The following is a 71677-nucleotide window of genomic DNA, read 5'->3' as shown; positions in this document are numbered from 1 at the left end:
GGTTTGTTACATCATGATTGTAAACTTGTAATATATTTTATCGTTTTGCAAAGGATAGGAGATTATCTTTTTTTTTTTTTATTGAAAGAAGTCTAGATTGTGAGGTTGAAAGATGCTTGTATGTGTAAAAGATTATCTTCATCTGTGAAGCTGATCTTTCCATTTCTATTACAATAATGATTTGGTAACTTTAAGTCTTTAGAATATAAATATGTAGATTGCGTCTTTTCCCATGTACAAGATGATGTTGTTGCTTAAATAGCAAACTAGTTCACTTCTATTTTCATTGTAATTAAGCAATATTTCTTATAATATTGCTCTCATTGTTGACTCATGTTTAACCCATTTGTTTATCATTTTAATATGTATGTGGTTTCATGGTCATCTATAATATAAGCAATATTTAGCTTGAATTTGTTTTGCTAGCTGTTATGGAGAAATATTCTCTAAAACTTGTGTGGATGGAATTTGTTTTGGCCATCCAGACCCCCCCCTCGATGTACAAGAACCTTTTACTAGTCTACACACAAAGGTCATCCATTCTGCAGCCAATATATCAAACTATGAGTGGGAGACTATCGAATGCACTAAGGTTTAGGTCAACAGTGGAAGTGGATGGAGTGACCTATACCTCTCCAAACGCTTTTTTACAAAAAAAAGTAGCCGAATAAGACATTGCCAAAGCTACACTGGGACACGTATCAAAGAGGATAAGGGATGAAGGATGTCCTCTCGTTTATGAGGTTTGTTACATCATGATTGTAAACTTGTAATATATTTTATCTTTTTGTAAAGGATAGGAGATTTTCTTTTTTTGGGTTGAAAGAAGCCTAGATTGTGAGGCTAAAAGATGCTTGTATGTGTGAATGATTATCTTCATCTGTGAAGCTGATCTTTTCATTTCTATTACAAGAAAGATTTGGTGACTTTAAATCTTTTGAACATAATTATGTAGGTCGCATCTTTTCTAGGTAGATTAATCTTGACCATCAGTAATTCAACTTAGATGATAAATATTCAAGCTAGATCATAAGGCTATACATGCTTATAAAAAAATTCATTGTCATAGTTGGATTGTAATATTAAATGTGCAACCATGTGCATGTTATTTTGCTTTAACATTAACATCTTAGATAAATATTATGTTAGTATATATTAATGTTTGTATGGTTATTGATAAGGTATGTGTTTTCTAAATGACAAGTTGACTTTTGCCACATGCTTGAATTAAGAACAAGAAAACTAAGAAACTAGAGGACAAGCCTCAGAAATTCCTTTGGGAATATCAGACAATATCATCTTTTGTATAAAGTGCACATTGAATAGAGAATACTTGTTTAGTATTGCATATTCAGAGTAAGCCTCTATCCTAATAATCTTTGATCGTTTCACTTCCTTCAGTTGATGTCTTTCCTTCAGCTGATGTCTTCAATTTCCTCTTCTTTTGTGATTGACTTTTAACTAACATTACTACAAGTATTAGAACTGTTAGCACTTGTACACATAAATGATAAGCAATTCCTAGGGCATGCTTAGGGTAAGATTAAAGGGAAAAACATGATAGCTAGCTAGAATTTAAATGTCTACATACACTTTTGCAACCAAAACAAAAACAACAAAAACTTAATTATAAAAATTAGAATAATATATATATATATATAAGGCAAAACTTAGGTACAATATTTAGGTGTTGTTCTTTAGATTCCCTTTTTAAGATTCTAGTGATCTTAGGTGATGCACAAGATTCACTGAGTGTGAGGTCCAAGGGTCGAGTCCGAATATGGACTCACTTGGGTTACCTCCCTTAACAGCTCAAGGTTCATTAGTGTCCCTCTTGGGGCTGAGAAGTTATGCCTCACTGTGGTTTCTCTGCACCCCAACAGGGCCTTGGATCTAACGGGTAAAGTGTTACTATGGTCACACTTAAATAAAATTACAACATTAGTCACCCTCTCTAACCATTTTTTGTTCATCTAAAATATATATATATATATATATATACACACATATAGAGAGTATGTCTTCTCACTAAAAAACAAAACCCCTTAGTAAGGCTTACATCTATAAGGCCTTTGCAGGCTTTCAAGTCTTAAAATATAATATTATTGTTTTCATCTTTGTTCCAGAAGAAATTATATTTATTTTGTTTATTGTTGGCTTTGTAGACTCTATAACCAAAACTAAGATGGAAAAGTTAGGAAATGAAATGATTGGATATTGTGGTGGATTACCGTTGGCCATTATTGTACTTCGAGGCCTTTTAGCAGCAAAGTAGACACAAGAAGTGTGGGAGGATGTGCTTAGACATGTTAAACCATACATTCATGTACAAGAAGACTTACGAGTCAACAAGGTTTTATGCCTAGTTAAAATGATTTACCTTACCATTTGAAACTGTGTTTTCTATATTTAGGCCACTTCCCAGAAGATTTTGAGATACCAACAAAGAAATTGATTCGTATGTGGATGGTAGAAGGTTTTATATTACAAGTTCAACACGGAGGAGATAGAAAGAATCTAATGGAGGATGAGGGAGAATAATATTTACGGGAGCTAGTGTAGAAATGTATGGTTCAGGTGGGGAAAATTGGCTCACTTGGAAGAATTAAGACTTGTCGAATCCATGATATTATGCGTGACTTTTGCATATCAAAAACCAAATAGGAAAATTTTCTCCAAATAGCTAGTATTCATTGCATGGATGAAGGAAGTGAAGCTCATATTGGTAAAATTCGAAGACTTGCTATCAATTGGGAATTAGGAGATTAACACCCTGATTGGATGCAATTCAATCAATATCCTAAGTTTAGGTCTCATCTCTACTTTTTGTCCCATCCGAATGATTTGTATATCAATGAATCTGGGTTCAAAAAATTTAGTTTGCTTAAAGTCTTAAATTTGGAAAATTTGGAAAATTACAATGGAAACTTACCTAAAGACATTGGACATCTCATCCACTTGAGATTTCTCTCTCTCAAAGGTAGCAACTTAAAAAGCATGCCATCATCCATGGACAATTTGAGATGCTTGCAGACACTAGATTTGTGGTCTCATTCGAATGGTGTGAGAGTGCCAAATGTGTTTAAAAAAAATGAAACAACTGAGGCATTTATATCTACCCATATATTATAGGGTTTATGAGAACTTAGAACTGGCTAATCTTCCTTATTTACAAACACTGGTGAATGTTCAGCCTAGAAAAATCCAACTACACACATGTTTCACATTCAACCGTCTTCGGGTTCTTGTCATGTGGTCTAACAAAGAACCGAACGTAACAGAAATTGTATAAAGTTGTCTTCATGTATATAAGCTAGAGCTACATCTAGGCTTGAAGATAAAGAAGTTTCTAGAAGTCCACCAATTCTCTCCAAATCTTGCCAAGTTAACCTTAATTCGAACTCATCTTAAGCAAGATCCAATGGCAACATTAGAAAAGTTGCCCAACTTAAAAATCCTCCGCCTTACTATGGCCTTTTTTGGGAAGAATATGATTTGTTCTGAAAGAGGATTTCCTCTGCTTCAATCTCGTATCCTTCATTGGTTAGAGATCATAGAGGAGTGGAAGGTGGAGGAAGGAGCCATGCCCAGTCTCCGCCGTTTGAAATTTCAATTTTGCTGCAACTTAAGTACTATTGTAGATGGGTTGAGGTTTGTCACTACCCTCCAAGAATTAGAAATTCAAGCCATGCCGAAGACATTCAAACATCAGGTTGACATAGGTGGAGAAGATTTCTACAAAGTTCAACATGTGCCTCCCCTCATATTTTCAAATTGCTGCGGTAATTAGTAATAATCATAAGGTAACTATGTAAAGCATTAAATTTCTGCACTTAACGCTTTCAAAAAATTTATCACAAATCTATTGATTCTTTCCTTTCAAATCTCTCTCTCTCTCTCTCTCTCTCTCTCTCTCTCTCTCTCTCTCTCTCTCTCTCTCTCTCTCTCTCTCTCTTCGATTAATTCATATTTTGCTCCATTTATCTTTAACAAAAACATGTTGCCTTTTCAAGTTCATTTGTTTTCTTAATTGGCACCCCCCATGCACAGAGTGTTTGGAGTCTAAAAGAGAAAGGATTCAAGTTGTGAGATTAACAACATATTATAACTATCTTAAAAAAAAAAAAAGTTCCTCTATTTTCTGGTCGGTTTAATAGTAATTCTTCTTTTTAATTAAAAGTATTCACTTGATTTTGAACTCATCACCATCTTAATTAACAAGGTAAAGATCATTTCATTATCACTATTATTGACTATTTTAGTGCATAAGCACAAGTTACAATCTAGTTTTGTGATCATACCAATGACATATCAATATCACATTTTGTGGCGTATTATTTGCCATTCGAAGGTTTCACAGCCATCGCCTCAGCCAAACTTAACTACATCCTTATATTAATTCCAAGTGCTCTTTTTTATTCCTTTTTTTTTTTTTTTTTTTTTGGCTTGGGTATTGAGTGCTCAAAAGTTATTTAGTGAATTCATTTCTATAGCATATTGTCAAGAGGTTGTACCTTAATTGACACTTTTTAACAAGGGTTCAAATCAGGGACAGAGCTATCATTGGACTACTAAGGGGGCCATGGCACCCCCCCCCCCCCCCAAATTTTGAAAAAAAAAAAACTTATATACTATGTACAGATTTATAAAAATTAAGATTTGGTCCAACAAAATTCTTCCTGGCCCCCCTTGACCCAACAAAATTTTTCCTTACCCTAAACATAATTTTTGGCCATGTAATGAAATAAAATTTAGCCCAAACACTACAACAAATATTTAAAATTTAACCCAAATATTCCAACAAAAATTAACCACCAAGCCCATCCTTAAGCCTTTCAAAAATTTACAAGAAAAAAACCATTTTATCAACCGAGATGATAGATCATAGATGTAGTGATTTCAAAGGGAAAAGAAAAACCACCAAGCACCACACCAAAACATTCTTCCAAAGACATCACCGCTACAATGCATCACCTAACCCACTTCATGCAGTAACGATTCAATGCTGCCACACAATTCGGTATGCCTTAGACTTTAGCCTTTCTCTCTCTCTCTCTATCTCTCTCTCTCTCTCTCTCAGTTTTGTTTCTCCAACTCTGTTTAATGTTTATCTTGATGTAGCATTATTCTAAATTTCTAATTATGTTTAGCAGTGTTGGGTTAAGCTAGCTTGACCCTAGTTAATTAATTCAATTAGCCAAGTTGATTAATTAGGTTCAATTGCATGTAAATTGTGAAGGCACCAACAAATTACCAATTAAACTAAATGCAACGGAAAATAAATTTGACATGGTGATTTGTTGACAAATGGGGAAAACTTTTCGTAAGGCAAAAACTTCACTGGATAAATTTAAGGTCACCACTCCTAAGAATCCATTAATAAATAATCAAGCAGTAACAAGTATAAGGAATCTTACCACTACCCTGGTCTATCCCAAAATATCAACCTACAGTTGAACATTCACTTCAATACCCGATTGAACTTGATCTTGTAGTAGCCTTCTTTCCCTTAATGCACAAATCTCCAATCTATGACTAACTCCTTTGCACGCATCCCAGTACATGACTAACTCCACAGCAACCCTTTGATTGTTGTAGTTTATTTGCAACAGTTTCACATAGAAACACCAATAAGATCTTCAATGTTGGTGCTAGAGAATTTGCTTGATTACAGAACCCAAAAACGTAAAAGAAACATTACAATAACTCTTTCTTCTGCAGGAGAAGGGTAGGGTTTCAAAAAGAAAACCTTATGAAACTTTCTAGGGCTAGGGTTTTCTTTCTCCACCTCCTTATGTAAATAAGAGCTTAATGGGCCTTTTAAATAGGCTCTCCTATTCCAATTAGGTTTACACAAATCTTAGGCTTTCCTAGTCCTATAAGGATTATGCAAACCCATAAACAAATAGCCTTTAGGAATCAAAACGTTGCAGGCTATATCAGAAATCTCGTAAACTCGATAAATCAAGAGGCATCGAGACAAGTATCAAGCTTTAATAAATCTCGATAGATCAACAAGTATCAAGGAGGCATCAGGACCTGCAAATTCAGCTTTTCTTGAGCAGTTCTTGAGTAATCTCCATGTCTCTAATGTAACCACTTGTAATGATCATCTTAGACGTACTTGAATTTGTCCAAATACAAGTAAAGTGTGTTTTGTCATAGGACATGCCAATTACACAAAAATATGAACCTAACAATCTCCCCCTTTGGCAATTCATGACGAAACCACAAGAGTACATTGAATGTCCTAGAATACATTCTACTTAAGATTACAAAAAAATAATAATAATAATAAGCCTAGTCTAAAAGATCTAAACCTTGGAATTTGCTGCAAGAAGAAGGCTCAGAATCTTGACTTGGCTTTAACTTGTTTTTCTTGAAAGGCACTAAACAAGAAGCATCAAGGTACCATGTGGAAAACATTGACAAGTAAAATAAATAAGCTCAAGAAAACTTTATTCTCAATCATAGCATGCGAATGAAGCACAAAGATACACATCTCAAAATATATCAATATCAAAGTGTATCAAATTAACTCTCCCCCGAAGTTAGTTACATCAAAAATTTTCTTCCCTTTAACATGAAATTCTCCTCCTAAATCTATTACTTCCCCTAAGGAATGACATTCAAATCTCAAATTTCTCTCCCTTTTTGACACGATTGTCAAAAGGCATAGAAAGCCAAAAAAACTTGACCGAAGATAGACAAAAAATTGACATAGAAGGAACAAGGAACCATAGACCTACATGAAAAACAAGATGCTATGGATACAAAGCGAATAAAAAAAAAATGCAAAACATGAAAAAAAAAAAAATGAAATGCATGCAAGAGGAGTTCGATCTATCAGGAGGTATCGAGGAATGTGTCGACGAAGACTTCGATAGATTGACACTAGTATCGAGCAAACAGGAAGAAGAGAAATGAGGCTCAATGGATCGGGGGGGGGGGGGGGTATTGAGAAAGAGCTCAATGTATTGAGATGCATAAAACATGAATTTTTCAACTAAAAGCATGAAGTGTATGCAAACATGAAAAAATCAACACCATGAACCAACCCATATTAAAAAGAGTTTAAACACGTGAAAGAACAATGCAAAACTCAAAACTCTAAAAAAAAAAAAACTTTTTAAAGCAAAAACACAAATTTTTGTTTTTTTTTTTTTTTGTTTTTGTTTTTGTTTTTTTGTTTTTTTGTTTTTGTTTTTTTTAAAGAATATACTCACACTAGTACAAGAGTAGTTTTAAATGGCCAAATCACATTATACTCGCACAATAGTATCAAGAGTAGCAAATAATACACGTGTTCTGATTGAAACTTTTGCAAGAAAATATAAGTGTCTCATTATATGAAGAGTAATGATATAAGAGAATCAAATACATCCACACACAATCATAACTATTTGATGGGGACCATCACCTTTGAGGTACATCATATAACTGTCACATCTCCTAGATACACGTTTGGAACCATATTTAAAAGCATTTTGATTCTTTTTGCTTCAAATGTTCTTTGCATATTTTTCTTTTAGACATAACATGACATAACACGCATGGGTAATTAAGAGAGAAAAGAATTACCCAATTATGAAAGCCAAACATCTTTTTTTTTTTTTACTATGCAAGTGCAAAAACGGCTTTTTTGAATTGCACACAGATGTTGTATGATTGACCATTTTTAGTGGTAAGATGGTTATTCACTATTTTTAACAACTTATATAACAAAAATAGAGTTTACAATGATTGTACTGTTGCTAAATTTTTAGCAATTGAGCTACAGTAAACTGTCATCTATGACAGTCCACTATAGCTCAAGGTGATAACTGAAAAATAATATTCTATTATTCCTTCCCATTTTTTAATTAAAAACTCTCTCTCTCTCTCTCTCTCTCTCTCTCTCTCTCTCTCTCTCTCTCTCTCTCTCTCTCTCTCTCTCTCTCTCTCTCTCTCTCTCTCTCTCTCTCTCTCTCTCTCTCTCTCTCTCTCTCAAATAATACAGTGGTAATGGTTGGGTTGTTGGTTTGTTGATTGGGTTGTTGTGGTGGGTTGCTGATCGGTTTATAATTTTAGGTTGTTGGGTTTTTCTTGATGGGTTTTGGTCACAATGATGGAGTTGGGTTGTGGTCACAATGGTTGGGCTATGGGTTTGGTGGATCTCGCAATGATTGTGACTTGTTTGTGAGTCAATCTTGCGGTGGTAGTGTGTATTTGGCAGTGATGGGTTTTTCTTGGGTTGTGTAGTTATTGGTGGTTGTGGTTGGATTGTGATGTGATGTGGGGGTTGTTAGTGGCAGATGTGGAGGTTTTGGTGGTGGCTGTGGTTTTGGTAGTGACTGAGTGGTTGATCTTGGTTTAGACCTTAGAGAAGACGAAGACATAGAGAGAAAGAGAGAATAAAAAATAATAAAGATAGAATATTTAAAAGAAGTGTTAAAAAAATAGAATCATTAATGTTGGGTGTTTTGGTGTATTGTAAAGTGGGGTGGTAAAATAAATAAAGTAGATTTTTTGAGTTGCTTAAAGCTAAAATTTTTACAATTATCATTGTGAATGCTCTTAGATTGTAACAAGAAAAAGCTAGATAATTTCTCACTTTTTTTGTATTTTCATGAAAAACTATGTAGTGTTGATTTTCTTTAAAAAAAAAAAATGTTTTTTTTTGGGTTTATTGTTTCTTTCCCAAAATATATAAGTCAATATAAACTTATCAATTTAAAGAGAATGCATCATCAATTGAATAACAATTTTGAGATTCATTTTGATTTTGTTAAATTATATTTGGCACAAAAATGTCTCACTACAAAAATGTTAGAGCATTCCCATTGGCAATTGTAAATGGTATATGTAGGGAAAATTTAGCATAAAGGTACAAAAAAAGCCCAGCAGCCAGACTTGTAAAATCTTACAATTGCAAATTTTTTTGCAATTGTGCTACATGCCATCCTACATGTATGATGGCACTGTAGCATTTTAGTAAAAATTATAATATATTTTAATTGATAAAGTGAGAGAGATGAGGGAGAAGAAAGAGAGAGAGTTGTATTGGAATATATTATATTATTTTAATAGGTAATCTTCTGTATATATTAAGAGGATTTAAAAAGTTAGTTATAGCATTTTTGACTTACAAAAGTACCCCTAATTTAATTAACTTAAAACTTAAAAATGAGGTTAAAAAAGTAAATTGACAAAAATATTAAATTCCTACTTCTAGATTTTCTACTTCTAATAAACTCCTACTTTTACGTCGATTTAAATTCCTACTTCTATTCACTAATTCCGTACAAAATAAGATTACTCTTTTGTTAGTTTTTAGAACTCCTAACCCTAACCCCTTCTCTCTCTCTCTCTCTCTCTCTCTCTCTCTCTCTCTCTCTCATCCCAAGCCCGTCTGTTTAGATCTCAATAATCGAAGCTCAAAAAAAAAAAAAAACAAAAAGCCTTCCTAATGGATCCTATGGAGGTGGAGGTGGAGAAAGGAGGTTTGAGGAGGAGTATAGAATCAGATGATGATGAAGAAAATGAATTCGAGATCTGTGTCTGTACGCAACACAAGTTCAATGAGGTGGAGTGTTATAAGATTAAGGTTCCAGACCCTGAAGCGGTTCCTCCTCTTTCATACTTCTGTCCAGGACCTCCTCCTTCGTTTGACAGCCTCGTTAAGGGATTGAAGAAAGAGGGTGAACCCATCTTCAACCCGAAGAAGATCGATCCTATTTATCCATCCATCAAGGGACCTTTCGCCTGTAGATACTTCGCCGTGATAGGCACCGTTTTATATGCTGTTGGTGGCAAACTGGATATTGAAGATTGCTGCCTTGACGACGTCGCCGAAAACTACAATCTCGAGGGTGACCCTGTGGCTTTCATGAATTATATACCCAGTAGGGAAGTGTGGACCCTCGAACTTACGTGTCCTGAGCAAGGTTGGTAGACTACTACACCCATGAAATATCGTAGATTATGCCCTCAGACCATTGTTGTAAATGGTAAGCTATATGTCTTTGGCGGTTTCTTTTCTTTGAATCCCATAGATGAGTCTTATGGGTGGATGGAAGTTTATGATCCCATATTGGGAAGCTGGGAATGCCTACCAAATCCACCTTCTTATAGCAAAACCGATGCAATTGTTTTTGCTGGTTTGGAGTGCAAAAACGAGATTATGGTAGGTAACATGGAAAGATCTGGGGATGCCGATTACTATGGCTACAATATTGTGTCCGATTACTATAGCTACAATATTGTGTCTTCTTCTTGGAGAAAGACACCTGAGATGGGTGAGTGGTCTTTGGTTAACTCGAGTATTGAACAAGGAAGAGCTGCAGTTGTAGGCAATTCTAACTACTACTGGGCTTCAATCCTACACAGGGACAGCCGCGAATGCACTATCTTCGGATTTAATTCTGATAGTAAACAGCGTTCTCGTGAAATTATCAACACTAGCACTTTTTTAGGGCCGACTGAACGTTTCGTTACCACGGGTTGTGGTTTTCTCCACTTATCCGGTCAAAAATTCTGTCTTCTGTTGCGCTCTATAAACAAATTTAGTAATTATCTTTATTGTCTTGTGCTTCACCTTTCTGCATTCTTACCCCGCTACCCGTCCGACTGTGAGGTTGATGATGATGATGATGGTATTTTAGGGAATGATGGTTCTCGTCTAACGGTTCTTTCGATTCAGAAATACTCCATGGTTAACTTTACAGACTTGTTGGACTGCCTGATTTTGTAGGTTTCCTGCTCTCTCTACATCCCTTTTATCTCCTATACACTAGCTCACATGTATATATTATCATTCTAATTTTTATAATTAAGTTTTTGTTGTGGCAACACAGCAATAGCAATTTTTTGTTTGTATGTTTGTTTTTTTTTTTGGTTGCAAAAGTGTATAAATTCTAGCTAGCTATCATGTTTTGCCCTTTAATCTCTCCCTAGGAATTGCTTGTCATTTATGTGTACAAGTGCTAACAGTTGTAAAACTTGCAGTAATGTTAAAAGTCAAACACAAAATAAGAGGAAATTGAAGACATCAGTTGAAGGAAAGACATCAGCTGAAGGAAGTGAAACGATCAAAGATTATTAGGATAGAGACTTACTCTGAATATGCACTAGTACTAAACAGGTATTCTCTATTCGATTCGATGTGCACTTTATACAAAAGATGATATATTATCAAATATTCCCAAAGGAATTTCTTGCTTCAGTATTGGAACATAGATCGAGGACCCAACCCTATTATGTTATATGATCCTTTTGATTAAGCTTTCTTAATATTGTATAATTATGTAATTTTCCTACTCTTGTACCCTTTCTAGTTGTTTTGGTGTTATTAAGGTTTTCTTCTTCTTCTTCTTCTTCAACTCCTTTTTGTCTATTTCAATTTCCAAATCCCTCTTTCTTCTCTATCTTTTGCCCTAAAAAAAACGACGACTTTTGACTTTTTTCCCAATTCGATCAGAGCGCTCTCTCCATCTGAAACCTCGAATTCTCTCTCTCCGTCGTCCAGCAAATGATCAGGTCTCTCTAGTCTATACGTATAATATACGTATTTGTACATATCTATATACATTCGTATATACCGTATAACCTGACGTGTGTATTGTATGGTACATGTTGCAGGATGTACGATTTTGACAGAAATGGCACTATGAGCTTCGATGGTAACTGTTTTTCAAATTAGTTATTTTGGTTTAGTTTGATTGTTTGGGTGCACAGAAAACTTGTTCATGATTTTGTTAAATTTTTTTTCTTTTGTCAGAATTCGTTGCACTCAACAAGTTCCTTCTTAAGGTTAGAAATTCCTATATATGTTTATAATTCAGAGATTTAATTTTTTTTTTTGGTGAAATTATATGATTTTTCCTTAAAATTATGTTCATGTGTTATTTTAGTATTCAAAAAAGAATTATGCTAGTGACACATAAAGTGGCACAACAGTTGAGTTAGCAAGCTCATCAGTTATAAATAAACTTATTGAGTTATTGTTTATTGGGTAAGACTTAGGTACTATACATAAGTTTTGTCATTGTTTATTAACCTTGCTGCTATAACAGAGTTCTTCAAAAATTGTAAACCTACCAAGTTAGTCCTTCTATAACCTGGCTTTTATATCAGGGCGCCATTTGGCTTTATTGAATTTTGCCACGTAAGCAAGCATTATAAATGCTAAGGTTACAAAATGACAAACGTGTTTACAATTTTTGAGTAAAAAAAAAAAAATTCAAATTTCAGGACTAAAATAGAACTTTACCCAAAAATGTTAGGGACTTAATGTACATTTTTTAAAGAAAAAATTATTATAAAATTGTTTGTTTCCAAGTGGTGGTGTGGTCATTGTTTTTGAACAATCCTGATATGATGAAATATTAATTTGCAAGGGATAGATTGTTAGAGGTGAATTTAGCTGGTGCTATAGACTGATTATGTTGGTAGTTTTGCCTTTCAATGAGATGTAGGAGCAGTCGTTTTTATTTTGACTTGTTTTTCGTAGTGGTGGTACCTCTTTGTTTTTGAAAACTATTGTTATGATGAAATATCGGGTCGTCGGGGAACTGTGTGAGGTACATTTGGCTGATGCTAGAGACCAATTTCTGCTATGTCAATTTCTGCCTAGTTTTGGCTGAAGGGTTAAACGTGTGCATTTTATGTATCTCTGTGTAAATGTCACATTTCTGATATGTTGATTCTGGGTACCCAATTTCTTTCTTCTTCCATGATGAATCACCTTAGAAGAGTAGAAGAATTAATTGTATCATTAAGTTTTATATCTCTTATTCATTTACATTTTTCTACTTTCGATTTCTTTGCAGGTTCAACAAGCTTTCTCTGACCGAGAAAGGTGATTTGGTTTTTTTATTTTTTATTTTGTTTGACAAGCTATTCAGTTATATACTCTAAGCCTCTGATGTATTTACATGTTCATAAATTCACATGATGTGACTGTTAAGTGATGCAATTGAGTATATTATTCGCCTTAATTATCTTTTCATGTTTTGTCATCATTACAGGGGTCGTGGCTCTATTGTTCTGGATGACGTATATGAGGTAGTTTTCTGTAGATATATGAAAATCCAGAATGTTTGGATGAATAAATGAGGTTTCCTTTTATTTGACAATACTATTGATGAGAAACCATATGATTACGTGGCAATACTTTTAGTTGCTTAGAGCTTTGACCTAAAGAAAAATGGAAGATTTTGGTTGGATTACTTCTATCTCTCAAAATCTGATTGTAAGGAAATGATGAATTTTATCACTTAACTATAATTTTAACACTAGTATATTTTTAGAGTCAACTTGGTCATTGGTAAATATCACTAGTCACATAAACTCTTATTCTATATATCACCTTAACTAAAATTAGACTTGTCAAATATGAAATAATAAGTAATAGTAACAATTCATTGTTACCATTCATTGGTTTGAGATCTGACTCCTTACCGATCTCCACTAATGAGGATATTGTCAAATTCATTATTAACCCAAACAGCATTTTGGGTGTGGAAACAGCAAGAAATAAAGAGGAAAATGAACTAATCTCATTAAGAATGATGATCACATTAGAAGAAATTTGGTTCATGAGAAATCAACTGTTGCACAATGCCGGGCACATAGACATTAGGGAGGCCTCCCAGCTTATAAAGAAGAGAACATTGGAATATGCTAAGACCTTAGCAAAGGAAAAGACCATTACCAAGGACAAGAGCATAGATGGTTGGGAACCTCCAAATGATGGGTGGATTAAGCTCAATGTGGATGCTGCTGTGTCTGAAAATGCCACAGCTCTAGCGGTGGTGGCAAGAAATAAAAATGGAGAGGTGCTTAAAGTCTGGGCTAAAAGGCATGAATGGTGTTCTCCACTTCAAGCTGAAACTGCAGCGGTATATTGGGCAATCCAGCTAGCGCAAAAAGAAAAATGGAAGCATATCATCATCGAAGGAGATGCTAAGTCCTGTTTTGATCCCCTAACCACACAGGCAATGCAGCCTGATTGGTCCATTGCTACTACTATTAGTAATATACTTGATCTGCGTAAACTCTTTTTGAATTGTAAGTTTAGTTGGGTTGGGAGATGTTGCAATACTGCTGCCCATGTGGCTGCAAAGTATGCATTTAGATGTTGTAGAGCATGTTGTTTCAATATGTATTGTGTCCCAGAAGTGATTGCTAATGCTTGTAAGGTTGACAGCCTTTGTTTTGCTTGTTGAATGATAATGTTGTTGATTAGCAAAAAAAAAAAAAAAAAAAAAAGGTAATAGTAACAATTAAATCACGTATAATAGTCTTCAAATATTATTATGTTACTATGATGTTTTGATTTTTTATGTTGTAGGAATTTATTCAATTCATTTGAAACAGCAAAGCAAAATACCAAGGCTTATAGACCGATTAAGCTTAATTGATTAGGGTGGAGTGACTCAACTAGTTTGCCTTCTGCAGAACAATAGAAATTTCAAAATATCCTGTTTCATTATACAGTTTACTTTTAGTTCACTGTGACCTTTCATGACCCTTTAGTCTTATAGACCGATTAAGCTCTTTGAGAGAAGAAACCAAAGAGAATTCAGCTCCTAAAAATCTAGGTTTTAAATTGTAAGCCTGGATATGTCAATGACTTCCAATGTTAAATAATTTTCTTTGTATCACCTGCCTTTAGTTTCCTTTGTAATCCAAGGCTTGTGGTGAGGGAGGAGGGTTGGTTTGGGACTCTGCAATTCCATTGATCCTATCCTGGATTTGCATGATTTTGAAACTCTTAGGATCCCTTTTATTAAATCATGTCTGTTAAAGAAAAGAGTCCAAACCGTTGATATAAAGTATGCTAGTGTTGTAATTAGGAGTGGCAAATGACTATCCCAACATGTGTTAATGGATAATTATTTATATACATATATATATATATAGTGTAGACTCTATGCACTCACCAAGACTCGCAAAAAACAAAACAACCTTGGCGTGAGCATGCCCCACACGCCACACACCAACAAATCAACCCCATCCCATCCATATCAAAGATTCGAAATTTATTGTGGGTTCCACTACTTCTACACTACGCGTGCATGTGGACTGTCAGTGTGGTATATAGGAGTAGGTAGGTAGAGGTTGATTCTCATTCTCGAAAACAAAACAATACCTTAAATAGTTGGACAGCGCCTCCAATCACATTCCAATTTGAATATATATATATATATTTTATAAAAAAAAAAAAAATTTGGGCACCACTTCAATCTTGACAGAAACTTTAAATTTTTTTTTTTTTTACTTGCTTATTCTAATCACATTTGAATCCGGCCTTTTAATCGGCCCAATGACAAACAATATCCCATAAATATGTTGGCATTTATAAGACTAGTCTCGTTCATGCACAACAAAAACAATGACAAGAAGACTTTATTGTGTCACCTTGTAGAAAGATACAGATTTAGACACAGAAAGATGTACATGGAAGAGGATGTGTATACTATAGGGTATACCTAATAAAAATGTAAGTGCATAACATAAGTAGTAAAAACCAAATACAAGATAATCAAACATGCAAATTAACATATAACTAACTAGTTATGAGCTTTTTTTATTATCAAACCAAAAAAAAAAAAAAAAAAACTAGTTATGAGCTTTTGTTCATCAGATCTCATCATGCCAGATTTCAAAAGCTTCATCATCATTTTCATAAACACTAATCCATAGTCTGTCTGCTGGCAGTCCAAATCTGTAAGCAAAATTAGCATGTAATTAATAAGTTTCTTGCCTAGGAAAACAAAATACAAGGACAAAATATGCTGAATTCTCTCTCTCTGGCACACGCACACACATGCAAGTAGCCTGGATAATGTTTTTGTTCCCTTCAGCCTAATAACTAGAAGTGAATGGCCCAATTACATAACAAAACTTCATGCTTACTCTATGGTTGAAAGCTCCCATGCCCATTTAATTTCTTGCTTCCTTCAGGCCTGTGAAAGTTAAACTGAAGTAACAAAAGAACAGAAACAAAGCAAAGCCTTCAGCTCGAAAATCTCCATAATCCAATGGGAGCTATTGAAGGTAGAAAACTTAATGATACAACTGGAAAATGACAAAAAAATTTAGACTTTAAATCCTATTTATATTCCTAGTAAGCCCTATCAAACAATTGTAATCCTTAAATATTTCACCTCATTAGTATTTTCAATATATTCAACTTTCAAATTCCCTCTCTTCCGTGTCAAATCGAAACCTGTCTAACCCAATCCCATCCCACTCCAGCACATCAAAATACTAGTAACCAAACACCCTCCTAGAAACCCTTTTAACCCATAATCAACCCCCACGTAATGCTCTCTCTCTCCCTCTCCCTCTCTCTCTCTCTCTCTCTCTCTCTCATAGGGTCCCACAAACCCCACCAGAAAATTTGAGCCAGTCAATCATTACCCAATAAACCCATGATTTACTAATGTATACCCTAGTAAAACACTTTGTTTAATACTATAAAGTGAAAATCATAATTGGTTGGAAAAGTAAATATTTCAAAATTAGCATATCAAGATGGAAAGACAAAAACACGTAAAAATAAATAAAGAAATAAAGTTTATTATATTATATTATTTAATAAATATTTTTTACTTGTTCATGATTTAATTGTAATATGAATATATTTAATGGAAATAGAAAATTCACTATGTTATGTTATTTGCAAGTAAATCTATATTTTTAATTGTGAAATGTTAAAATATAAAGGTATCATACGCATGTACTGTTCTTTTTCCGTTTTCATATTTTTATACCAAATTTTTTGAAATATATTTTTCTTTAAAATACCAAAATATATTTGTTTCTAATTATACACATACCATATTTTATTAATTATGATTACTTACTCATGATTTTATATTTTAATGTGCAGTTAATGTTTGCACGCATTTAAAAACAAGATTGAGTATTCCATAAAATAAAAATAAAAAAGAAAGAAAAAAAGTATTGACAGAAAGAATATGTGGATTTATTTTTTTTCTTGGTATTCATTGCAGTCGTTTTAGGGTTAGGATAGTAAATTTAATTGGTTTCAATTATGATGATTACACTGAGCACGAAACTACCATGTTCTTTTCTTAAAATTAAAAATTAAAAAAAATTTATAAAAAAAAAAAAAAAAAAAAAAAAACCTACAATGTTTTAATTTGTAACTAAGAGTAATTCTAGTATACTTAACAAAATTACCTTTTATATAAGTATTTTACATGGCAGAATGTAATTGGTTGTATGACACTTTTTCATGGGCTTACCAATTTTTCTCTAGTATCATAGTTTGCCACATAAATAATTATGGCAAAAGTTGTGCATTTTAAAAAATAGCTTTAAAAGGTCCCTTAAAAAAAAAAAAAAAAAAAAAAAAAAAAAAAAAAAAAAGAAGCTTTAAAATAATTTTGTAAACATGGCCATAAATTTAATTCATCTATTCAACTCGAATAGAGCCTAGGAGATTCAGTTTTGTTTTAAATTTTTGAAAGGTTGGGCTATTTTTTTCTTATTTTTTATTTATAAAACTCGGTTGATTGGGTAAAATTTGATTGACTGGGTTTTTTTTTTTTTTGAGAAATATCTTTGATATTTATGATTTTTGTTGTTGTGCCAAATTTTTTAGGCCTGCTAAATTTTCTTTTAGATTAGATTCCATAAATATTTTTTCATGACCTTTTAGTGTGCCAATAATATTGTTAAGAGGGCCAGAATTGAACCAAATTGGCAAACTTAATACATAAATATATAAGCATTTTAAAAAAAAAAAATTGGAGGTCCTTCCCTGGAGGCAACAGAAAGAAGTTTCAAGCTGGTAAGTGATAAAAATCCACGTATACTTTTCTAATCTAATCTATCGTTAGTATATATTCATGTAATGTGGATTTTTTTTTTTTTTTTTTTATAGTAGTTTATTCCATCTCTTCCCATGCATGCACCTCTTCTTACCCTTTTTTTTTTTTTCACCTTAGTTAACCGTGTTTTTAACCATAGTTAAATTTGGCGGGTTAAGTCATTAGATTTTAATTGTGCTGGCACATCTACAACCCTTGATTTATTTTTAGAGTAATCATGTGCATCAATTTCAAACATAAGAGGAATCATCCAGATCCGGATCCCTAGAAATTTTGCCCTAACACTTAACAAGTATTGCCTTTTTCCACTCAAAATACTCTCCGATCACCAAAATTTTGCTCTTAACAAGGTATTGCCTTTTTCCACTCAAAATACTCTCCGATCACCAAAATGGCTGGCTCTAGCTCTAAGCTTAAAGGGAAAGGGAAAATGAGTCATATAGATAAAGTAGCAATTACTCCCTTTCACTCTTTAGATAGGTATCCTAATCTGAAAATCCAAGAAGATTTTAAAGATGAGAATTGAAACCAGCTATATTTACAAAAGTTTCAAATCTTTACCTCCTGAACGCACCACTACCGTCAATTCGTAAGATTTTCATTTTCCCCAAATCCTTTTGTCTTTATAGTTTTTATTTTGTTTTTATTTTTGTTTTATGTTTTATTTCTTGTTTGCTACAGACCTTCCTGGAGTCATTGGACAAAATTCCGGCCAAAGATATTGAGTGGCAAAGAGATGCAAATGGCCAAGTGCTTCAATGTTTGGAAAATTTTTTTAAAGATACGGCGGGGATTCTTTTTTTGTACAACAAGAAGAATCATTTTTCTGGCGATGTTTTATAGGATGGATGAGAATCCTTTCGGACCTCCATGTGCACCATCCTTTTTCTGAAGTGAAGTAGCCCAAACATAATAAGGAAGGGATCCTGCACTTTCGGTGACTTGCTGCAAGGGTTATAAAAAAAAAAATTTCTAAGATTATAAGGGAATATTGTCTAAGTCTTAATTTTACTTTTGGATCTTCTAAAATTTTTAAACACCCAAAGTGACAGAATCATTACTACATCCCATTTTCTACAATGATAAAGAAAAATATAAGATGATCCATGCGCTCAAGGATTTGCAGAAACAAAACTCCAACGCATTTCTAAGATACTTGGGAGTTAAGAAAATAGTATATGGATTTGAAACTTGGTGGTCAAGACTTTCAAACAAAACTCATGAAACAATACTTGGGGGTGTTTATTTTACCAACAAAACAACTTGGAGTATGATATGATGGTCGCCCAAACAATCTACCATCTTTTTTACGCAACTGTCACGATCATTTTGAGAAGGGTATGCAGAATAAAATCACTAAGCTAGAGATACTGAATGGAAAAATCGATACTAAAAAGAAAAAGACTACAAAGTATAACAAAAGGCTTTGGGTATGCGGTTATTTTCTTTATTAGTTTTTTTTTTTTTTTTAATATTAACTTTTATATTGTGATTTAGATATAGTTAATTTTGTTAAAGTCTTGAGATTTTTTTTTGCTGAAGTTGTTATTTGTTATAGGGGAAAAAAAATCGAAGATAAGCATAAAATAGATCCACCTTCTTCACACAATGAATTGGAGCCAAAGATTACGAAAAAGTTTCCGGAAGTGTATTCGTGTCTTCTCAACTTATGCATAAGGCAATTTCACAATTTTTGGAAAAAATTCATATCGGGCATTTAAAGAATTCTTTCCAAGAATTGTGGAATTGCCTTATATGCATAAATCGAGAAGACATGAACACACTCCCGAAAACTTTTTCGTAATCTGTGGCTCCAACTCATCGTGTAAAGAAGGCAGATTTATTTTATACTTATCTTCGTTATTTTCCCCCTATAACAAATAACATCAACAAAGAGTCTCAAGACATCAACAAAATCAATTGTACCTAAATCACAATATAAAAATTAACATTAAAATAAATAAAAACCCGCATACCTTTCTCTCCATCTCCATTTCACGTGCAGCATCACCCAAATGTCGTGTCCTTCTCCAAAGCCTTTTGATATGCTCTGCAGCCTTCTTTTTTTTAGTATCGATTTTTCTATTTTGTATCTCTAGCCTTCTGCATACTCTTCTCAAAATGTTCATGACAGTTGCGTAAAAAAGATGGCAGATTGATTGGGCGACCATCATACTAAGTTGTTTTGTTGGTAAAAATAAACACCCCCAAGCATTGTTTCATGAGTTTCATTTGAAAGTCTTGACTTCCAAGTTTCAAATCCGTAAACTGTTTGTTTTCTCAACTCCCAAGTATCTAAGAAATGTGCTGGCGTTTTTTCTTTATCATTGTAGAATATGGGATGGTGATATTGAAGCATGTAGTAATGCTTTTGTCCCTTTGAGTGTATAAAAATTTCAGAAAATCCAAGACTAAAAGACTTAGACAGTATTCCCTCATAATCTTGGAAACATTTTTATATCACCATTGCAACAAGTCTCCGAAAATGCAGAATTTCAGTTATCCTCCCTTCCCTACTATGTTTGGGCTGCATCACTTCAGAAAAAAGATGGTGCACATGAAGATCCGAAAGGATTCTCATCCGTCCTCTAATATCACTAGAAAAATGATTCTTCTTGTTGTATGAAAAAAGAATCCTCGCCATATCTTTAAAAATTTTTCCAGACATTGATCCAAAATGAAACACTTGGCCATTTGCATCTCTTTGCCACTCTTGTTTATTTATTTGTTATTTTGTCATGGCTTTTGATTTTCTCACCATTTTCATTGTCATTCAAACATTCTTGGTATTTGAATTCATTTCTCAAATTTGATGAGAAAGATATTGACACATTCGTCCAATTTGGATACGATGAAAAACAAGTTTTATAGTGAATAGCTAAGTTAACATTAGCCTACCATGGGGAGAACAAGTTCTCTTAAAATCTGCTTCGTCGGATCAGGATAAAAAAAGATGGTCACGTTACCCACGAATACCCCAAGCTAGGTGAAGACTCTAATTTAGGCGGGCGAAAGACTGATATTATCCATTTCAGATAAATAACAACCCAAGCAGTTAAGAAGAGTCATCCTAAAACAACTCTATCAAAGGGTTTTAGTTTCTTTTTCTCTGAACTATTCCTTCATGAGAAGGGAGTTAAGGTATACTATAGATATCAGCTGCTTCATTCGATCTTCTTCGAAGGCTATAAAAAATACATTTCTATTCATACACTCTTGATTATCCATGCCAAGCTTGTTTAAGGTCATGAAAGTCTTTCAGTGCATGGATAAAATGTATTTTTCATGACCGTCGAAGTTCAAATGAAGCAGTTGATACTTGTAGTATTCCTTAACTCCTTCTTTATGAATGAATAGCTCAAAGAAAAAGATTTTAAAACCCTTTAATAGAACAATTTTAGAAGGTCTCTTCTTAACCACTTGGGCTATTATCCATCTAAAATGGATAATATTAGTATTTCGTCCGCCTAAATTAGAGTCATCTAACTCAAAGTATTCATGGGAAACGTGATCATCTTATTTGATACTAATCTGGCAAAGCAGATCTCCAAAAGACTTATTCTCCCCATGATAGGCATAGCTATTCTCCATAAAACCCGCATTCCAACGTATCCAAACTGGACAATTGAGTTCAACTGTTATGGAAAGTACATTTTTATCCATACATACTTGATTATCCATGCCAAGCTTGTTTAAGGTCATGAAAGTCTTTTAGTGCATGGATAAAATGTATTTTTCATGACCATCAAAGAAGTTTAGATGAAGCAGCTAATACTTGTAGTATTTTTTAACTCCCTCCTCATGAAGGAATTGCTCGGAAAAAAAGAGTTTAAAACCCTTTAATAGAACAATTTTAAGAGGCCTCTTCTTAACCACTTGGACTATCATCCATCTAAAATGGATAATATCAGTCTTTCGCCCACCTAAATTAGATTCTTCATCTAGCTCAAGGTATTAATGGGTAACATGACCATCTTCTTTAATTCTAATCTGGCAAAGCAGATCTCCAAAAAACCTATTCACCCCATGGTAGGCAAAGGCTAACTTAGCTATTCTCCACAAAACTCACCTTCCAACATATCCAAACTGGACAATTAAGTTCTACGGTTATGAAAAATACATTTTTATCCATACACTCCTAATTATCCATTCCAAGCTTGTTTAAGGTCATGAAAGTCTTTCAATACATGGATAAAATGTATTTTTCTTGACCGTCGAAGAAGTTCAGATGGATAAAATGTGTTTTTCTTGTTTAACGTGACCATCTTCTTTGATCCTAATCTAGCAAAGCATATCTCCAAAAGACTTGTTCTTCCTATGGTAAGCAAAAGCTAACTTAACTATTCTCCATAAAACTCGTCTTACAACGTATCCAAACTGGACAATTGAGTTAATATTCTTCTCATCAAATTTAAATAAGTCAAATTCAAATAGTTTTAAAGCTTTCACATATACCAAGACTGTTTGAACAATAACAAAAACGGAGAGAAAATGGAAAGCCTTGACAAAATAACAAATAAATGAGCAATAGAAATTGTAAGTAACATACTATACCTATCCGGACACGTCCCAAGTAGCATAATATTCATCCTTAAAGGCCTCTAACTTCCTTAGCTTCTTTGGGTAACAATTAATCTTAAGAAAATTTGGACTTATTGCTTGCTTGCTTCTTTTTCTCAAGATTTTTTTATGTGTTAGTTTTCAATAAATGTTAATCCTAAGAAAATCCATTCTCATTGCTACCTTCCTTCCTTCCTTCTTCTCGAGGTTTTTTTATTATTTTTTTTCGATAGAGTTTGAGTTCTGTTGATCATGGAAAGAGACACTACAACAAAGCTAACTTTTTTCAAGGATCAAAATCCTTGAAAAAGGTATTAAAAAACCTCAAAAAAATATATATTTTAAGAGTATAATCGACCCTTAATCACCTTCGAAATTTATACTGTCAAAAATGAAATTTTGAAGGCTTTTGTGGCCCTCAAAACAAGGGGTCTATCTTATTTTGAGGTTTAGAGACTCCTAAATAACCTTATTTATTAAGGGTTAAAAAATTTACATATACAGCCTTTGATAAATAATATTATTTAAGGGTCACTTGACCCTCAAAATATGATTTTTTTTTTTTTTAAAAAACCACAATTATGCACAAAAACCACATAATACAACCAAATACATCAGTAGTCCAATGTATACAACCAAATATGTATAAAAAATACTTATAGTTGTTGTAAGGAGGTCAACATTCCAAGTAGCATGGGTAATGTTGCATTGAAATTGTTTGAGCTAAAACTTCTGTAACATGATAGAAACTTTTAAAATTAATATAAGTTCTAATAAATGGATACAGCAAAGGATTAACAAAAATTAATCATATATAAAGGGAAAAAAGAAAAACTAAAAAGAGCATATGAAAACTACATATATAAACATAAAGGAAAATCAACTTGTTTAAATGAGACACATGGCCATTGACTGACAACAAGAATATAATTACAATCTGTAACTTTATGAGTCCTAATAACCCACTAACGCTAGGTCTTATTGTATAAAGTATGAACATAAAGTATGAACATTTTCGTATCAAAAAAAAGTATGAACATTTTTTTTGGGAAAAAGGAAGAGTAGAGTAGCTACCTGCACAGCACATTGAGATGCAATCTTTCTTGATTTCATCTTCATGTCTTGTCAGACTATCAGGACCTGCATTCAACACTTTCACTGTTTGAAAATTACCTAGTACACGATAATTCCAAAATCCTTGACATGATAAACTTAATACATCAAAAAAAAAAAAATACGACATATATAGTCTACAATAGTTCCAAAATTCTAACAAATTTTGTACAAATGAGTAATATTCCATACCTATGACCTTGGAGTCTTGGAGTAACTGCTTCAATGGTGAGAAACTTTTGATTATCAAAGTTAGGAGATTCCAGGATGATGTATGCCCCCCGTTGCCTACAAGGGCATATAAAACCATTATTAAGACAAATCTCAGATGAGACAGCATCAACAAAAAAAATTTAAAAAAAAAAAATATTACTTGACCAAAGACCTGCAAAGTGTCCACTGCTATGCGGGACTGCATGCAAAATTACAATGTCAATAACAATAACTTCAGGCCCCTACACCCCAGATGAAAGAGAAAAATAGATCCATTGAAAAGCTTTAACGTGATCTAATGAACCTTCCCATAAGCAAGCACATGCATTCAAAATGTTCGGGTCATAACTAAAACAAGTATGCATCATAACTAAAACAAGTATTATTTAGTTTAGGAATATGAAAACTATATCTGAATATGACTTGTCAAAAAAGAAAACAATTTCTGAATAAAACTATATCTGAAGCAATTTAAGGCTTCTATAGGACACAACAACGCCAATTCTCTTTTGCAAATAATAAAGATGAGAAATGGTCTAAAGACCACATACCATACAACAACGACAAAAAAAAGGTTATCAAAAGAATCTAAAGCAGCACTAAGGCTCTTGTCCAACCATATGCCATTCTATCAAATTCAACATGAAAAGAGAGGACCTGAGTACCCAATTCGTATATCTAACTTCCAAGTTCCAATTAGTAGCGTTGTCCACGGGTCGGGTCGGGTTTTGGGTTGACCCGCAACCGACCCGACGGAATCGGTGAACGGAAAATGGACCCGCGGCCGACCGAATGTTCGGGTCGAACCCGGCGCAACGGGTCATCGGTTGAGCGGGTCGAAACCGTCGGGTGATTTCGGGTCTGAATCTCAACAAAATAAAGATCAAAACCCAGAGTCCCAGACAACGAAGAAATCAAACACAAACCAAAACCAAAAATACCAGATCCATGAGACCGAAACGAAAAGGAGGTATAACCACTTTCACCACTACCACCACCGTGGCAGCCACAACTTACCGGACAAGAGAAAAGAAAAAAAAAAACCACCCCAAACACAACAACCACATTCATCAACAACCCACCAAAAAACCCATTAAAATAGACCAACACCACCGGCCACAACAACCACCATCACAATCACAAGCCACCCAAAAAAAAAAAAAATCCACCAAGACCGTCACCACCAGAAGAAGAAGAAGAGAAAAAACCCATAAAATACCTACCATTACCACCATGACTTGGAGAGAGAGCAAACCCACCATTACCATCATGACCCACCACAGCACACCGAACCCATGACCCAAAATCCACCACCTCTACTACAGCACAGCAAACCACGACCCAAAACCATTTACCACCACCCCTTTTTTCTTTTTCTTTTTTTGAGAGAGCTTGAGCTAGAGGAGAAGAAGAAAGAGCAAAGAGAGAAAAAGTGATAAGAAAAAGACAAACGGAAAGAATGGAGGAGAAGAAGTTTTTAGAAGAAAGAGAATGGAATAATTTTTTTTTTTTTTTTTTAAGATGGTTGCTACAGTAAGCTGTCATATTAGCTTACTGTAGCCATAGCTTTAGATGCATTTTATTCCATTTTGGTGAAAAAATAGGGTGAAAAAATCAAATGATTTTTTTATAATTGGGTAAGATATAAGGCCCCATCAGCTAAAAGATGTAAGGCACGTCACATCCTCATTTATTTCTATTTTGCCAACACTACTCAGCAATAAAAATACTCAACACCCCACTGCATTTGGCAGTGGATGATAAGGACCCGTCAGAAATCATGCCGGAAATATCACCAGATCTGAGAATCCATAAGCATAAACAAAGCCTCAAGAGAGAGAGAGAGCCCTAAGCACAAACAAAGAAAAAATTCTATTGATTCTAAAAATAAAGAAACAAAAGGGAGAAAATCCATTTCATTTCAACTCAAACCAAACCCATGACAAAAACCCACTGTAGGAATGGCAAGAGAGATGAACAAACAAACAAAAGAGATGAACGAACCAACAAAGTGCAGATCCGAACCAGTTAAACACACACAACCACAACTAGCAATTAGCATTTAGCAGTTAGCTCATACATACAAATACACAAGAAGCTTTGTTGTTCTTCCGCAATTTCTCAGCCCATTCTTTCCCCCCTATCTTGCAGCTCTGTTTGTGATAGCTTCTCAGATTCGGTGTAGTGGGTTTTGGTGTGTTTGTGGCCTTGTTTTTACCATTAGATTTTATAGACGCCACGTGTCATTCAACTGTTTAAAAATAAGAGAAAACATGAGACGCTAAACTGGAGAGGAGCCAGACCCAGAAGGCATAGGAAGAGATGGAATTAATTTCTATAAAATGAAAAAATCTTACAACACGCAGCAAGACACAATAATAAAAGGGAAAAAAATGAAAAAAGAAAACCTAACTTACTATATACTAGGACCTGGGAGTGGGCGGGGTTGGGCAGACGGCAGTGGAAGCAAACCAAACCAAACCAAATCAGAAGCAGAGTAGCAGACCAGATCAGCACCACCCAAATTTGGTATTTATATCTAATCTCTCTTTTTTTGGATGAATCTCTAAAGACTAGTGCTTGGTTGATTTGATGATATGAGTTGTGAAAATAGGAAGAGAGGCAATGAGGTAGAAGATGAGATTGAGAGCTCCACACTCTCCGAAAATAAAACTGAGAAAGAGAGCTTCTGACTCCACTTTTCTCCTTGTCTATATGCTCGCAAGAGCATTAGTATCGAAGAATACTAATATCATATCTAAAGTCTTTTTGACTTTTCATAACTAAAAATTATTTACATCAAAAAATACTATACCTTTACCAAAAAAATATATATATTTTATTTCACTTTTTAGTTAAAAAAATAATAATGTGAAAAAAATAATAAAAAAATTAAAAAATAATATTTTAATAAAAAAATAAAATAATAAAGTTTTTAAATATAAAAAGTATTGTAAAATGGTATGATATAATTGATAAAATAAATTTTTAAAATAATAAAATAAGATAGACAATACTGATGTTTTAATAAGACTAAAAGGTAATTATATTTTAATAAATATTAAATGTGAGTATTGACTGGTTAGTAGTTACTCTTGTACTGTTTGATTCTTAAAAAAAAAAAAACTCTTGGACTGTTTGATAGAGACTAGTCTTGTTACTCTTGCAATGTATGATAGATAATAGGTTCAGCGCTGGCTCATGTGATGTGATATTATTTTTGTCCGTTAGTGACCAGTTTCTTTTAAAAAATTACTGATTTTTTTTTTAATAATTAAAGAGATTATTTATAATTTTGGAATTTATTGGTTAATGTTGAGTGTTTGTGTTATGTGCATAGTGCTTGCGTGCATTTGTTTTTGTTGATGTTTTATTAATACTAAATGATTGGAGTTTCATAATTTTTTTTAAATGTTTTTGTCCTCTTAACTCCAAATCCTAACTCTATTCCTAATTGTTCCAGATGACATGTATTAGATAGTATTCTGTAGATATATTAATGTCAAGAATGTTTGGATGAATAAATGAAGCTTTCTCTTATCTGACAATACTGTTGATGAGAAATTATGTGATTACCCTATGTATTTTTTTTTTTTTTTTTTCCCCTCAACTTCTGAGTGATGGTTAACAGGCGTTGGTGAAGATTGGTTTCTCATTGGATTCTTCTGCCTTTTACACAGTTTGCGAGTTAAAGCTTATATTTTTGACAAATAAGAATAGAAACTTTTTTCTTTTTTTTTGGGTCAGTGCTAGAAACTTTTGTTATGAAAATTATGTTCAGAATTTAAGGGATGTTTGGTAGAGTAGTTTAAGAATTATTGTTTATAATTTTTTGAAATATATGTAAATAAAAAAGTATATAAAAATATATATAATGTTATTTAAAATGTGAAAATAAGTATTTGAACTCACTCCAGGCTGATTAATGGTCCTCTCTGTTGCAGGCGTTGGTGAAGATTGGTTTCTAATTGGATTCTCCTGCCTTTTACACGGTTTGTGAGGTAAAGCTTATATTTTTGACAAATAAGAATGGAAACTTCATTTTTTGGTCAGTACTACAAACTTTTGTATGAAAATTATGTTCAGAATTCTTTTGGCCGTTTAACGTTGCTTTAGTAATATTTGTTTTTTTAAAAAAATACGTATGAATAAAAAAATGTGTAAAAATTCATGTAATATTATTTAAAAACTGAAAACATGTATTTAAACTCCTATACCAAACGGCCCCCTCTCTAGAGCTATTTAATGGTCCTCTCTTTTACTAATTTTCTCCTAATTGCTCAAGCAAATGTATTAGGAAAGTTTATGGCCCGTTTGGTAGAGCATTTTAAACACTCATTTTCAGTTTTTAAACAATATTAGTCGCTAACCCGTGCGATGCACGGAAAAGCTACTGAAAATGAGATCAACTCTAAAATTAGAATCATTTTGCAAGTTAGACTACAAAATTAGGTAAAAGAATTAATTTCATGTTACACTCTAGTTCATTATTGGTAGCATAATCACTTGCATGATCGAATCTGGTCTCAATGGATTAAGTGCAAATCCTTCATCTAGACATTCAAGTATTAGGATAAATGATGTGTTTGTGATAGGTAAAAATTAAGATAAAAAAACAATTACACATATACAGAGAACAAAAAAAAAAAAAAAAAAAAAAAATGTTTACCAAAGAACCTCAAATATGTAAAATTTGCCAAAAAGATACATCATATATTAATGCATAAACACGTCTACATAACTTTTGAATAATCCAAGTGCAGCAACATTAGAAGCAGCCTTTAGGCTTCTTCACTATTTCAAGTGGCTCCTAAACAGTGTCATATTTACTTCTCAATTCTATTAATCATTCTACAATATAAAAGTCACAATCAACACGTATGCATCTCATAAAATCCATAAGCAAGTATTTGTTTTTTGTTTTTTAATATTCCTTCACCCTTCTCAATTTGACTAAAGAGAAACCAAAGTGAATAAAAAAAAGTTTATAATTTAAAGCTGAAAAGTTAAAGTTTACTTCTTTATGGTGTTTCACACAGAGTAGATACAAAACCATGTCTTTTTTATAAGAGTTCAAGTTAATTTCAAAACACAAACAGGTCGAGTTCAATATGATATAGTAAGAACCTTTGAGAATGGAACTACAACATACTTCAAATAATGATGAAATTGCCCATTTCCGTAATCTGACTCTCTTCCCTACAAATAAGAGGACTCTTAATGTTGAAAGAACTTCCTCTTCTTTTTGTGGGTAAAATAGTAAGATCGAAAGTATTATGTGTAACAAATATTATCATATTAAAGTGAAAATAAATTGGTTAAACAGAGATATCCAACTAAACATAGATGTACCTGCATCTTCTACATCATCAAGAATCAATAAAGCATTTTCTTGGGCAAGCATGATATCAAGACCCTTTTGATGTTATTGGGTGCCATGCTTACATGAAATCACTTTAGCACTTAAGTACTTTTCTAGGGGATCAAGTAGCTTAGCCAATTACAATGCATAGTGCCAATAGGCAATCACTCATTGTATAAATGTACATCTCAAACATTTTGCTTTCTTCTTTTAAAAATGTGTGAATAAAGGGCCTTAACTTCGTTAAAAGAAGAGGAAGTTCAATTAAATTTTAAAATTTCTTTTTATGTTCATTAATTCTAGACTCTTTCTATCTCTTTGAAAGTTTTTCCTACCTTTAGTTAGAAATCTAAACATTCTATTGACAAATTGAAAGCACTCAAATAAAACTCTCATCAACAGATTCAATAACGGTAATTATTCATGTTAACCTCTAAAAGTTCTACAACATGACAAGTTACAATGGTATATAGCCAAGCTTATTAGAGGTGATCATACAAATAAAGATGGCATGTCACCATGATACCTGAAAACAAAGATATACAAAATGCTAAGCACACTGCCGAAGTACAATAAAATATAAAGGTAACAGAAATACCTTGCAAATTTGTTTTTTATTTTAAATATTCTTCTTCTGTAGCATATGATCTATATCAAGAACCAAGTATAGCTTCTTATGGTGTAATAAATCTCCTTATTTCAAATTGACAATTTCAGCATTGTGAAGCTGTAGTCCCAGCAAATAATGTTTAAGCTTAAATGAATTACTATTTAAAAAAGAAAAAAGAAAGAAAAGATAATCACTATACTTTATGATTATGTTATTCTTGAATAGGAATAGATTTATAAGTTCAAAATTGGTTTACATCTCTCTAGTTGTAATTTAAAAAATAGTTTCATATTAGGGGAATATTACTTAGTGAATGAGCAGTGATACTATCTTCCATTATGTAGAGAAGGATAACCAAAATTCATAACTCCACCAAATAGTCTTATCTCAAAGAAGGTTACCTCATGAATGTAACCCAATGCCACACCAGATTTGGCCAGCAACCTTTGCCCACAAAATGTACATGTTGTCATCTTGCAGTTCTTGAAATCTTCAAACTTCAAACTGGTCATCCAAATATATCTCTTTATTACCAATGAAACCCATCATCAGAATTTATCTTTACCTACCAAAATAAATAAATAAATAAAAATAGATTGGTTAAACTCCATTTGTTCCAACAAAAATACCTTCATTCAGTTCCATTATTGTAACAGTTCCTCATGCAAAGAGTGATCCCGAAGCTATAATAAAACCATGCAAAAGAATTATATTGATAACTGTAACCGTAAGGCATAAACTACATCTTCTTATATGAATTAATAAGTAGTAGCAAGTAAAAAACATATAAAGAACAAATCACACAGATTAAAGAGGAAATTTAAAGTCTATAGTTCATCCGGATTAATCCAATATCATTCAAAGCAAAAACCTTCCTCTAATAGAGGGAAAAAGGAAAACAAAAAGTCAACCATGAAACAAAATTGATGAAAATCTTCAATTGGGTAGTCAAAATTCTATGGGGAGTAAAGCAGAAAATCTGAACCACAAATGAGAAGGAAAACAACCTTAACTTAAAACACAAAATTCCTATATCAAAACCAATACACCCACAATACCTAAACCTAAATCACATTTAACGCTTAATAAAGGGACAAGAAAAAAACTTTACCTGCAGCAATTCTAGCCATCTGATGGTGGCAGTAGACCGGTGGTGAAGGCAAAACTCTGTTCTTTATCTTTGCCAATTGGAGAAGGTGGAGTTGTTGAGCTGTGGGAGAGGAGGACCAACGGTGGTCTAGGTTTTGGTTTCAGAATTATATCGAGGAAGAGGATTTGATTTGAAAAAGGGGAGTATATATATTTAATAAAAAGAAATAAATTAGATTTAAGAAGCAGAACATCAGGTTTAGGGTTTAGAAAAGTTTTATTATTATTATTATTTTTTTTAATATCAAGCTGACGTGGAAAATTGTAGAAGCTTCAAAAGCTTCGATTTTATATATATATATATATATATATATAGATTACACATTTTTTCACACACCTTTTTACCCACATGTATTTCAAAAAATTGCAAACAACATTGCTCAAACCGGTGGCCACCATCTTTGAGTGCTCCATGTGGCATATCTTTTTCTAAAAGTTTTTAGAGTTTAGAAAATCACAATTCAAGAGTTTAATTGGTCTTAGTTCAATAATTATTTTCTTGACCTGTTTGGAGTCTCTTTATATAATGGCCTTTTAAGTTCTGATAATCACAATTTAGAAGCTTTAATTGGTCATAATTCCATAAAAATTTTCTTGACCTGTATATTAAGCTTTTATTCAATGAAGAAGATAGGACTAGGGAGGTACTCAATATTTTTATTTTTTAAAAGGCATATAATAGCTTGTAGGTAAAAGTTTTGTTTTCTAATAATGCTTTATTTTTATTTTTTCGTCGTTCTTACTCGTTGAATTTACATGTGACTACCTCTTTTGAGTCTTTTTAATTTTTGCCAAACGTGCTATTAAGTAATTTCGGCTAGATGACTTCATATCTCTTTGTATATTTTTACAGTCTGCTCTGTAAATGTCCCTTATACTTGCAAAAAGTTCATTTTAATGTTGTACCTTTTTCATTTTTAGTGAAATGTGGGCAACAGTATTACAAGTTTAGGGCATGGTGAACTGGGGTAGTGGCAACTCCAGGAATTTCGTCCAGGGTGTTCCTATTCTACTTTGAAAAATTTTTGGGTCATTTCGATCTATTTTGGGTTTCAGGAAATATCGGCCGAAATTCAAGATTTGGTCGGCATGAAATTTGTGCTAAAAAAAAAAAAAATGTTCTTAAAACCAAAACAAATTTGCATTATGTACACCAAAAAACCTCAAAAGGAAAAAAAAATGAAAAGAAAAGAAATGAACAAAGTTACCTATACAATAAACTATAAGTTCATTTGAAATATTAATAAAATTATTAATTATTATTGTTTAGTTGTTTCATTAATTTGTTTGTCTTTTATAAACTATAATTTGTTATATTGTTATTTCATTAATTATAAAATTATTAATTGTTGTTTAGCCTAACATAATTTAATTTGTTTATCTTTTATAATGTATTGGTTAATTAAATTATTAATTATTTTTTATTAGTTTCTTCATTATTTTTCTTTACTAACTATTAGCACACACCCCATGTACATTATCCACTGCTTGCCTCTCATGCCTTTACTTCCCACCCAGTCCCATGCCCCATTCACCCCTCCCCCCACTCAACAGATAAGCCCCAATCACAAGAGCCAATCAAAAATTCACAATCACCAATCACAATAGACAATACACTAAAAGACAAAAAAGAGAATTAGTCAATCACAAATATTAATAAAGTTACAATAAAGCTAAGCAATTACAGTTCAATAAAGCTAAGCAAGCCCATATCAAAAAAATAAAATAAAATAAAGCTAAGCAATTTCACCAAAAAAGAAAAAGAAAAAATAGAGAATCAACCAATTAGATTAAGTCTTTAGTCTTAAAGAGAGAGAGGCTTTCGTTTCACTTTCATACTTTCAATCTTTAGATAAAGAGAGAAAGAGAGAAAGAGAGAAAGAGAAGTAAGAGAGTAGAGAGAAAACCCATTAGAGAAAAAGAGAGAGTCAGAGAGAAGAAAAGTGTACAGTAAAGATGAAATACCTTAAGGTTGAGGGAGCAGGGAGGTTGAGGCTGAGGGGCGGCGCCGTCGGGCTGGGCAGCACGTCGAGGCGACTGGCGAGGAAGGAATCTCCAATCCAATCTGTGCTATTCCGATCTCCAATCTGACTAGTGAGGCCGAGGCGATGACTGATCTCTGATCCAACTGGCAATGATCGATGGCAATGAGCTCTGTTGCTCGAGTTTGAGGCGGAGGCAATGAGCTCTATTTCTCCATTTCTAATTTCAGTTTTTGCTACCATCTGTGGGTTAGGTTTACTACCATCTGTCTTTAGGTTGGGTTTTGGTTTTTTTTTTTTTTTTTTTTTTTTTTTTTTTTTTTTTTTTTTGAGAATCCGTGGCCCGTGGGTTTGCTACCATCTTGGGCTTGCCATATGTTGTTTTTTTCTTTAGATTGGGTTTGCTTTCCATCTGTTGTTTAGGATTGATGTTGGGCTTTAGGCAGTGGGCTTGCTCTGTTACATTTTTTTTTTTTTTTTTTTAGATTTTAGTTTAAAAATTTTTTTTGGCTTTTTTGTTTTTGGCTTGAAAGTAGAACAGATAATTTTTTTTTTTAATTATTTGAGTGTGTTCTTGATTTTGTTTGAGGGTGTTCCTATTTTTTTTTTTAAAGGGTAAATAAATAAAAAAAATTTTAAATTATTATATATAAAAAAAAAATTTATTTTTGGGTCAGGGTGTTCCTAGGAACACCTTGCCCTCAACGTGGCGTCGCCACTGACTGGGGGGTATGCATGGTGCCCATGGGCTGGTTCTGGAGTTTGGACTTATATTTGATGGATCTCAGTATAGTCTTCTAGGTTTGATTTTGCCAAATGGTCTGCCCTAGCACATGTAAACTCCTACTCCATATGACACATTACCTTAATTGAGACTCCTCAAATCTGGAATAAATAAGTTATATCCATTAAACTATATATACTAGTTTTCAAATATTATCATGTTACTATGAATTTTTAATCTTGTTTGTTGCAGGAATTTATTCAGTTCATTTGATACAGCAAAGCAAGGCAGGGTGACTCTTGATCTCAACCAGTTTGTCTTTGCAGTGAGTTCACTGATTCTCCTACAAGAAAAATTTAAAAGTACCCTGGTTCCTTATAACAGTTAACTTTTAGTTCATTGACCTTTTGTGACCCCTTTAGTCTTAACAGACTGCTTAAGCACTTTGAGAGAAGAACCAAAGAGAATTTCATCCCCTAAAAAGTCACTGTTATAAACTTTATACCTGGATATATCAGTGACTTTCACCGTAAAAGCAGTCAAATTTTCTTTGTATCACCTGCCTCTTGTGATGAGGGAGGAGGGTTGGTCTGGGACTCTGCAATCTCATTGATCCCATCCTAGATTTGCTTGATTTTGAAACTCTCCATAACTGTTAAAAAGAGTCCAAAATGTTGCTTTAAAGTGTGCTAGTTTTGTGATATACCCATTGTCAAGTAACATATTTGAACACGTTGCATTATTTTCTTGTCCAGCTGCAAATTGTAGAATATGAAATCAACTCCAGAATACCTGGCAAAGGTGACTAGCAGATGCGGTATATTGCCTCCGTACATTTTGTCTGATGTTTATACTATATTCCATTTTTCTGGCTTTGTGTAGTTCTTTTTATACAGTTGTTGTTAGGACTGATACTGAAAAATGCTTACTTGAAATGATACAGCCAAGCAAGATGTGCTTAGTTATGGCCAATGTATCTCATCTCAAGTCTTGGTCTGTTTTTTTGCGTTGTACGATTTATATTCCTTTAGTTAGTAATCTTACTATCACAGTATCACCCATTAGGATAGGAACTATACGATGAAAAACATGAGTCTTGATAATGAACAAATGAGGAATGATATGGATGAGCTTATATCATGAACCTAAGGCCACCTCAGTATATCCTTTGTCTTCAACAAATATCTTTGTCTTGGCACTCCAATTTTCAATGACAGGGAATTCAGATTGTTTCAAGCTAGTCACGCCATGATCGATGCAAGACCATTAAAGACCAAAATATGCAAGTGAACTTGGATTTCTTCGCTATCTTCCTGGTCACTACCTAAGTACCTTGGGCATTTAACCTCGCAATTGCCACTTCTCTTTCGTCCAAGATCCAAATATATGCTAGCTGTAAGTGATCTCACACACTTTTGCCACATGCTTGAATTAAGAACAAGAAAAATAAGAACTAGAGGACAAGCCTCAGGGTCTGGGACCTTAATCACATAACACTACATAACTCTGAACACCATCCAACTAGCATTTTCCAACCACACAAATCTCTATTTCACTTAGGTCGTTAGACTGCTTAACCTTTCTCCTACTCCTCCTCTATATGAGAGCTTTCGGATGAGAGAGACAGAGAGAGTGAAGGTTTTGGTTGGTTTAGAAAGAGAAGGTGAGCAACCACATCAATGGTTGCAAAATACAAAAAGTGCTCAATTTTGCACATTTTAACCCAAAAAATACCAACATCAATACTTGTAAAAATGTGCAAATATACAAAACTGTTCATGTGCAAATGATTTTTTTATTCTTTTTTTTTTCTCTCTCTCACGTTGCTCTTTCATATGTCTTCTTCTCACAACAAAGAAAGAAAAAGGTGGATGGGGCCACGTGGGTAGTGGTTTGTTTGATATAATAAAAAATTAAAGAAATATTATTATTTAAATAAAATAGATGATAAAATTGATAAACTGATGTAGATGTTTTGTAAAAGTGGATATGTAAAATAGAAAAAGTATGTTTTTTCTTGCAAAATAGACAAGAATTTTGCACAGACTAATGTGGTTGCTCTAAGGGTTAGAGAGAGAGAGAGAGTGTGTGTGTGTGTGCATGAAGGGGGGCAGATGCTATAATCAAATTGGGCTAATGTCTCTACCAAGATTGTCAAGATCGGGATCTTACATAGGATCGTGGGAGGTAGGTGGGATTGTGAATCATTGGATCGGATCGCGGATCATAAGGTTCTACCTATTTTCAGATTTAAAGTGAAAAACACATTAATAGTGACTTTGTATGTTGAATAATCACGTAATTTATGAATTCATCTATAAAAAAACAAAAATTTGCATACGTTAACATAATTTTCTTAAAAAAAAAAAAAAAAAACCATACCTTCACATGGAAAAATAAAAATATTCACAACTTCATCAAAACCAAAAATTTAGCCCAAAAAAATACAAATTTTATGTTTTGGTAGGATCAGTAGGATCCCAAACGATTTTACAATTTTTTTTTTTTTTTTATTATCAATGCCAAAGGAATTATATTGAGAAAGAAATAGAATAATTACAAAATATTGGCTTGCTCCAACAATATGACATTACAAAATGATTGAGGAGCAGAACCTAAACCAAAGGAGTTGGCTAGTCTGTTACATAGAGACCAAGATGCTAAGGTGTGGGCCGTAACATTAGCTTCTATTGTCACACAATTAAAACTCTATTCAACAGCAAGTTGAGTAGCCCAGTGGATTGCTTCAACTTCCACTTGGACAGGACATTGGTTTCTACTCGCTTTGATAGAGCGAAAACTAATGCTCCTCTCCAATCTCTTGCTACTATGGCTATATAGGAATTGTTCTCTCCAATTGCTGAGTCACAGTTCACCTTAATTGGCCCATACTCCGGTCTTGTCCACTTTGCATTCCTGGGAGGTTTCTTGTAAATTTGGTTAGCTTAGAAACAGCTAAATGTTCTAGATAACGTCTCATGAGACTTTGGTGTACTCTTTCCACATTTATCTCTGATCCTTTGAAGACCACTAAATTTCAGGTCTTCCAAATAGCCTCTAGCATAAGAGTTCCATATAGAAGGAAAGAAGATCTCTATTGTTGGGATTGGAACTCTTACCTTTGGAGGGAAAATTAGGAATTCAATGAGCTGGGTTGTGGATGAGAATGCCAGTTGATTAGTCTAATACCCCAATTACTAGTGAACCATAGAGCTCTTGCAAAATCACAGAGAATAAAAATATGCATTGGAGATTCAGCTTCCAATTCACATAGAGGGCACAATTGACTGACCTGGGAATTAAATCGGTGTAGTTTGTCTCTGGTGGGAATGACGTTAGCAGCATTTCTCCAAAGGGTCGTTTGAATCCTTTCATGAATATTTAACTTCCATAACTTTGCCCAGATACCACCAGCTTTTTCATTGATTGAAGAACCACTACGGAACCAATAAGCTGATTTAAATGAGAAATTTCCACTCGAGGATTTAACCCAAATCCAATTATCCTTCGTAAGTCCAGGTCTAAATGGCAAAGATCTGATGGCTTTGGCAGACTGTTCATCAAAGAGGGTGTTTCATTTTTCATCATCCCATCTCAATCTATTGGGATCCAAAAGATGCGAAACAATTAGACAACTATTAGTTCATTCAGTTGTCTCACTGGTTTGAAGTTTGGTAGATTAGGGGCCCATCAGCCCATGGGTCCACCTAGGTACGTATGCTTTCCCCATTGCTTACTAATTTGCAGGCTCCATTCAAAATAATTGACTTGGCATTGTTGATACTCTTCCAAGCCCAAGAGGCTTTTTTTGGAGGGTCTTCCCGAACCAATTCCTGCCCACTCTATATTCGGCTTTAATTACTTGAACACAAAGACTATCTTTATCCACCAAGAAACGCCATACTGCTTTTGACAGCAAAGCTTGATTGAAATCATGGAGGTGCATGAAGCCTAGACCTCCTAGATTCTTTGGATGACATAGGTGATCCAAAGCCATTGGGGTGAAGTAATGGCTGGAGCTATTTTTTGGGTTCCACCACAACTTAATGCATCCATCTCCTCACAAAGATCTTTTGGAATCTGAAAATTTGCCACTGTATTTATAAGCGTTGCACATCCCATCCAGGACAAACTCTTGCTCTTCCCCTCACTAATTTTTGACTCAATACTTTCCTTTAGTAGGCAAAATCTTTCTTTTTCCTTCTGGAGAGGAATAGGGGGACTCCAAGATATTTAACAACTTCGGGAAATCTACTTAAATTCAAGCCCATCCAAAAATCACATAGCTCACCACCAGCCATATACATTTCCTAATTACGAATTAAAATGTTCCTTCTACTCGCAAAAAGTTCGTGTTTGATGTTGTACCTTTTTTATTTCATGAAATGTGGGTAATAGTATAAGGTACGCTCATGGACTGGTGATTATTCATGGTGCCCATGGGCTGGTGGTTTTGGACTTATATTTGATGGACCTCATTAAAGTCTTCCAGATTTGATTTTGTCAAATGGTCTTCCTTAGCATATACAAACTCCTACTCCATATGACGCTTTTACCGGAATTGATACTTGTCAAATTTCGAATAAATAAGTTATGTTAATTAAATTCTATATACTAGTCTTCAAATAATAAGAAATTATATATATATATATATATATATATATATATATAATTTTAGGATATATAGCTACATTGCGTGATTTTTTTTATTGTATATTAATCATTTTTTCTTTTATTTTGTAAAATACATATTGCATGTATTGGGTTGGATGGGGTTGAGAAGTTTTTTCAACCCAACCCAACCCAACCCATCATAGGGGTCCAACCTAACTCAACCTAACCCATGTTGATCAGGTTGGGTCGGGTTGGACAATTTTTTTTAATTACTATTATTATTATAAAATTAAATATTAGAATAACACCACTACAAATAAGAGTAAATTTATAACCAAATAATCATGAGCTTAATACCAAACAAACGCAAACTATATGAGAAGAACTTATGGTTTGGGTTTTATTTAGGAAGAGGGCAAAAAAAATAAATATAAAAATTGTATAATATATTTTTTAAGTTTTAAATATATATTATATTTGTAAATCTTATTACTCAAACCAACCCGATCCACTATTAAAAAAAAAAAATTTATAACCCAACCCAACCCACCAACCCTTAAAAACCTACCCAATCTAGCGGATTGGGTTGGATCAGGTCGGTTTTGGCAAGTTGACGGGTTCACTGCATACCCCTAGTTTTCTCTGTTTGGACTCCTATTTTTATGTGCCCAAAGTGCCCTCAAGTTCACTATTTTGAAAGTTTAATTAATAGAATTAAACATGTAAAATTGGTAAGTTTTATAACATTTTGAAATTGTTTTCTATGCTTGGATTATAAGGAGAAAATTGGGTTTGAAAAAACTGGTTTAAAACTAAAAATAATAATTTCCAATTTCTAACTTACATTTTCGTTGTTTTGAATTATTGAGAAAGATTGTATTGTTTTTCATTTTTGTACCAAAAAAATTATTTTAATGTGTATATCACCTTTATATAAAATTTAATTATGCATCGCGCAAGTTACCAACTAATTATTTAAAATAGCTGGCCATGAGAACAATTTAAAAAAAAAAAAATATATTACATAAATAATGAAGTCAAGTTATTCAAAACGGTATCTAGAAATATATCAATATATCTTTTTAATTTTTTTAATGATCTAGCCTTTCATTATACAGGAGATAATGTACACATCTTAAACATCAACTTTTCAATTGTCAAATAATATATATTTTTTTAAATGTTCAATTGTTAATTGTAAATTCATTGGTTTGGTAGGCATAAAATACATTTGTTATAATATTTGTGTAGCATATTAAGTTTTTATTTTGAAAATAGGAAAAAAAATTGAAGCACAACCAATAATAAAACATCAAATACATAGTTACTTATATAAGTAGTGTATATTATGTACACAAACCTTGTTACACACTCTAAAATTGCATTGAAAATCATCAAGTTGTACAATTTTCATGTGTGTAAAGATGTGTGAAACAAGTATTTTCCGAAGTTTAACTTCTTTCCTGCCCTCTCCAACCAACTAAATCAAACAAATACAAAAGTTGGTTACTATTATTACAGTGAGAACGTTAACGTTATATGGAGCTTACCACCAAAGCTCATAGCTTGGCATTATGGCCACTCTTCAAGCGCATTCTCTCTTCACCCATCTCCCCTTCCTCTTCTTCTCATCACTCTCACTTTCCTCAACCTAATATTGTAAACTTATAATTCAATGTTGGAGGGGTTTTGCAAAGATGGGATACTTGGGGAAGCGAAGACCCTGTTTGAGTCTATGCAAAAAGTTTGTGATTTTATAAATTTGGAGAGTTGTAATATACTAATATGTGGTTGCTGGGTCAGTGGGTTTGGTCAGGAATGGAAAGCTCTTAAAGGAACGGTCGTTGGTTCTAAAAGAGATGGCGGACAAGGGCATTAAACCGAGTGTTTACTCATATAACATTGTGATGGATGGGCTATGCAAAAATGGGATGCTCTCTGATGCAAGAATGGCGATTAGATTAATGAAAAGTAGTGGTATTCCCTTAGATACGGTAACCTATAGTACTTTACTTCATGAGTACTGCAGCAAGGGGAGGTTCTCTAAAGCCAATAATATTGGGCATGAGATGATGACTAGCATTTGTTTAGCAAATCCTTATACTTGCATCATCTTGCTGCACAGCCTATGAAAAGAGTGGAACATCAGAAGCAAGGGAATTACTGCAGTTACAATATAGAGATTGATGGCATTTGTAATGATGGGAATTTGTACAAAACAATTGAAATTGTGAATGGGATGTGGACTCATTGAAGTGCGGCCTATGGTAACCTATGGAACTCATGTATTGCCCTAGTTGATGGTAGAAGTGATGGTAAGAAATGTGCCTGATTAGTACATACTCAGTGTGTGTTTGGGATGAGCTGAATTTTTAGCTTATCTATACTTTCAGCTTATTTTTACTATTATTCATAAGTCTTGCTATACTTTTTAATACTATTTATAGGTCTCAATGTATTATTCAGCTTATTGTTTAACCTATTTTTTACACTTTCAGTAAAAAGTTTTTAGTTTCAACTAAATAAACTATCATCTATCATAACTCAATTAGTGAGTTATGCAAGGTTGGGAGGCTTGGCGAAGCTAAAAAATTCAGTAAGAAGAGGAAAAACATTCTTCCAGATACTGTAATTTATGATACTTTTACAAGTACTTTCCGTAAACAATCGATAACTACCATCTGCATTTCTAGTTTTGAAAGACACGGAGAGAAGAGGTTGGAACAAGAGCCTTCAAACTTATAACTCGTTGATCTATTCTTGGGCTTCGGGGCTAAAATTCAAATGTTTGAAATATATAGGCTTATGGGTGAAATCAGAGAGAGGGATTTGAATTTTTTTTGGAATCTTCCTGGTCAATATGTGTGCTCTGTTTTCTCCATAAGTTCTTTCATAATCTTCCAGGTCAATAGTAAAAATGTTTACGCAAGAAAATCTACTTATAACAAAGGTTACAAACAGTGGTCTCTCATGCACTAGTAGTTCCAGTACGAAGTCCTTGTGTCATCAACAATTCAACAAACAAATGGAAGTCCCCTTGTTATACACAAACAAATAGTACCAACAAGTCTTGAAAACCTAGCAAATTGAGCCCAAGCATTATAACATGTCTGACAAGATTAGAAATGAGAGGAGAAAAAAAAGGACCCTCAGAATACAATTATTGAATCAAGGGCACCCCCAAATAAGAGTAAAACCAATTAACTAACCACTAAACAAACATAGCTTCTAATTCATTTCAATGTAGCCTTATATCACTCAATGGAAAAATTATTATATATCTCATAATGATTCTAAAGAAGCCGTCTATTAGGGACTACAGAAATTACACAACCATATCCACGTAAATTATTTGGTTTATTTAGAATTATTATGGTATTTTGTGTAATTATATAGTCCCTGATGAAGGACTTAAAATTCATTGTTTATCTAGACAGATGGCTTCATTAGAATCATTATGGATATGGATGTGTAATTCTGTAGTCCCTAATTCTAGTCCCCATGATCGATGCATGACATAAAAGACCCAACGTGCAAGAGAACTTGGATTTCTTCGCAATCTCCCTGGTCAGTGGCAACTCGAAGTACTTTGGGCATTTAACCTTGCATTTGTCAATTCTCTTTCGTCCAAGATCCAAATATATGCTAGCTGTATGCGTCTCTTGCGTATCCAAATATATGCTAGCAGTATGTGTCACTTGCATACTTTTGCCACACGCATTAAAAGTAGTTCCAGTCCAAGATCCAATACTACCCTAAATTCAGTTCATCAAAAAATAAATACTACCCTAAATTCTTGTATTTCGTCAAACAGTCATTCATTCATCCTATACTTCTCTAAAGATGACTGTTAAAGTCGCGCAGGTCCATTTGTTGACTTGGATTATCTACAAGAGCCCAAGAATGTTGTCAATGTGTCTCGGGCGACCATAAAAACCAGTCAATCTCCATTTGAATCCACATCTATTGTTTGCAAAACTTGCATTAATTAATATGGTTGGGGTCTCCAAGTTGCATTCTTGACGCCACCAATTAGGATGGAACTATATGATGAGTCTTGATAATGAAAAATGAGGAATGATATGGTCTTGTATCATAAACCAAAGCATTAGAACATGTCTAGAGAAGATCAAAAATGAGAGAAGAAAAGAAAGGGGCCTCAGAATACAATTGTTGAATCAGGGGAGCCCCCAAACGTGGATCAAAGCTCTAACACGCGGGGTAAAATAAGGTGAACAAATTTAAATTTATAAACAATTCAATGCGGTAATCATAAAATAAAAACCTCGGTAAAACTATTAACTAAACACTTAAGGAATTTGCTACATCTTGATCAAGACACGAGCATTAAAGTCGAGCTATTTACATAAAAATCTTTCCAGGTAGGTAGAAATTAGAATACAATGAACAAATCAACATAAACCGAAATATTCATGTCAATCATAATCATAATTGTCAACCAAGTCTAGAATATAGATATCCATAATGATTCTAAATACAAAGCCAAGAGTTAAACTCCTTCAATAGGGACTACAAAGATTACACAATGATATCCATAATGATTCCCATCCATCTAAATAAGCGACGAAGTTTAAGTCCCTCATTAGGGACTATATAATTACACAAAACATACCATAGAGATCTAAATAAACAAAATAGTTTTAAGTTTTCCATGGACTGCATAATTACACATTCACAAACAACAAAAGTGTGGCCTCCATCTAAGCATTCTGGAAACAACCTTCCTGCATAAACAAAAAACCCCTGTTGACAAATAACATTAAAAGTACTGCATAATCAAAAATTTAAAAAAAAAAAAAAAAAGAAAAAAAAAAAGTAATCAAAAGGAATATTTGAACACATAATACCTTGATAATCAAAGAGTTAATGGCATTGAAAATAACATTTTTGTTAGTACTTTGTGTCAACGGTGGAAATTTGTCGTAATTACTAAAAATCTCAAACTACAATAACTACTGTACAATTAGTTTTAGTCTAAGAAGAAATAAATATGATGGATTTACCATACACTTTACACCATAAACAAATTTTTTGAATTTAAAATTTTGAATAAGAAAGCAACATCAATTAACTAATCATATCAAGTATATGATTCTCAAAAAAAGAAAATCATATCAAGTATATTACTCCAAAAATAAAAGAGTGAAGAAAAAATTCATCTCTATTGTTAGTTTTGTTCCTTATCAACTGATCTTCACATTGGTACTCTATACCTAAGCAAAATAATGTAATCATTTGCTTAAGGGATGACCAAGAGATGCCTAGTTCATCCATACTCTTAATCAATTCTAACCTTCCAACTCATAACCCCAAAAAACACAAAACCAAAGTAAAAATTCCCATGTTTGCAGTTTTCCTAAAATCAACAAACAAACCAACTTTTTTCTCTCTCGTCTACATATACAACAGAAATTCTCACAAGGATAGACAATGATATAGGAGCATCTAAAAGCCCAAAGCAAATAAGGCTGAAGGCCAATTGCACCATTTTGCTCAAGACTGTTAACTATCATAAGACTTATTTCTTTTATTGATCTACGTTCTGTTCCTATTATTATTATGGATTCAAAACTTTATAATGTCATGTGACTCAGGAATTAGGGTTGAGTATGGCAACCTCATGTCTATGTGAAATTATATACATATAACACCCATAAACCTAATCATCCCCTATGGGGAGGTGACCACCAATGCTCAATTTATTCCCATCAGTTAAGTTAATACTACTCATCCACCTTACAAAGCAACCCAAAAATAGAAGACCAAACGTATCTGCAATGCATTAGAAGTCCAGTAGATCTTTAAGCACGTAAAAACCAGTATGCAAAAAAGTGTATACAACTTTCTTTCTATTGGAACAAAGAATACCTGTTTATAAATTGATATGGTAGAAGTGCCGAGGAATTACCTAGCCTTCATTTGTTTCCAAAGCTACAAACCTAAAAAAATTAGATGGCACAATAAGCAAATATTCAATGAAAAAAGAAAGTTCTCTAAAAAAAATATTGAATTTCAAACTATATGTAGTTTTGGTTAACAAATTTATGATAAAACTTAAAAACTAATTTTCAGGCATCTAAACAAAGTACTTTACTTGTAGGTAGCTTTACAGCCATAAGGTTCCCTTTCTAACAGGCTGGACAGGCTGCATTTAAAATTTTTTTTCCCCTTCTCATGAAATTCCTGTATAACTCCATCTACAAGTGACATGTAGATTCCAGGGAACCTCCCATGCAGTCTATCTTCAACCTCAAAGTGGAAGGGAATCTAATTCAATGACATGTAGATTTCTTATATGGTTTCATTGAGTCAGATTCCTTCCACTCTGAGGTTGAAGACAAACTGAATGGGAGATTTCCAGGCATCTACATGTCACTGGTAGATGGAGTTATACGGGATTTCATGAGAAGGGAAAAAAAAAATTAAATGCAGCCTATCCAGCCTGCTAGAAAGGGAACCTTATGGCTGTAAAGCTACCTACAAGTAAAGTACTTTGTTTAGATGGCTGAAAATTAGTTTTAAGTTTTAACACAAATTTGTTAGCCAAAGCTACATATAGTTTGAAATTCAATAATTTTTTTTTTTTAGAGACCTTTCTTTTTTCATTGAATATTTGCTTTACTATGCCATCTAATATTTTTAGGTTTGTAGCTTGGGAAACAAATGAAGGCTAGCTTTGGTTGATCTACAGATTCTCATGTTTGCATGAACTGGTGCTCCAAAGCCAATGGAAAAATCTTGTTGTCTAGAAAAAGAACGTAAAATAATTAGAACTCACATTTAGGGAGAAGCCAACAATAGTAAAAATTTCTGTTTAACATCCAGCACAATAAAAGGGTATTACCTCTCTGAAATCGTCTTCTCCAAATCAACAGATGGTCCACCACAAATGAAGAGTATATTTTTGGTATCCATCTGTGATTCATCAATAGTTATAAGAGGCACAAGTAACAAATATAAGGAACACAATTCTAGAACTAACAAGCTGTCTATTTAACTGTTTAAAATTCATATTCCCACAGCTCCCAGAAAAACTACATATATTTCAAAATATTTACAAACTATTTTCAGCAATTTCATGTGGCAAGAGCTTGGCATAACACCAAGTTCTGCAGGAGTTGTCAATTCCCAATGCAATTGAGTGTTCCTTTTGCCTATGAGGCTATGACTCGCCAGATATAATTACATAAAATGGAAACAAATATAGGAGAAAAATAGATAGTTTTAGATCCAGCATACCTGAATGAGATCACCATGAGGACTCTTCCGAGCTCCTCTATCAGGAACACTCACTATCTGACAAAAAAACCATTTAGTCAACATATATATAGCCTAATATAATATCATACCATACATAATCAAACAAGCAAATTCTCAAAGCTTTGGAACTGACATCTTCATTGTATTAGAAACATGTTCCTCGTGTTAAGGACATCTTCAGAGGTGAAAATGCTTGTTTTTGTTTTATATGCAAGTTACAAACAAACCCAATGAATATTAAATACAATCAAGTTTAAGAACTCACCACTATTTTTAATAAGCTTTGATGTATTCAACCTCCAAGAAAGCCGCTGATAATCTGGAAGCAAAGACTGTGAGGCAAGAAAACAGATGCAAATGAAAATTGAATCAAAGCAACCAACACATGCATAAACAAAATAACACAACAATTAATATATTACTACAAAATAGAGGTAATTAAGACAAAGGTTGGGTGGAGATAGTGTAGCGGAGAGGCAGGGAAATAACTCATTGTAAGAACTCACAAAGCCCTACACAAAACCAATCCAAAAAGCCAAACAAACAAACAAACACACCAAAAAAATAAATAAATAAAACCCAATTTCTGAGCTTTACCCAATTCCGTTCCCTCTAAAGTTGGATTAAAAAAATTTTAAAATCTTCAATGAGGGACACATTTAAGTTGTCTCAACCGGAAAAGAGTATTAAATCCAATGGAAAAGCCTGCATAAAAAAAATATTTCAACGTGAGTTTCAGTCTTGTTGAGGATCTATAGCCTACTCCAATGTTTTGGGACTAAGGCTTTATATCAATAGTCAAAATCTGTTTTACCATTGCTAACTCATATGACCTTACATCTTTTGCTCAAGATGTACCAACAAATTGAAATTGGTCTGTCTTATCACTCAGTGTGTTCAAGGTGACATTATGTTATCAAAAAAATGATTTTATCAATCAATATTTGCGAATCATATACCTTCACATGTCTCCATTGCAATCTCAATCTCCATCTTGCTTGTGAGTTGTGAGGAAGAAAGATACCCACTGTTTTACCCATTTATCACTGTGCAGACTGTCATTTTGTTGCTGAACTAAAATGCATCATCTTTCAGGCAACCTGATATATATATAGAATCTTATTATTATTATTTTTGAAGACCCCAAATTTAAAACCATAACCTACTAGCTACTAGCGCAGATCTTTTTTATTTCAGAATTAAAATCACCCTCAGACTTGAGTTGCATTCTAAATTATTATCCCTTTACTCTTTATGACTTACACCAAAAAAGGTTATGACAAGGAAAATTTTCTGGAGATCAATGATAACTATTACACAGCATTGGATAAACACAGCTTGTTAATGCCATGTGTTTGTAAAATATGGCTAGAACAAGATTTTCATAAAAATCCCAAAATAAAAGCATGAGTGTGTTAAATAAATGCCTGATAAACAGTTAACAGGTGACAGAAAATTCATTGACAAACAAATTCATATGCAAGGAAGAATGATCACCTATATCCTCTTTAGTAAAAAGCTTCCGAAGAGCAGGCTGCAGCAATGTGACCATCAGCCAAGTCCATGACATCGATGTAGTCTTGGACCTGTTTAACACAAAAACATTTAATATTTTGTAAGCGCAAAAAATTTGTCAATTTAATTGAATTTTCTGTAATGACAGAAAGTCAAATACTACTGCCATGGTTATAAAGGATTATAAGTAGAATACAAAACTAGAAACAGTCTATGTCAAAAAGGTCCATGAGATGGGACTAGTGGATATTACTGAAAAACTAGGGAAATTCCTATCCACTACTACTCAACAATATTTACGCAAAAAAGTATATACCACACTACCATCCTTCGTGGGATAATCATGACCATACACGTTAAGCTCAGGCAATCTGCCAACAGCTACTTGCTGTATATATGGCATGAGATTGTTTGGGATGCCCTTTGGATCTTCACCAATTCTACCACTCTCATGAGCCCCAACAGGATTGAAGTATCTGAGACATAATTTTCCAATCTGACTCCGCCTTATGAATATCTCAAGCAATTTCTTCAAGAAAAAGCTATAAATATAGAATATATTATAAGTCAGGAAAGAAAAGAAACTGCACTCATATGAACACAAGAAACAGCAACTGGGATTATGCAACTTCAAAGACGAATCCTATGTGTGGTATGCCCAAAATAAACATTACTAAGCACCCAGTGATGCATACCTTGGTCCGCCCATAAGGATTCATAGGTTTCAATTTGAAATCCTCAACACAGGGTATTTTTTCAGGTTGACCATAAACCGTTGCAGAAGATGAGAAAACCATCTATTTGGCCACAGGATAACATTACTTGTGTCAGTAGTGGGCAGAGCATGCCAACATGTGATGTAATCAATAAAAAAATGGTTCACATTCTAAGACTAAACAATTCTCTGTTAAAGATTCAACTGGAACTTGAATGCTATAACTACTTTCGACAAACAAATAATTAGATTTTTTCATGATTCGATAGTTACAATGGTGGGTGATTTACAAGGCCCATGGCGACAAAAGAATTAGACATCGAACATAAAAACTTCACAATTTTGCAGTAAGACACCAAAAAGACCAATGTCGCTTCCACAAATATACAGCTACATATACAAATCATAGTTTATACAGTTATGAATTGAAAAAGAAATATACTGGAATCAAAGATTTTGCAAAATCAAGTACGAATAAAATGAACATTTAATGCTTAACTCAACAGCCAAAAATTCTTTAAGACATAGATTATTGTTGATTCACTTCCAAACCATTTGTTACAAGCGCAAGATTCAAAGACAAAATCAATTGAGTTTAAGAAATTAAATCGCGGACATACCTTTTTGCAATCATATTTTGCCATAACCTCATAAAGATTAATAGTGTGAATCAAATTGTTATTGAAAGAATGGCGAGGGTTTGCAACACTCTCCCCAACAGCTTTTAGGCCAGCTAAATGGATCAAAACATCAAATCTGTCTCAAACAATGCCAATGGCACCAACCACTTCGGAGAGCTAAGTTCTGAAAAGAATGACACAAATGGACAGAAACAAGAAATCAAAACATTACACAAGAAATTATTTTTTAGCAAGGACCGAAAAATAAAATTAATTAAAGAAGGGCAAATCTTTGACAATGAAATCAAAAGGAAGAGGGAGAAAATAACTGATCAATTACGTAATATTATTCGGTCGAGTCGGATCATCCGGATCAAACAAAAGTAGACTCCCCAATATTTTGAAACTTGAGGAAGCTGAAGAGTGAAGAGAAATGAGTAGAGAGATAGGACTGAAATACATCTCTGTCCTACCATTTCAACTACACGTGATTTCTCTTCTTTTGAGACTTTGAAGAAGAGTCAGCCTCGGCATCAGGACTTTGCTTAAATTCTCTTTAAACCACTCTGACCACCTTTTTTCATCTCTTTCCCGTCCTATGCTTCAACCCTCCATCCTCAGTTTTTGAGTTTAAGAGACACAAGAGCCACCGTTTAAAAACAAAAAGAGATACGGAAGGAAAATTGAGAGTTTGAAAAAAGTGGGAGTAGGCGGGGTATTAATGTGATTGTCTCTTTTTTCTTTTTTAATGTTTTGTCTCTACCTCCTAGAGCCATATAGAGCTTCCTTTTACAGTATTTGGAGTATCATGTATCATATCATTCCTATAAAACTCTTTTCGTGGTCCATAGTTGAAGAAAAAACAAGAAGTGGATCGCTCGAATGGATAACATTTTCATTTTGTCATATTTTCTATAAAGTTGAACAGAGAATAACACAAGTCATTAAATGTGAACCCCTCAAAATAATAAAACTAGTCTCATTCCTGTCAACAAAAATGCATTAAAAAAAAGTACTACATATTCAAATACAAGAAAAATAAATTAAAAGGAATATTTAAACACAAAATACCATGATAATCAAAGAGCTAAATGGCATTGAAAATAATATTTTAGTTAATCTTATGTGTCAAAGATGTTAATTAGTCCTACTTAAGAATCTAAAGCTACAATGACTACAAGGTGTTTAGCTGTGACTGCAATAAATCTACTTAAAATTTTTTTTTCTTTCAATCAAAGCAAATGGAAGGGCCAAGCTTTTAACACATCTTATCACATAGGTAGAATATAATAAAAGATTCAACATAAACTGAAACATTTATGTCAATCATAATCATAAGTTTCATAGAATTTTCTATATATAAAACTTGAATATTCTTAGCTAAAGCCCTTTCTACCAACTTAAAAAAAAATAATGATATACATATATATATTAAGATAAATAAAAAAAATGAAAAATCATTTGTCACTTTTTTTTTTTTTGAAACAAACAAATCATTTGTCACTTAGATGTTAAAATTTAAAACCCCTATGACACTATAGATAGTTGGCTGTGGCACCATTTCCCTCCCCTATGGCAAGAGCTCTTTTAATTTTCAAATGTTAAAGTATAAAACTGAGGTTTAGATGTGCTTTTTCTCCTCTCTCGTATGGGATTTTGTATATCCTGTAACCAGCATGTATGCCGAGTACAGGATATACCACCTCCTTGTATGGGCTGCCTCACTTCATCTAAAATGTTCCCCATTTAATGCAACTCTGACATTTATCGTTGGGAAAAGAGTCACGTGAGGAACGAAGAAAAGAAACGGATGGTACAAAATGAAAGCTCATTTTACCAAGCTCATTGCCTCCATCAACGCTCCTCTCTCGTATGGGATTTTGTATATCCATATACCACCTCCTTGTATGGGCTAGCTCACTTCATCTAAAATGTTTTCTGTTTAGGTCGAATTGAATTTATTGTTACTGAAACTGAAAACTGAAAATATTATAATAAAATAATTTTTTAATGTGTAAATAGTATTATAGGGCCCGTAAACAATATATAAACAGTATATAAACAGTATTTTTTTCTCTACACAGTAAAATCACGTAAACAATTTATGAACAGTATTTTTTTCTCTACACAGTAAAATCATGTGATTTTACTGTTTACATGCAGGAAAAAAAACAAAAAAACAAACTGAAAATGCAAAACATAAACACCACTTTCAGCTGAAACCAAACGGGTACCTAGAGTCAAGTTACGGAATTCAAATTCCCATTTGTTAAACCATTTTGATTAGTGGATTTCAAAAGCTTTTTGGTTATAGAAAGAAAGTCTGAAGATCTGTTAAACAGTGCAGGAAAAAAAACAAAAAAACAAATTGAAAACGCAAAATATGAACACCACTTTCAGCTGAAACCAAACGGGTACCTAGAGTCAAGTTACGGAATTCAAATTCCCATTTGTTAAACCATTTTGATTAGTGGATTTCAAAAGCTTTTTGGTTATAGAAAGAAAGTCTGAAGATCGGTTTTTGTTAAACAGTGCAGGAAAAAAAACAAAAAAACAAATTGAAAACGCAAAATATGAACACCACTTTCAGCTGAAACCAAACGGGTACCTAGAGTCAAGTTACGGAATTCAAATTCCCATTTGTTAAACCATTTTGATTAGTGGATTTCAAAAGCTTTTTGGTTATAGAAAGAAAGTCTGAAGATCGGTTTTTGTTCTCCGTACAAATTAAAGTTGTTTTTGAAAACTCTGTAACACAGTACGTACTTTGTGTAAAGAGGAAACTGATTGAGTGATGGATTTCAATTGTCATTCAAATTCGTTTTTTAGTAGGGCTTCCACATATACATTTGTGTGAGGAGAAGAATCAATTTGTGAATTGTACAGTAGTCAGTTAACACAATTAAATCCGATTGTAAAAGAGGGAATAATTGCGAAGATGCTTTATTGTTGTTAAAGTAATAGCATCAGATAGATATAAATAGCTTTGCCAAAAATGGAAAGTTGTAAGACTATTTCTCACTCCTCTATGTCTCCTTATTTTTTTTCTTCTCTTCTGCAAAATCGCATCGGTACCATACGGCATGCTTTCTGAGCTTGATGGAGGCAATGTGCTTGATAAAATGAGCTTTCATCTTGGACCATCCGTTCTTCGTTCCTCACGTGACTCTCTTTCCAAACGATAGATGTCAGAGCTGCATTAAATCACATGTATGCCCAGTTGTTCTGCTTGGCTGTCAAAATGCTTGAAAATTAAAGACTCTCTTGTCTAGTCTATGAAAATTGAATACGGCTCATTCGTCCATGTGACCTTGTCTGAGAGTAAAAAGAACTTACATGGAAAAGGAAGGAAATAAAAAAGGACGAGATCATTTTCATGCAAAATTCAATCAGTTGTCACATCTACAAAGTAGAGAGAGTACATCATATGGGACTTCTGTTTGTTCTTTGCATGATGCCAGTTGTTCTGCTTGTGCTGTCAAAATGCTTGAAAATTAAAGACTCTCTTATCTAGTCTATGAAAATTGAATAAGGCTCCTTCATCCATGTGATCTTGTCGAGAGGAAAAAGAACTTACATGGAAACAAAAGGAAATAAAAAAGGACGAGATAAATTGAAAGATAAAAGAACAAATCATTTTCATGCAAAATTCAATCAGTTGTCACATCTACAAAGTAGAGAGAGTACATCATATGGGACTTCTGTTTGTTCTTTGCATGGGAACCGAACCAATTGTCACCGACAAAAATACGAGAGTGTTGCGGATTTGAACCAAATCTACTCACTATCAAGTCCCTAGAGGCAAAGATGTAATTAAATCCCCATTATGAAAAGAAGCTGACACCTTCCCAAACCATTTTTCTCTCTCATCAAACCAAGAGTGAGTATTGTACGAGACCATTTCATAATCCGTTTCATAAAATACAAGAATTTTTCTCAAACTAATCTATCAAGCTCACCACTCACACGTTAGCATTCACATCACTTGTATAAAATTTTCTGTATATTTTACAATAAGAATTCTTTTTACACAATCACTTTTTCAAAACACTCCTATCAAATTATTTATTCTACAATATATTTTAAAAAAATATTTATCAATTATCTATATATTATTATTTTCTCTAATAGTTAGTGTGCTACATTGATGGGTGAGTTAATATAAAAATGTAGGATAATAATTAAATAATATAAATCATATGATAGAAAGATACAATATATTTCACCAAAAAAAAAGAAAAAAAAGATACAGTATACACTGTTACTATAACACTTCTATTTTTATACAATTATGCAAAAGAGATGTAATAAACTTGCATATAGGTCACATTGTCACATTACGATTCATAGATGGTACTTGCGTTGGTTGGATTAGAACAACAATTAATTAAGGAAAAAAAAAAACTCTGGCGAGGAGTGGTACCAACCCAATGACACAATAAATTCTTTATAACACCACTAACAATGAAAAGACACCAAAACCCTTCTCAAACCATTTTCACCAGTATATATATATATATATATATATATAGGTTAGAGATGCGTAGAAAAGGAAACAAATAATAAGTGTGTTTTAGGGGAGATAAAGAAGGAAAAAAAAAAAAAACACAGGCTATTAACAAAGAACATGAATGTGTAAGTGTTTTAGAAGAGAGTTAATACTATATTGGAGACTGTATCGATTTGACTACTAGTACGTTATATTTCGAATACTGATGACAATACTAGTGTATCGTTTCGAATTTACTGCTATTTTATATATTATATATATATATATATATATATATATATATATATATATATATATATATACACAAACAAAATAAAAAGAAAGAAAAAAGCCCACACTTTTTATTCTTTCATTTATTTTTTTTTACTGTTGCACGTCTGAAGCTTTTTTTCTTTTTTAACATTAAATATCAACTTTGCTACTATAAAAAAGAACTACATCCATTATCTACCGTCTAATGCTCCCCATCTTCGAAAAAGAACTACATCCAGGTGTCTAATGCTCCACATCTTCCAAAAATTGGCAGGCGCGACTGAGATTTTTTTTTTTTTTTTTTTTTACATTAAATATCAACTTTGCTAGTAACTACATCCATTATCTACCGTCTAATGCTCCACAACTTCCAAAGAGAACTACATCCATGGGTGTCTAATGCTCCACATCTTCCAAAAATTGGCAGGCACGCCTAAGCAGTTAAGCTAGTTGCCTGCCAATCCATCAGAATCCATAACTCTCTTTTATTGCAGTGCCTACCTATCTTTCCTATTTTCAAGTTCCAGCACATCATAGCTTCACACGCTATTTCTTTATAACCACACATTACCTCTTCCTCTTTCAAATTTATTTTGTCTTCACTCTTTCAATTTTTATTTCATTTCATCCCCCATTAGTTACAGATCTCTCTCTCTCTCTCTCTCTCTCTCTCTCTCACAGTATCACACGATTCACACCAGTCTAACTCTTTTAACATCAGTCCATTCTATTTTTTTCTTCACTTCAAACCGATTTCTAGTGCATGAATCTGTATCACCGACGCCTCTCGTCACCACCAATCGGTTTTTTGGGTACGAAATAAGGGGATTTTTGTACCGGTACACTGATCGGTACGGTATATACCGATACGGTACGAAATTGACTTTTTTTGGTTCTATTTCTAAGTTATTTTTTATATTAATTCTTTTTTTTTCTTCCTATTGTTAAATATATTTTTTTTTGCTTTCAGTTTTTTCACGAATTTTTAGCCAGTGTGAATCAAGATGGAAGATTACACAAAATCAACTGCTTGGCTTTAGTTTTCAAGAGTGCTGTAAGAATTCTGATTTATAACCTTCTTCCTCTCCTACTACTACACTAATATTTTTATTTCAACTCTATTTAGACTCTAGTTTCACATATCTTTCTCGTCCATTGTTAATATCCCTGTGCAATATGTCTTGTATTGTCTTATTTGGAATCTTGTGCCATATTTCTTGTATTATCTTATCTCTATTTGCTCTATACAATATGCCTTGTATTGTCTTATGCCAAGATTACTGACTATTGTTTATTGCGTCTTAGCTTTTAGTTGAACTAGTTGCATGCCAGCGTGGTAATTTTTTTAAGATGATTTCATTAAATATTTTATTAATATTATAATTTTAGTTATTAATTATTGATTTGTAAATCGTAGATTTGTAATTGATCTAATGCTTTAAAAAAAATAGTATTAAATGCTAATTGACTTACACCTCATTCACTTAATTATTAGCAATTTTGTTTCTCTCTCCTTATTTATTATTTAAAACATTATACATATATTCCTTTTTTTACCAATGACTTTCAAAAAATCCAACCCAAAAAAATAAAATATAGATAATAGTTATCGCACTCTATTTTTGTCTAAAATTTTTTTTCCAGTATTTGATTTTGACTCAATCCGACTAGGTAGTTGATCTAACGTCCCAATCCATTCATAAAGTCTTTATTATAAAATTTTTAACTTATTTTTAACGTGTGTTTGTATATTTAAGTTATATTAAACTTCTCATCAAAAAAAAAAAAAAAAAAAAAGTTATATTAAACTTTGTATATTATAGATTAAAATACTAATAGTATTTTATTAAAAAAATATATTAATGCATTGTCATCAACTTAACAAATAATTTCAAATATAAATGTTCAACGTCAAATCTAACATTGAATTTTTTTTTGAGGGAAATACAAAGTACCTTGGTCTCGTATTGTCTCTCTGAAGATTAAATTATATCTCAGATAAAAAAAAATTACAAGCTTGGTTAGTCATTAAACAACACTTTGCCATTTATTTATTTTTAAGGAGTCACAATTGATAAGACTATAAGAGTATGACCGGCTTATAAGAAAGAAAAAAAAAAAAGTAGTACGTAACGAACTCAACCAAAAAGGTATTACAAATGTATTTGTAAAGTAATTGGCAATAAAAGGAATATATGTAAAAGGTTTTAAATAATAAATAATGAGAGAGAAACAAAATTGCTTTTAATTAAGTGAATGAAGTGTAAGTCAATTAGTATTTAATGCTATTTTTTTAACCATTAGATAAATTGCAAATCTATGGTCTACAAATGGTGTTAAGTTACACTAGGATAACTTAAACCCATCTCTATTTATTTCGTTTGAAGAAATGACAGCATTAGGAAGTACAAAACATCTATTTACTCTAATTGCTTCTGTATATAAACGCCCCAAAATATGATAAGAATATTGATTAAATATATTCAAATACAAAATCTGTTCAACGAAAAACTCCTCTCCTCTTTGCTGTTAAAATGCGGAGTTCACAAGTCCCATTAGCTAAATCTGAAAGAATATTGCAAAAGTTGAATAACAAATAAGAAACACTAGAACAAGAATGCATGGCATAAATGAGGAAAATCTCTAATATGCTCTTAGGAAGAAAAAGAAGAAGAAAAGAAATCATGAGATGAGCCACAAGTGAGAACCTAGATGGTATTATAACCCAAACTCAGACAATATATCACTTGACCTTACCTCAGAAATAGAATATGGGAAGGAAAGGGTTAGAGAAATGTATTGTCATCTCATGCATAAATAAAACCATGCATGTTTTAGTGAGGTCAAGGGAACTCAACAAAGTGAATATTCTTATTATTATTTTCATTAGCTACTTCAAATATGATAGGATAATATCGTCAGAATAAAGTCTTTTCCAGTTCTTTTTGGTAATTTGCACCAAAAAAAAAAAATTTAGACTAATACTATACACAAATTTTACCAAACGTTTTAATATAATTTTTAAAATTGTGTTTTCTAAACGCACATTTTAAAAACGCTATTTTTAAAAACGCTTATTTTCGAACAGCTTATCCAAACAGACCCTATATCACTTGACCTTGCCTCAAAGATAGAATATGGGAAGGAAAGGGTTAGAGACATGTATTGTTATCCTTATTAGTTCAAAGCATAAATAAAACCATGCATGTTTTAGTGAGGTCAAGGGAACTCAGCAAAGCATAAAGTTGGAGAAGGAGATTCGCATGAGTATCTGGTGGAGGATGGGGAAATCAGGTCAGGTGGTGTGGCTGCGAGGAAGGGATGCAAGAGCTGAGTGGCCTTCTCAAATTACTGAAATAGAAGAAATAGAAATTTTGTACAGGATTAATCAAATTTAAAATACAGATACAGAGAGAGAAAGAGAGAGCGTATGTGAGAATGTTAAACGTAGACATAACAAAATTAGAGCCTTTTAGAATCTCAACCAAAATCCTCAACATGGTTCATATTTTTGGATATGAACTTTTCTTTTTCTGTGAACAACTGTACATGCAAAATGATCCTGGGCACAGGTTTGATTGTTATTCCCTTGCCCTGTTGTCTTATGAATCATAACTATCTAAGCGTAGCTTTCCATCTGCTTTGTCTGTTCATTTGCTATTTCTGTTCTGTGTACATTGGACTCTAAATCTGGTAACCCAAGTTCAAATCTTGGTGGGACGGTACCATACATTTTCTTGTTAAAATAAAGTATTTGTACAGTAGCTTCAATGCAGTCACAGCTAGACACCTTGTAGTCATTGTAGTTTCAGATTCTTACAGTACGACTACTTATCATCATTGACACATTGGATTAACTAAAATGTTATTTTTGATGCCATTATCTCTTTGATTATCATGGTATCTTGTGTTTAAATGTTCATTTTTTAATGTTTTTTTGTTGACAGGGATGAGATTAGTGTTCTTTTTGCAATGGTTGCAATTTCCAGCTTGGTTAGACAGAGGCCACACTTTTGCTGCTTGTGGTTTGTGCAATTATCTAATCTCTAATAAACAGAGAAATATGTTTTTAAGTAATTATATAGTCCCTACATAGACTTCTTGGTTTGTTTGGATTGTTTATTTAGAATCATTGCGGATATGGTTGTGTAATTCTATAGTTCTAAATAAACAATCCAAACAAACCAAGAAGTCTATGTAGGGACTATATAATTACACAACCATATCCATAATGATTATGATTGACATGAATGTTTCGGTTTATGTTGACTGGTTTATTGTATTCTAATTTCTTCCTTCATGAAAATATTTTTATGTTAATAGCTGTTGATTTTGATGTTCTTGCTCATGATGTAGCCAATTCCTTAAGTCTGTAAGTTTTACTGTGAAATAATTTATGGAAAACTGCCTTATATAGAAGACAAGTTGATATAAAAATAATGATTCAAGGTCTCATATGCAAGTTCAGGACTAAAGTTCATGTGAATATGTTGCCATTTATAAGACCACTCACATTCAAGCACAACAACAACAATGACAACAAGACTTTATTGTGTCTCCTTGTAGAAAGATACAGATTTAGACACATAATGATGTACATGGAAGAGTATATGCATACAAAAGAAAAATGTAAGTGCATAAGTAGTGAAAACTGAATACGAGGTAGTCAAACATGGAAATTAACATATAACTAGTTATGAGATTTTGTTTGGCAGACCTCATCATGCCAGATTTCAAAAGCTTCATCATCATTTTCATAAACACTAATCCATAGTCTGTTGGCTGGCAATCCAAATCTATAAGCAAATTAGCATGTAATTAGTAAGTTTCTTGCCTAGCAAAACAAAATACAAGGACAAAATATACTAAATATTCTTCTTTTTTTATCAAAAAAATAATAAGTAAATTACCATAGACTCCCTCCCTTTCTCTAGCAAGCATGTACACGCATGCAAGTAGCCTGGATAATGTTTTTGTTGCCTTCAGCCTAACAACTAGAACTTTTGCTTCAAGCAAGAGCACAATGTATAAATATAAAATTAATGGCCCAATTACAGCACAAAACTCCATGCTTACTCTATGGTTGAGAGCTTCCACGCCCATTTAATTGCTTGCTTCTTGAATTCGTCTCCAAAACTGAAGTTTCCAAGCATCTCAAAGAATGTATGATGTCGAGCTGTTCGCCCTACATTCTCCACATCATTGGTACGTATGCACCTTTGTGCAATTGTAGCACGAGTTACCTCTCAGGGAACCTGAACATGATATTCAGAAGTTGTGAAAAAAATTAAATTAATTAAAAAGCACTATTCTAGAGTCTTTCATGCCATCTAAAGCATATTCTTAGAGTTAATTCACCTTCTGAGATTATGCCTTTATTTATGATTTCACTGGAAATATTTAATAAACGCATTCTTGCAATTGTAAGTGAACTGTTGATCATCTGGCACTAGAGAAGCACTTGGAAGAACCTTGTGACCATGGGAAGCAAACTAAGAAATCGACGGCAAATAGAATCCCCACTTACAGGGAGATCCTTAGATGTATCCCCCATCAGTTCCTCACTCATGGGCTCTATTGATGCTGAAAATTCATATGGTAAATTCCATAATCTTGAAGTCAAACTGAAGGAGAATTTATAAGCTCTTAATAAAAGGTTATACACTTAAATACAGAAACCTGATGTACTGCTCATGCTGAATTGCATGCGACGTGCTTCTTTTAGATCACAATGACCACTGGGAAAAATACTAGGAGAAAAAAGGGTAATGGTTTTGTAAAAAGATCTGCATAATCCCAAAGATCATTATTTCCTGAAGAGCATATCACAATGGTTCAAACTTCACATCAATATTTTTATAATGTAGCATAGCAAATTATTTAAAGTGAAAGAATTATATAGCGTAAAAGTACATTCGTAAGAATCAAGCAAGGAAAGTGCAGATACACTATTAATAGAGAGAAATTCTACGAAGACTATAAAGTAAGGCCACATGATTTGCATCCTAAGTGTCACGGCCATGCCAACTCTTAATGCAATGACAGAAGTCACTCAAGAAACATAACAAGGCAGTTCATAGGAAAATGTTTCAGAATTGTCTGTAAAAGTGTTAAAAGAACAGGAAAATGAAAGTTAAACTGAAGAAACAGAAAGTGTTAAAAGAACAGAAACAAAGCAAAGCCTTCAGCTCGAAAATCTCCATAATCCAATGGGAGCTATTGAAGATAGAAAACCTAATGATACAACAGGAAAATGACAGAAAAAATTTATACTTTAAATCCTATTTATATTCCTAGTAACTTAGTAGTAAGTCCTATCAAACAAGTGTAATCCTTAAAAATTTCACCCCTTCATTATTAGGCTGCAGACTGCTAAACCCAAGTAACTTCCCAAAACAGTAAAACTAAGCCCCAGCAACCCCCCCCCCCCCCCCCCCCAAAAACAAAAAAGCTCACAAAATTTCTCTTCAGCTTCTTTTCAGATTTTCATTCATCCTTCAAAGTCCAAACTAAGAATCTGGGTTTTTTTATTCTATTATGAATATATTCATTAACTACTTCTCCATAAATTTATAGTGGGAACAATAGAAAGTTTACATAAGAGAAATCCAATCTTAACAAACATTGGCATAGCATAACATTTGTAGAGCAATGATTTCAAAATATGGACAAAAGACAAAATTTTGGAAAAAAAATGGTATTATTAAAGAACTAAAAAGAGCACAAAACTCTTTTGAGTGAACAAGCAATTCACAGTTTCTGGTCAAGTGGGTCTGCCACGAATGCATCAAATTGAAGCTGAAAGCTCAGTTGTTACATTGAAAAGCTGTAATTGGAATTGTATATAATCGAAGTAAGAGAATAATAAAAGCAGAGTTGGAGAAGAAAGTACCAGTCGAAAGCGCAAGTTTTCTGTTGGGAAATGGGATGAGAGTCTTGCTTCCATGGCTGCTGTGCAGGGAGTGTGGGAGCTTCAGGCTTTTCATGGCTCTCTCTCTCTGGTTTTTGGTTTTGATTCTCAAATGGGCGTTTATATACGTTGGTGTGGCACCAGCGGATAAGGCCATTTTGAGAGGTTCACATTTTTAGAGCTAATTCAAACTCACCCATATAGACGGAGAATTAGAGCTAATACAAACTTACCCACATAGACAGAGAGAAAGAAAGCTAGTTAGGGAATGTCTATTTTTTCTTTAATTTTCTGTTTTTAAAAATAATATTTTATTTTTTAAACTAAAATATTTGTTTGGCAACTCAAAATATATAGAAAACAAAAATTGTTCTTGTGAAGGAAACTGAAAGCATTAAAGAAAAAAAAAAACTGTTTTCAATTTCTAATTTTCAAAAATCAATGAAAACATGAATTTAATTTAATAAATTTGTCTCATTTAAAGTTAGCATTAAAGTCCAAATCCTAGTAACAATATATTTTAGTATTTTCTATTTTTTTCTTCAAAAAACTATCTTTTTAATTTCAACTAACCAAACATGTTTTTTATTTCAAAAATACAAGAAAATTTTTTTTTCTTTATATTCGCAAAAACAAGTTTTTGAAAATTAAAAGCAAAAACTATTACCAAACATAACCTTAAATTGCTAAAATTTAATACAATTGCACCAAGGTGGACCGAAATAGATTGAATGAACGAAACCAGACCAAAGTGGACTAAAGGGGACCCAAATAGGCAGAAATGCAAAATAGACCAAATTGGACCGAAATAGATATGAGAACATGTCATACAATGTTGGACCATTAGAGAGAGCATATAACCAACAAATGCATCTAAATATAATTTAACATTTAATTCCTAAGTGAAACCTAGTCCTCAACACCCACAAGATTAAAATGAATCTCAAAATTGTTATTCAATTGATGATGCTTTGCCCTTTAAATTGAAGTGTTTATATTTACTTATATATTTTAGGAAAGAAACAATAAATCCAAAAAAATAACTAAAAATACATTTTTTATTTTAAAAGAAACTCAACACTATATTGTTTTTCATGAAAATACATAAAAATGAAAAATTACATGATTTTTTTCCCAGTTAAAATCTAACAAATTATACTGCTTTCATGTGTGTATATTATGCAGTGACAATAATGAGGTATATGAGAGAAAATATTGTGATATCCAAACATTTAAGACATATGGTAGAGAATCATAATGCCTACAACATCTACTACTACAATTAGTTATCAAATACATTTAATTATTTTTTTTTGTCTTGTTTATTCATATCTCATATAAGTTCTTTCATAATCTTCCAGGTCAATAGTAAAAATGTTTACGCAAGAAAATCTACTTATATAACAAAGGCTACAAACTGTAAGTTGTCTCTCGTGCACTAGTAGTTCCAGTACGAAGTCCTTGTGTCATCAACAAACAAATGGAAGTCCCCTTGTTATACACAAACAAATAGTACCAACAAGTCCTGAAAACCCAGCAAATTGAGCCCAAGCATTATAACATGTCTGACAAGATTAGAAATGAGAGGAGAAAAGAAAGGACCCTCAGAATACAATTATTGAATCAAGGGCACCCCCAAATAAGAGTAAAACCAATTAACTAACCACTAAACAAACATAGCTTCTAATTCATTTCAATGTAGCCTTATATCACTCTATGGAAAAATTATTATATATCTCATAAGGATTCTAAAGAAGCCGTCTATTAGGGACTACAGAAATTACACAACCATATCCATGTAAATTATTTGGTTTATTTAGAATTATTATGGCATTTTATATGTAATTATATAGTCCCTGATGAAGGACTTAAAATTCATCGTTTATCTAGACAGATGGCTTCATTAGAATCATTATGGATATGGATGTGTAATTCGGTAGTCCCTAATTCTAGTCCCCATGACCGATGCATGACATAAAAGACCCAACTTGCAAGAGAACTTGGATTTCTTCGCAATCTCCCTAGCAGTATGTGTCTCTTGCATACTTTTGCCACACGCATTAAAAGTAGTTCCAGTCCAGGATCCAATACTACCCTAAATTCTTGTACTTCGTCAAACAGTCGTTCATTCATCCTATACTTCTCTAAAGATGACTGTTAAAAGTCACGCAGGTCCATTTGTTGACTTGGATTATCTACAAGAGCCCAAGCATGTTGTCAATGTGTCTCGGGCGACCAAAAACACCAGTCAATCTAATGTGTCTCGGGCGACCAAAAACAACAGTCAATCTCCATTTGAATCCATATCTAATGTTTGCAAAAATTGCATTAATTAAGACTGTTGGGGTCTCCAAGTTGCATTCTTCACGCCACCAATTAGGATGGAACTATATGATGAATCTTGACAATGAAAAATGAGGAATGATACGGTTTTGTATCATAAACCAAAGCATTAGAACATGTCTAGAGAAGATCAGAAATGAGAGAAGAAAAGAAAGGGGCCTCAGAATACAATTACTGAATCAGGGGAGCCCCCAAACGTGGATCAAATATCTAACACGTGGGGTAAAATGAGATGAACAAATTTAAATTTATAAACAATTCAATGCGGTAATCATAAAATAAAAACATCTGCAAAACTATTAACTAAACACTCAAGGAATTTGCTACATCTCGATCAAGACACGAGCATTAAAGTCAAGATATTTACATAAAAATCTTTTCAGGTAGGTAGAAATTAGAATACAATAAACCGAAATATTCATGCCAATCATAATCATAATTGTCAACCAAGTCTAGAATATAGATATCCATATTGATTCTAAATACAAACCCAAGAGTTAAACTCCTTCAATTGGGACTACAAAGATTACACATCGATATCCATAATGATTCCCATCTATCTAAGTAAGTGACGAAGTTAAGTCCCTCCTTAGGGACAATATAATTACACAAAACATACCATAGAGATCTAAATAAACAAAATAGTTTTAATTTTCCATGGACTGCATAATTACACATTCACAAACAACAAAAGTGTGGCCTCCATCTAAGCATTCTGGAAACAACCTTTTTTCATAAACAAAAAACCCCTGTTGACAAATTGACAAATAACATTAAAAGTACTGCATAATCAAAATTAAAAAAAAAAAATCAAAAGGAATATTTGAACACATAATACCATGATAATCAAAGAGTTAATGGCATTGAAAATAACATTTTTATTAGTACTTTGTGTCAACGGTGGAAAATTTGTCCTAATTACTAAAAATCTCAAACTACAATAACTACTGTACAATTAGTTTTAGTCTAAGAAGAAATAAATATGATGGATTTACCATACACTTTACACCATAAACAAATTTTTTGAATTTAAAATTTTGAATAAGAAAGAAACATCAATTAACTAATCATATCACGTATAAGATTCTCAAAAAAAGAAAATTATATAAAGTATATTACTCCAAAAATAAAAGAGTGAAGAAAAAATTCATCTCTCTTGTTAGTTTTGTTCCTTATAAACTGATCTTCACCTAAGCAAAATAATGTAATCATTTGCTTAAGGGAGGACCAAGAGATGCTTAGTTCATCCATACTCTTAATCAATTCTAACCTTCCAACTCATAACCCCAAAAAACACAAAACCAAAGTAAAAATTCCCATGTTTGCAGTTTTCCTAAAATCAACAAACAAATCAACTTTTTTCTCTCTCGTCTACATATACAACAGAAATTCCAACAAGGATAGACAATGATATAGGAGCATCTAAAAGCCCAAAGCAAATAAGGCCGAAGGCCAATTGCACCATTTTGCTCAAGACTGTTAACTATCATAAGACTTATTTTTTTTATTGATCTACGTTCCGTTCCTATTATTATTATGGATTCAAAACTTTATAATGTCATGTGACTCAGGAATTAGGGTTGAGTATGGCAACCTCATATCTATGTGAAATTATATACATATAACACCCATAAACCTAATAATCCCCCATGGGGAGGTGACCACCAATGCTCAATTTATTCCCATCAGTTAAGTTAATACTACTCATCCACCTTACAATGCAACCCAAAAAATAGAAGACCAAACGTATCTGCAATGCATTAGAAGTCCAGTAGCTCTTTAAGCATGTAAAAACCAGTATGCAAAAAAGTTTATACAACTTTCTTTCTATTGGAACAAAGAATACCTGTTTATAAATTGATATGGTAGTAGTGCGAGGCATTACCTAGCCTTCATTTGTTTCCAAAGCTACAAACCTAAAAAAATTAGATGGCACAGTAAACAAATATTCAATGAAAAAAGAAAGGTCTCTAAAAAAAATATTGAATTTCAAACTATATGTAGTTTTGGTTAACAAATTTATGACAAAACTTAAAAACTAATTTTCAGGCATCTAAACAAAGTACTTTACTTGTAGGCAGCTTTACAGCCATAAGGTTCCCTTTCTAACAGGCTGGACAGGCTGCATTTAAAATTTTTTTTCCCTTTCTCATGAAATCCCGTATAACTCCATCTACAAGTGACATGTAGATTCCAAGGAACCTCCCATGCAGTCTATCTTCAACCTCAAAGTGGAAGGGAATCTAATTCAGTGACATGTAGATTTCTTATATGGTTTCATTGAGTTAGATTCCTTCCACTCTGAGGTTGAAGACAAACTGAATGGGAAATTTCCAGGCATCTACATGTCACTTGTAGATGGAGTTATACGGGATTTCTTGAGAGGGGAAAAAAAAAAAAATAAATTAAATGCAGCCTATCCGGCCTGCTAGAAAAGGAACCTTATGGCTGTAAAGCTACCTACAAGTAAAGTACTTTGTTTAGATGCCTGAAAATTAGTTTTATGTTTTAACATAAATTTGTTAACCAAAGCTACATATAGTTTGAAATTCAATATTTTTTTTTTTAGAGACTATTCTTTTTTCATTGAATATTTGCTTACTGTGCCATCTAATATTTTTAGGTTTCTAGCTTTGGTTGATCCACCAATTCTCATGTTTGCATGAACTGGTGCTCCAAAGCCAATGGAAAAATCTTGTTTTCTGGAAAAAGAACGTAAAATAATTAGAACTCACATTTAGGGAGAAGCGAACAATAGTAAAAATTTCTGTTTAACATCCAGCACAAGAAAAGGGTATTACCTCTCTGAAATCATCTTCTCCAAATTTTACAGATGGTCCACCACAAATGGAGAGTATATTTTTAGTATCCATCTGTTATTCATCAATAGTTACAAGAGGCACAAGTAACAAATATAAGGAACACAATTCTAGAACTAACAAGCTGTCTATTTAACTGTATAAAATTCATATTCCCACAGCTCCCAGAAAAACTACATATATTTCAAAATATTTACAAACTATTTTCAGCAATTTCATGTGGCAAGAACCTGGCATAACACCTAGTTCTGCAGGAATTGTCAATTCCCAATGCAATTGAGTGTTCCTTTTGCCTATGAGGCTATGACTCACTAGATATAATTGCATAAAATGGAAACAAATATAGGAGAAAAATAGATAGTTTTAGATCCAGCATACCTGAATGAGATCACCATGAGGACTCTTCCAAGCTCCTCTATCGGGAACACTCACTATCTGACAAAGAAAACATTTAGTCAACATATATATAGCCTAATATAATATCATACCATACATAATCAAACAAGCAAATTCTCAAAGCTTCGGAACTGACATCTTCATTGTATTAGAAACATGTTCCTCATGTTAAGGACATCTTCAGAGGTGAAAATGCTTGTTTTTGTTTTATATGCAAGTTACAAACAAACCCAATGAGTATTAAATACAATCAAGTTTAAGAACTCACCACTATTTTCAATAAGCTTTGATGTATTCAACCTCTGAGAGAGCCGCTGATAATCTGGAAGCAAAGACTGAGGCAAGAAAACAGATGCAAATGAAAATTGAATCAAAGCAACCAACACATGCATAAACAAAATAACACAACAATTAATATATTACTACAAAATAGAGGTAATTAAAGCAAAGGTTGGGTGGAGATAGTGTAGCAAAGAGACAGGGAAATAACTCATTGTAAGAACTCACAAAGCCCTACACAAAACCAATCCAAAAAGCCAAACAAACAAACAAAAAAAAAAAAGAAAAAACCAGTTTCTGAGCTTTACCCAATTCTGTTCCATCTAAAGTTGGATTAAAAAATTTTAAAAATCTTCAATGAGGGACACATTTAAGTTGTCCTTAACCGGAAAAGAGTATTAAATCCAATGGAAAAGCCTGCATAAAAAAAATATTTCAACATGAGTTTCAGTCTTGTTGAGGATCTATAGCCTACTCCAATGTTTTGGGACTAGGGCTTTATATCAACAGTCAAAATCTGTTTTACCATTGCTAAATCATATGACCTTACATCTTTTGCTCAAGATGTACCAACAAATTGAAATTGGTCTGTCTTATCACTCACAGTGTGTTCAAGGTGACATTATGTTATCAAAAAAATGATTTTATCAATCAATATTTGCAAATCATATACCTTCACATGTCATTTTGTTGCTGAACTAAAATGCATCATCTTTCAGGCAACCTGATATATATAGAATCTTATTATTATTATTTTTGAAGACCCCAAATTTAAAACCATAACCTACTAGCTACTAGCGCAGATCTTTTTTTATTTCAGAATTGAAATCACCCTTAGACTTGAGTTGCATTCTAAATTGTTATCCCTTTACTCTTTATGACCAACACCAAAAAAGGTTATGACAAGGAAAATTTTCTGGACATCAATGATAACTATTACACAGCATTGGATAAACACAGCTTGTTAATGCCATGTGTTTGTAAAATATGGCTAGAACAAGATTATAATAAAAATCCCAAAATAAAAGCATGAGCGTGTTAAATAAATGCCTGATAAACAGTTAACAGGTGACAGAAAATTCATTGACATAAAATTCATATGCAAGGAAGAATGATCACCTATATCCTCTTTAGTAAAAAGCTTCCGAAAAGCAGGCTGCAGCAATGGAAACATCAGCTAAGTCCATGACATCGATGTAGTCTCGGACCTGTTTAACACAAAAACATTTGATATTTTGTAAACGCAAAAAATTTGTCAATTTAATTGAATTTTCTGTAATGACAGAAAGTCAAATGCTACTGCCACAGTTATAAAGGATTATAAGTGGAATACAAAACTAGAAACAGTCTATATGTCAAAAAGGTCCATGAGATGGGACTAATGGATAGTACTGAAAAACTAGGGAAATTCCTATCCACTACTACTCAACAATATTTATGCAAAAAAGAACATACCGCACTACCATCCTTCGTGGGATAATCATGACCATACACGCTAAGCTCAGGCAATCTGCCAACAGCTACTTGCTGTATATATGGCCTTTGGATATTCACCAATTCTACCACTCTCATGAGCTCCAACAGGTTTGAAGTATCTGAGACATATAATTTTCCAATCTAGCTCCGCCTTCTGAATATCTCAAGCAATTTCTTCAGGGAAAAGCTATAACTATAGAATATATTATAAGTTAGGAAAGAAAAGAAACTGCACTCCTATGAACACAAGAAACAGCAACTGGGATTATGCAACTTCAAAGACGAATCCTATGTGTGGTATTGCCCAAAATAAACATTACTAAGCACCCAGTGATGTATACCTTGGTCCGCCCATAAGGATTCATAGGTTTCAATTTGAAATCCTCAACACGGTATTTTTTCAGGTTGACCATAAACCGTTGCAGAAGATGAGAAAACCATCTATTTGGCCACAGGATAACATTACTTGTGTCAGTAGTGGGCAGAGCATGCCAACATGTGATGTAATCAATAAAAAAATGGTTCACATTCTAAGACTAAACAATTCTCTGTTAAAGATTCAACTGGAACTTGAATGCTACAACTACTTTCGACAAACAAATAGTAATTAGACTTTTTCACGATTCGATAGTTACAATGGTGGGTGATTTACAAGGCCCATGGCGACAAAAGAATTAGACATCGAACATAAAAACTTCACAATTTAGCAGTAAGACACCAAAAAGACCAACGTCGCTTCCATAAATATACAGCTACATATACAAATCATAGTTTATGCAGTTATGAATTGAAAAAGAAATATACTGGTATCAAAGATTTAGCAAAATCAAGTACGAATAAAATGAACATTTATTGCTTAACTCAACAGCCAAAAATTCTTTAAGACATAGATTATTGTTAATTCACTTCCAAACCATTTGTTACAAGCGCAAGATTCAAAGACAAAATCAATTGAGTTTAAGAAATTAAATCGCGGACATACCTTTTTGCAATCATATTTTGCCATAACCCCATAAAGATTAATAGTGTGAATCAAATTGTTATTGAAAGAATGGCGAGGGTTTGCAACACTCTCCCCAACAGCTTTTAGACCAGCAAAATGGATCAAAACATCAAATCTGTCTCAAACAAAGCCAATGGCACCAACCACTTCGGAGAGCTAAGTTCTGAAAAGAATGACACAAATGGACAAAAACAAGAAATCAAAACATTACCCAAGAAATTATTTTTTAGCAAGGACCGAAAAATAAAATTAATTAAAGAAGGGCAAATCTTTGACAATGAAATCAGAAGGAAGAGGGAGAAAATAACTGACCCTCAGTAAATCTTTCATTAAAAATTACGTAAAATTATTCGGTCGAGTCGGATCGTCGAACCGGATCCAACAAAACTAAGACTTCCCAATATTTTGAAACTTGAGGAAGCTGAAGAGTGAAGAGAATTGAGTAGAGAGATTGGACTGAAATACATCTCTGTCCTACCATTTCAACTACACGTGATTTGTCTTCTTTTGAGACTTTGAAGAAGAGTCAGCCTCGGCATCATGACTTTGCTTAAATTCTCTTTAAACCGCTCTGACCACCTTTTTTCATCTCTTTCCCGTCCTATGCTTCAACCCTCCATCTTCAGTTTTTGAGTTTAAGAGACACAAGAGCCACCGTTTAAAGCAAAAAGATAAACGGAAGGAGTAAGCTCTATATGAGTTGTCCTGTAAACGGAAAGAGCCCAATATTTCAGTTTTTACTATTTTAATGAGTTGTCCTGTAAATATCACTTTATATGGCTCTAGAAGTAAGCTCTATATGGCTCTAGGAGGTACAGACAAAACATTAAAAAAGAAAAAAGAGACACTCACATTAATACAGCCTACTCCCAGTTTTTTCAACGGTGGCTGATGCGGAACAACTCATTAATGGGAAGGGTTAAAAGAAAAAAACATGTCAGTATTTTTTTTTTAATTTAGTAGAAAGGGCTTTGCAAGGTAGAGTGGGATATGTGTCCATGCAACGAAATTTACAAGATGAAAATTACAACTGTGTTAGGATACAGTAAATTATCACAAAAAGTTTCAATAGTTGTGGTATCAAATCTTTCACTAAGATTTACCGTAACTAAAAATAAATAATATTATAAAAATATTGTCACATTTTTTTATATTTTTGAACCTTTTAAATTAGTGTTATTTTTTTAAAAAAAAATAATGGTATTGATACAATATTTTTATAACAATTTCATAATAAATTTTACACAATAAATTATTACTAGTTTTCATTTGAAACTACTAGTAACATTATTATTTTTTATCTACTATTAACAACTTGTTATATAAATTTTATTATGAAATTTTTATAAAAATATTGTGTCAATAACTTGTATTAAGAAAAATAATTAAAACAAAAAATTCTCTTTTTTTAATATATATATATCTTCTTTTTTTTGTATTTATAACTCAACCTTATAAAAATAATACTAATCAAACATTCAGTTTTTTTAAATAATATTTTATAACAAATTTTACAAAACACCCAATTTTTTCAAAAAAGGAAATTTCATATTACACTTTTTGGAAAACCACACTTTTTTTAAGTACCATTAAAAAAAAGCTGAACCATTTCAACTACACGTAATTTCTCTTCTGTTGAGACTTTGAAGAAGAGTCAGCCTCAACACTTGTGTCAGGCGGCATCATGACTTTGCTTAAATTCTCTTTAAACCATTCTGACCATCTTTTTTCAACTCTTTCCCGTCCAATGCTTAAACCCTTCGGATGTGTTTGGATAGAACTTATTTTGTTAAAATTGAAAACACTGTAACAAAATAATTTTTAAATATGTGAATAGTATCATGGGACCTATTTTTAATGAAAAAATTGATAAAAAATAAAATTTATGGATCTGTAAACAGTGCACGAATGCACTGTTTATGAAAAACTGGTCAAATATTGCGGCTACGGTTCATGTACAGTACATAAACAGTAACCTCTTATGAGGTGAAAAACGCGTAAAAAAAAAAATGCAAAAATAAAAACGCAACGCAATAGACGTGAACCCAAACACACACTCCGTCCTCATTTTTTGAGTTGGAGAGACTTCAAGAACCTCCGTTTAAAACAAAAGAGGAGATACGGAAGGAAAATTGAGAGTTTAAAAAAAGTGGGAGCCACCGTTTAAAACCCTTCTTTTTTCTTTTTTAATGTTTTGTCTCTACCTCTTAGAGCCATGTAGAGCTTCCTTTTACAGATATTGGAACGTGTGTGTGGCTATGAGACTGAAAAGTATAAGTAAAATGAATGGTTAAGAGCATTTGTAACAGTGGAGCTAAATAATTATAATGTTATTTTAACTCCATCATTATATCAAAAAAAGCCAGGTAATAGTGGAGGCATATGTATATATTTAAGCTGAACTGCTATAGTGCACATGTATCTTTAAATGTGTACTGTAACACACATCTAAAAAAAAATAATTATTTATTCACCCCGAATTAAAATAATATTACTTTGCTTATTTTTTTTTCTTTCCTTTTATCTCACCGTATTCTCTCTCAGTCACTCCTCTCTGAGTCACTCAAGCTCCCAAAGCTCTCATCTTTCATCTCTCACTTTATCTCAAGCTCTCTCAAGCTCTCATCTCTCAGTTTACCGCCGCCTCAGCCCACGCCGTCCTAGCCGCCGATCGCCTCAGCTCACGCTGTCCTAGCCGCCGATCGCCTCACCCCACGCCGTCCCAGCCGCCGATCGCCTCACCCCACGCCGTCCCAGCCGCTGTGGTTGTGGTTTTGTTTTTGTTTTTTTTTTTTTTTTTGTTGTTGCGGTTGCCGTGGTGGTTGTGGCCGGTGATGGTGGTGGGCTGATGGTATAGGTGCCGTCCCAGCCGCTGTGGTTGTGGTTTTGTTTTTTTTTTTTCTATGTTATGTTGTGGTTGCCGTGGTGGCTGTGGCCGGTGATGGCGGTGGGTTGATGGTATAGGTGCCGTCCCAGCCGCTGTGGTTGTGGTTTTGTTTGTTTTTTTTTTTCTATGTTATGTTGTGGTTGCCGTGGTGGCTGTGGCCGGTGATGGTGGTGGGCTGATGGTGTAGGGGGTTGTGGCGGTGCTGTGATTTTTTTTGGTTGCAGATATATTATTTTATATTATTTTATTGTAAAAGATATATTATTTTAGTGTAGAGGATATATTATTTTATTGTGATGTTTATATTATTTTATTGTATTGAAAATTAAAATAGATTCACTGCTATAGCATGTCTATAGGTAAAATAGATAAAGTAACTTTTGATAGAGTTAAAAAGCTAAGTTTTTAGCTCCACTACTGTGGATGCTATTAAAAAATCTACTCCTAGTTCTCAAGAAAGAAATGCGTGGTACAGGCACCAGTGAGATAGTAAAAGAA

At 33.1% G+C, this 71677-nt stretch overlaps 1 protein-coding gene, 1 long non-coding RNA gene and 2 pseudogenes across 7 annotated transcripts; 1 reads left to right on the top strand and 3 right to left on the bottom strand.

Annotated features, from left to right (window-relative positions):
- The first annotated feature begins 11161 nt into the window (after positions 1-11161).
- LOC115967198 lies at positions 11162-34497 on the top strand (annotated as a pseudogene).
- Positions 34498-45719: 11222 nt separating this feature from the next.
- LOC115968328 (bifunctional UDP-glucose 4-epimerase and UDP-xylose 4-epimerase 1-like) lies at positions 45720-49061 on the bottom strand. 6 transcript variants are annotated; one of them, XR_004086728.1, is made up of 6 exons: positions 48634-49061; positions 48305-48488; positions 47286-47511; positions 46952-47040; positions 46414-46554; positions 45720-45786 (listed from the first exon to the last, which is right to left on the bottom strand). XR_004086728.1 is itself a non-coding variant. In XM_031087695.1 (5 exons), the coding sequence occupies exons 2-4, from the start codon at positions 48334-48336 to the stop codon at positions 46963-46965; spliced, it is 336 nt and encodes a 111-aa protein (XP_030943555.1). In that variant the 5' UTR covers positions 48337-48488; positions 48645-49061; the 3' UTR covers positions 45720-45786; positions 46952-46962. The 6 variants fall into 6 exon arrangements, 1 of the variants encoding a protein (XP_030943555.1); XR_004086727.1 differs by having other exon boundaries at positions 48645-49061; XR_004086729.1 differs by having other exon boundaries at positions 45720-45773; positions 48645-49061.
- Positions 49062-57020: 7959 nt separating this feature from the next.
- On the bottom strand, positions 57021-60065 carry LOC115968329. The gene is made up of 5 exons (XR_004086732.1): positions 59959-60065; positions 58746-58879; positions 58425-58649; positions 58143-58321; positions 57021-57862 (listed from the first exon to the last, which is right to left on the bottom strand). It is a non-coding gene; the product is annotated as an uncharacterized LOC115968329 (long non-coding RNA).
- A 5059-nt stretch (positions 60066-65124) lies between these two features.
- LOC115967197 overlaps positions 65125-71677 on the bottom strand; it is a 9036-nt pseudogene continuing 2483 nt past the window's right edge.

The sequence above is a fragment of the Quercus lobata genome, chromosome 11 (assembly GCF_001633185.2).
Source record: "Quercus lobata isolate SW786 chromosome 11, ValleyOak3.0 Primary Assembly, whole genome shotgun sequence".
Lineage (NCBI taxonomy): Eukaryota > Viridiplantae > Streptophyta > Magnoliopsida > Fagales > Fagaceae > Quercus > Quercus lobata.
This window is presented reverse-complemented; position numbering and strand designations above follow the sequence as displayed.

Coding starts and splice junctions, on each gene's coding strand:
- LOC115968328 (XM_031087695.1), bottom strand. CDS start 48,336: ATGAGGTTATGGCAAAATATGATTGCAAAAAG. Junction 47,512..48,304: donor CAAAATATGATTGCAAAAAG/GTATGTCCGCGA, acceptor CTATATTTATAG/CTTTTTCTTGAAGAAATTGC. Junction 47,041..47,285: donor CCACGAAGGATGGTAGTGTG/GTATATACTTTT, acceptor TGTGTTAAACAG/GTCCAAGACTACATCGATGT.